Consider the following 69744-nt stretch of genomic DNA (forward strand, 5'->3'; position numbering starts at 1 on the left):
TTCCTTATTTGGAAAACTTTTACAATATTTAATTCATTTCTCTCAATTAATGAACCCAACATAAATCATATTTTATTAATGTCATATTCTCTCAACTACTTTTGCTTTTTATAATTTTTCATTCTTCCACCTACCCCATTACCTTCATATTTTATTACTAAATCCAATTTCTCCTAAAACTCCGCGCATGAAGAAATGGAGCAAGTATTTAAAAACGGAGAGAGTGTCATACTTTTGTACTCCATATTTTATATTTTATAATTAAAACCTTCTAGGATTATATTGTACAAATAAAATAATTAAAATATCCTTATTATTGAACCATTTTGGTTAAATACATTTGTCATTCACTATTTTGACCATTAGTAACTCAATTATACTTTATTAAATTAGAAAATTTAATTTATGGGAAATAATGATATCAATTTTTGTACATTATTAAATAAATAAATATGGTCAAAGTTGATATATACTCCAACTAAGATAGTACCGTATTTTGTTATTGTTCGTGTAAAAAGAGTTTTCGAACTTGATAAACATGATTATTAATTCCAGATAGATAATATCTTGAGTTTGTTTGGGCAGAAAGAAACCACCGGTATTATTCACACTCCTTTATAAACCTTTAAATCAATTAAAACCTGACTTTGTCTTCAAAAAGAAAAAAAAAAAAAAATTAAAACCTGACTTTGTGTTTGTTTGTACCGACTTTGAGAGACGACATTTCTTCTTCATCTTTCTCTTTCTATTTCTCTGTGACTTTATGCGAAGGCTTGTTCAACACGCCTCTGTTTTACATTCCTCCAAACTTAAAGGTAACCTTTTTCACCTCTTTTACAAAAATTTCATTATTCAAGCTTCATTTCTCTGTTACTGTACTAGTAATTTTTACTTTCATGATAGTTTTGATTATGATTATCTCAATTAAATTGTGTGATAGTGACTGTTGTTTGAGGTGATTGTTTTTGGAAGGATTTTAGAGGTGATTGAAATTTGAATTTATTATTGGTTAATTATGATTTGAATGATCTTTTCGTTCATTGTGAAGTGGTTATTTTGCTTAATTTGAGCTTATTATGAGGATGAAAATTCACTTCTTATATAATTACAGTAGAATATTTTCTGGATTTTTTGAGCAATTTGATGGATAAATTATTAAATTTTTATACTCGAGTGTCCCCTTCCATCAGTTCCATGTGTACGGTATACCAATTACCCATGAAGTGCAGGTGTTATTGTGTTAATGTACCTTAGAATACTTTTTATGGGTCCAAATAAGAAATTATAATTCGATACTTTAGGACACCTAAATACTCGTATTTATTTATTTTACCTCTTTTGTTTTTGCTAAATCTTGTTAAGAGATGTTGTTTATTAAATTTGCTTTGAAAATTCATTTGCTTTATGGTACAGATATATTGATTATTTGATTATGATTTTTCTATGTATTTCTTGGTGAAATTATATGTTGTACAAGTTAGAGCATGTGACTCTTAGAATGTGAGGGAGTGTAATCTTAAACCTTTTTTTTTTTTTTTTAGGAAAGTGTAGTTTTGAGTACAGGAAGTAAGATAGCAGTTGTGTTTTCAAAAGAAAAAAAAAAATAATAAAATAAAATAAGGAGTAGGCCGGATAGCAGTTGCACATTTTTATTTTTATATATACAAGCTAAGAGAATGCGTGTGTGTGCAATATAAATAATTTGTCAAGCTCGATTTTTTTTTTTTTTTCACGATATTATCTCCTTAATTATTCTAATAAAAAAAATATACTAGATGAAGCCTGTGCGATGCACGGTTTTTTTGTATTTTATTTACAACTTATAATTTTTTTTCCTATTTGTGATAAAATTTGTTACTTTATTTATTCGTTGTATGTAGTATATTATATTATCATTTGATATTTTTATTTTATTTATTTTAAAATAAATATTGAATTTTCTCTCATTCGTTATATATTTAGATGAAGTTCCTAATATCAAAAGATAATATTTTACATTTATTAATTTAAACTTTAAAATTTCATTCGCCAATTTTATTTTGTTAACGTAGAACTTAATCTTTAAGACGAATAAATGATAAATGATGAACATTTTTTTTTTTGCTAGAAAAAGAGAAAGGATATATTTTTAATTTCAATGATTTTTTCTTATTTTTTGTATTTAATTTAAAACTCTTTTTTTTTTTGAGAGAAAACTGATTTTTTTATAATTAAACGTGATTTCATTTTTTTTATTAGTATATTTTTATAAAATATCTTATTGTAATTCCTTGTCATATTTTCATTATTTTTTTATATAATCCAATTTTATTTAAATATCAATTGAACGTGAATTTTTTTTTTTTTAAGTTTATTAGTATTTTTTTATATATACGAAATAAAATAAGTTGTTCTTTTCTCTTAGATAAAATTTCCAATTTAAAAAGATAGTATTTTATTTTTATGATAAATTTTAATTTTTAATTTTAATCTTACGTGGTGCTTTAAAATAACAATCCTACGTGGCATAATCCTATACCTAACGTTCTAAAAATACTAATCCTAGGCGGCTCTCTAAAATTTTGGGAAAAAACTCCCCTTTATATTTTGATTTTTTTTTGAAACAACTTCCCTTTATATAATTTAACGTGATTTCATTTTTTTTATTAGTATATTTTGTAAAATATTTTATTATAATCACTTGTCATATTTTCATTATTTTTTTTATCTAATCCAATTTTTTTTAAATATCAATTGAATGTGAATTTCATTTTTTTTTAATTTTAATAGTATTTTTTTTATATATACGAAATAAAATAAATTGTTTCTTTTCTCTTAGATAAAATTTCCAATTTAGAAAGATAATATTTTATTTTTATAATAAATTTAAATTTTTAATTTTAATCTTACGTGGCGCTTTAAAATAACAATCCCTAGCATAATCCTATAAGTAACGGTCTAAAAATACTAATCCTACGTGGTGCTCTAATAATTTTTTAAAAATAAAAATCCTAGGTGGCTCTCTAAAATTTTTGGAAAAAACTCCCCTTTATATATATATATATATATATATATATATATATATATATATATATATATATATATATATATATATTTTAGAGGTTTTAAAAATTGTTGATAAAAACAATAAAAAAAATAAGTTACTAAAAAAAAGGAAATTTGTTCCGTGTGCCCTTGAGGTTTTAAAAAATGCACCGTGTACCCCTGAAAACTTTCAAATGCATCGTGTACCCCTGAGGTTTGTAAAAGAAAATGCACAAATACTCTGATCATCTAATAATGCACATATCATCAACTTATCAAACTAAAATCATGCCCGCACACTAACTCCCTTTTAGTACTTTATATTTATGCAGTAAAACCACCTAAAAGTATAAATTACATCAAAATTTAAACTCCATCGATCATTCTAAATCCTAAACTTTTGGGTATTATAATTTGATTTATTAATTAAGTTTACTTGAGAATTAAATGGTTTAGCATTACAATAGCATTACACTGTAATAATTTGTTATGAGTCTAGAGGCATTTGGTGCAATTTTTTACAAAGCTTAGGAGTACACGGTGCATATTGTAAAACCTTAGGGGTACACGGAACAATTTCCCTAAAAAAAATATGTTGATGATGTCATGTAAGCTAAATAATAAATGAGAGGGGTAATTTTAAAAGTGAAATTTATCACCCAAAATCCCCTTTCACTTTATATATAGGATGTCACGACGTTACAAAGGCGCCACATTCAATTAATATATTTATATTAGTATAAATTTAATGCTTGTACCTTTTTATTAATTTTATTGCTTAGATTGTTCAACTACTGGTTTAATACGGATTGTATGTTATTTATAACTAACAAATTGGATGATGCGGCGTCATTACTGTGAAGGCTTTGTTCTCTTCACCTTATCTAAGGTTTTGATATGAATTTTAAGGTCTAATTTGGTTTGGTATGAATTTTATGGTTTGTATATATTGTATGGTCTAAATTTATTGTAATTGTTATCTTTATAATTTTGTCCAAGTAGGTTTAGTCTAGAATGAACTATTTTGATTTTAATGAGATTGTGAAAATCAATACTCCATAATACGAAATATAAGTGATAAGAACAAAGTGAAGATAACAAAACTCTACTACGAAGTGTTTTAAATGTTAAGGTGCAAAAATCTACACATAACACTATATAAAAGAGAACCCCATGTAGCATCTTAATTTTTTTATTGTATTTTATTTGGGTGGTGTTGGGTGTTGCTCTAGTAATCTTGTTTGCTTGATTTAGAATTTTTGGGGATAGTGTTGCTCAATTATTACGAATTATTTTTAATTCATTTATTTTTTGTTGCAAAGAATCATACGATTTAAAGACTATCAACAAGTGGGGACTGAGCATAGTCATTTTTGTAAAGCTGATTTTCATTCACTAGAATTTTATTAGCTTTGCATGCTTTTCCTGGGCCAGATTTCCACTGACAGTATTCACACTATAAACTCTGACAAAATCTGTGTCTTATACTGTGCTGTACACTTTAGTTGTGCTTTTATAAAAGTTTTAATTTTATGGCTGAAAACCATCTCTAAATTCTAACAGATTCTTGAAGAGAGGAACATACTGCAAATATGGAGATATGATTTTTGATCATTGTAACAGCATGCATTGCAGCTCTTCTTAAGGCTTTGGTTTCATTGGTGGTGTCTAAATCTAAACCAAATATTCCTCCGGGACCTCGTGGTTTTCCAATCATTAGCCGTATCCAATGGCTAGGGAGATCATCCACAGATATGGAGGCAGCCCTCAGGAGACTTTGCTCCAAATTTGGGCCAATCGTCTCCCTACCTATTGGTCGATATCCTGTTATCTTTATTTCCAGCCGTACAATGGCTCACCAGGCCTTGATTCATGATGGGGCTGTGTTTGCTGACCGTCCTAAGCCTCTCCCTACTAGTGAGATTATTACTAGTAACCAGCACAACGTCAGTTCAGCTAGTTATGGTCCAAATTGGAGACTATTCAGGCGAAACCTGACTGCTCAGATCCTTCATCCTTCCAAGGCTAAAGAATTTTTTCATGCCAGGAGTTGGACCCTTGAAATCCTGCTTAATAGTCTCAGGGCTTCCAGTGGCCAAGATCATGCTGATGTTGTCAATGTGATGGATCATTTTCGCTTTGCCATGTTCTGCCTGCTTGTGTTCATGTGTTTTGGGGATAAGTTGGATGAATTCCAGATCAAAGAGATTGAAGCAATTCAGCACCGCTTACTGACATCCTTCAGTCGCTTTGCAGTACTCAATTTGTGGCCTTCATTGACTCGGATTTTGCTCCGCAGTCGTTGGAATGAGCTGATCAACATGAGGAATAAACAGGAAGAGATATTATTTCCTAAAATTAGAGCAAGGAAACGTCTGTTAGAGGAGGCAAAAATCCCTGATGATCAGAGCAAAAGATTAGTCAATTGTTACGTGGATAGCTTGTTGACACTGGAAGTCCCAGAGGGTGACAGCAAGAGAAAGCTGACAGAGGACCAACTGGTGAGTTTTTGTTCTGAGTTCCTCAATGCCGGAACTGATACTACCTCAACAGCCTTGCAGTGGATTATGGCCAATCTTGTCAAGTACCCGAAAATTCAGGCTAAGCTTTTTGAGGAAATCAAAGGAGTTGTTGGAGAAGAAGCTGCAGAGATCGGAGAAGATGAACTGTCAAAGATGCCTTATCTGAAGGCTATAGTATTAGAGGGACTGAGAAGGCACCCCCCAGGTCACTTTGTTCTTCCACACACTGTCACCCAAGATGCAGAGTTGGGCGGATACACAATACCTAAAAACGCAGTCATAAATTTTATGGTTGCCGATATTAATTTGGATCCTGAGGTCTGGGACGATCCGATGCAATTTAAGCCTGAGAGATTCCTGACAGAAGTAGGGAGCTGCGAAGAATTTGATATCACAGGAAGTCGTGAAATAAAGATGATGCCTTTTGGTGCAGGCAGGCGGATTTGCCCAGGACTCAGCTTGGCTATGCTTCATCTGGAGTATTATGTGGCCAATTTAGTTTGGAACTTTGAATGGAACGCTGTGGACGGTGATGAGGTGGATTTATCTGAGAAGCAAGAGTTTACTACTGTGATGAAGCATCCACTCCAAGTCCATCTGTCTCCTAGAATAAAGTAAATAAGCAGCCCTTCCTTTTATTTTTGATCTTGCATGAACCCCATTTATATATTGCACTTGCAGTTTGCAGTTTGCAGTTTTGCAGCATTGTAATTTTTCTTTATCTCATCCGTCTTTGTATTTGAATATTGACATGTCTATGGAATATAAATAAGTCACATTAATCTCTCAGATCATAGAATTTGCTGCTGGATCACTATTCAGAAAAGATTGTCTGCAATTGTCAGTCATAGCAGCCTTATCCTTGAAATTGGTAAGCTTCTATTTGCAGTTGAACCCATGTTTGAAATAATTAATTGACCTTATCACCAGATGATTTGATTGCTGAAGGTCTTATGCTTATTACTAGTAATCCGTAGATATTTGTTAATATAGTGTAATACTACTTAATGAAAGATTATGCTAGTAAATCTACTCCGTTTATTGTTACAATCTTCCTTGAAAAGCTTGACTTGTGCCCTTGTGTATATTCTATTGTTTGACAAGTTGTTTACAACAAAAAAGCGACGAATTGTTATGTTATAATGCTGTTCCAAGCAAAATTAATACGTACTATGTATTAATTGTCAGACTGACGGATCTGTACCAACTGACCTGTTTATATAGTTATCTTCGGGGAAATGTGGGCATGGAGAGGATGTTTCATTACAATGCTAAATTCTTGTTTCTCGGACAAATCAATCTCATCTCCCTCTATAGCTTCCCATTTAAAGTTCCAAACCAGATTAACCACAAAGTATTGCAGGTGAAGAATAGCCAAGCCAATGGCTGGACACATCCTTCGTCCAGCACCAAATGGCATCATCTTTATTTCGCGCCTTCCTGTTACATCAAATTCTTCAGTCCCCTGAATTGACAGAAATCTCTCAGGCTTGAATTGCATTGGACTCTCCCATAATGCAGGATCCAGGCCCATCTCTGCAACCATGAAATTTATGATTGCATTCTTAGGCAGGGTATACCCACCCAACTCTACCTCTTCGGTCAGAGCATGAGGCAGAACAAAGTGACTTGGGGGGTGCCGTCTTAGTCCCTCTAATACTACGGCCTTAAGGTAAGGCATCTTTGATAGTTCATCTTTTTTAACTTCTGTACAATTTTCTCCAACGACTCCCTTGATTTCTTCAAAAAGCTTAGCTTGGATATGTGGGTATTTAATAAGGTTGGCCATAATCCACTGCATCGCTGTTGTTGTAGTGTCAGTTCCTGCATTAAGAAATTCAGAACAAAGATTCACCAGTTCCTCTTCTGTTAGCTTTCTCTTTGCTGCGGTTCCATTCCCTTCCTCAGGAACCTCTAGTGTAAACAAAGTGTCCACATAAGAAGTAGCCAACTGGCTGATTCCATCACTAAGAGTTTTGGCTTGCTCCTGCCATGTCGGATTAACAACAAATCGACAATTGCATTGGTATTGCTAGCTTATATCTAATGTTAGAAAACACTAGTACTTTGTACTAAAATGCAGATAAAGGCGATGCTTACCTTAGGGCTATGTCGGTCTGCCAATGGCTCCAGCATCTTCTTTCGTGCTCTGATGTGAGGAAGTAGCAACTCTTCCCGTTTTTTCTGTAAGTCAAAAAATTCATTCCATCGACGGCAGAACACAATTCTAGACAGTGGAAGCCTGCAGATATCGAGTATGAGGAAGCGATTGAATGATGTTAGTAATCGGCGTTGGACTGCCTCAGCCTCACTGATTTGGGACTCATTGAGTTTATCTCCAAAACACATAAACATAAGCAAGCTAAACATAGCAAACCGGAAGTGATCCAGCACCCTGACAACGCCCTTATTACTTGTTACAGCAGAATTTTTTAGTCGATTAAGTAGCATGTCTAGGACCCACTTCCGGGTGTGAGAGAACTCTTTGGTTCTTGAAGGGTGTAGGATTTGTGCAGTCAGATTTTTACGAAGGAGGCGCCAAGTAGAGCCATAGCAAGCTGAACTGATGTTATGCTGGTTACAGGTGAGAATCTTTGCTGTAAGAAACGGCTTAGGACGGTCTGCAAAGACAGTCCCATTCTGAACTAAGGCCTGGTGGGCTAGAGAACGACTGGTGATAAAGATGACAGGATGTGAAGCTATATGTAAAGTAATAATCTTTCCATACTTGGAACAAAGTAATCGAACGGATGTTTCGATTTCTAAGGTTGATTTTAGAAGCCATAAGATGTTACTAATAAAGGGCATGCTTTTCGGTCCAGGAGGACATTTGGACTTGGATTTGGAGTAATTTAGAGAAAGTATAACCATAAACAGAAGTGGGACACATGCTATTACCATAATTACAGAGAATGTTTCCATGTTTGTGTATAATAAGAGGATTCCATTCTACGATTTTATAGAGCTGACAATCGCTTTGACACCGGTGTTACAGCCTTAAGAATAGAAATGGTGATGCACATCAATGATGGACCTCATCAATTATTATAAGTGTAGCGTCTATTTGGATATGGGTTCAGAGGTTTTCAAGGAAATTTAAGTCTTGAATAGGATTGAAGTGCACGCTATCATTAGTCAATCTACTCTTTAAGTGCAATGCAGGTCTCTATTCTGATTAGGTTCATTTTTGGCCAGACATTATGATTTTCATACCTTATTTTATGTTTGATACTTTGATGGCAAGGATAATGACCCTCACCAAAAACATTAACCCTCACGGTTTTTTTGGTCTGGTAAACACTTTGAGAGTGACACCGTGACGGGAAAGGTAAGTACTCTGCATTAGAGTATTACTTTAGTGTGTAAATTACTAAATTGTGTTAACCAATTACAGAGGCATAGAAGTAACTGATACGGATTTTCCTAATGAAGTTCAATAATTATAGTTTACAATGGACAATATTAGGCCATGGTTCTAGGGATTTTATTCTCTGATTATAGCGCAAGTATCACTGTGAATCTGTGATATTATGAGACAGATATCTTGTACAACAGAAAGAGTTGTATTTAACGCTTGTAAAGCTGTAAACTCTAGTCTGTACTACTATGAATTGCTAGAATAAAATCCCTAGAATCATGGGCCATAGCATAATATTGTCAATTGTACACCTAAGTATTATTAAACTTGAGTAAGGCTATGTTTTGTTCACCTTATTTAAAAATCTTATTATTTGTATTTCATTTCAAATTAGATAAATAAGTTCTTATTAGAAATGATAAGTTCAAATCTATGTTTATTGCTTTATGTGCGATTTTTCATTGCTAAATATCTTTAATAATAAGACCCTATTTGATAATTTTTTTCCTTATGAATTCATGTTAGCCGACCCCAAATCATTTTGGGACTAAGGCTTTGTTGTTGTTGTTGTTGAATTAACGAATGTTTATGGTCAAAGCTAAGTATTAGTTTGTTAGATTAGATTAGATAAAAAAAAAGTTAAGATCCGATCAAATAAGGGAACATAAGGTGAACTAAACATAGCTTAATTCAATCTTAATGCTTACTGAATTTTGGGTTAGGCTATTCGATCTAGTCGTGCAAACTCGATGAAATTCACAACTTCCAATCTTATCTATACAATTTTGTATAACCTTTCAAATTAAATGACCCTTATCAAGGATGATACATTGATATTTCATGACTCGTATTATCAATTTTTTTACCATCCCTTTTAACTTTTGTTGCAAATACTCTAAGAAAATGGAGGCCAGGAGTATTATTCAGAACACAGAAGTACTTATTTTTTTTCCGAGATGCAAATAGAAAATTTGGGTCATTTTTAACAACCAAGTAGGTTGAGAGATTGAACTAGTATGAAGTATAATATAATGTAGCTCTGAATCAGAGGAATTTTGGACCAATATAAACAAAAGGGCTGCTTTACTTAATTTTCCTAGGAGAAATTTGTGCATGAAGTGGATTCTTCATTACAATGGTAAACTCTTGCTTCTCAGATAAATCCACTTCATTTCCATCTACAGCAGTCCATTCAAATTTCCATATCAGATTAGCTACAAAGTACTCCAAATGAAGCAGGGCTAATCCGCGGCCAGGACAAATCCTTCTTCCTGCACCGAAGGGCATCATCTTTAATTCGAGGCTTCCAAATCCTGTGATATCAAACTCTTCATGATCTATATCGCGGTCCATGACCATCCCCATGAATCTCTCAGGCTTGAACTGTAAGGGATCATCCCACACCTCAGAATCCTTACCTATCTCAGCAACAGCAAAATTTAAGGATGCATTTCTCGGTATAGTGTAACCACCTAATTCCACCTCTTGTGTCACCCCATGAGGCAAGACAAAGTGACTTGGGGGATGCCGTCTTAGTCCCTCTAATACTACAGCCTTGAGATAAGGCATTTTCGAAAGTGCAACTTCCGGAACTTCCTCTGCTTCTTCTCCTATGACTCCTCTGATTTCTTCAAAGAGCTTAGTTTGGATGTTTGGATGCCTTACAAGGTTTGCCATTATCCATTCCAAAGTCGTCGAGGTTGTATCAGTTCCTGCATTAAGGAATTCAAAACAAAGAGACACTAATTCTTCTTCTGTCAGCTTTCTTGTTCCTGCTGTAGAGTCCTCATTACTAGATGGGATTTCTAGTCTCAGCAAATTATCCACATAACAAGTACTTAGCGTTGTACTTTCGCTTTTATCATCTGCAGTTTCGGCATTCTGATGCTGCTGCTGCCGTGCTCTGATGTAAGGGATAAGCACCTCTTCCTGTTTATACTTCAAGTTAAAGAACTCATTCCAGCGTTTTCGAAACAAAATCCTTGTCAACCAAGCTTGCCTGAAATTAAGTACTCGAAAGCGAGAAAGCAAGGAAGTCAATAACTTCTGAAGTACAGCTTCAATCTCTTTGATCTGAGATTCTTCCATCTTATCCCCAAAACACATGACTACAAGTAAATGAAACATAGAAAACCGAAAGTGATCCATCACTTTCACCACACCCGAATCTGAGCCTGAGCTAGCACTAGCAACCCTGAGACGATCAAGGAGGATGTCAAGGACCCACTTACGAGCCAAGCAGAAGTCCTTGACTCGAGAAGGGTGGAGGATATGTGATGTTAGGTTGCGACGAAGGATGCGCCACAAAGGCCCATAACCTGCTAAGGTGATGGTATGCTGGTTACTGCTAAGTATCTTAGGAATAAGAAGTGGCTCAGGTCGATCAGCAAATAAGGCCCCCTTCTGAACTAGAGCTTGGTAGGCTAAAGCGCGATTGAATATGAATATCACAGGGCGTGAAGGATTTGATGAGAGCGTGACAATTGGACCGAACTTTGAGGTAAGTGCTCTAAGGGCTGTTTGTGATTCTGCAAATGATCTTCTTAACCATATAATCATGGTAATAATTGGCACATATTGGGGTCCTGGGGGCCATTTTTTCGATTTCAGTTTCAGGTTTAAGGATAGGTAAGTGAGTATTAAGGCTGCAATGCATGTTGTTACAGCAATCACAAACCATAGCTCCATGTTTGTTCTCTAATTGTTTAGAATTCTTGCATATTTTGGTAGCAAGCATCTTGTTCAAGGGTATATTTCTGATTTATCAATTTTCAAAAGACAAAAAAAAAAAAAAAAAAAAAAAAAAAAAAAAAAAAAAAAAAAATCTATGTTTGTGTGCTGATATTTGAGTAAAGTCATTGCTGAAAAGTAAACCTTTCAGATATTTGATTGTGTGGCTCTCCTTTCATTATATTCCAATCACCTTATTAATTATTGCACCCCTAGCTTTTTTGCTATGCTTACTTTTTGTTAATTAATCTGGGCAAATACTGCATGAGGTTTTTTTTTTCCTTTTCTTGTGTGGAAATTACGCCTTCAATTTCATTAAATAACAATCCTGATCACAATAGTAGAGAAGTTGTTTCATATTATTGACCTTTGGTCCGGTGTAAAATAACTATTTGCATATTCACAGTGAATAATTATTGCAATGTTATACAAAGTATAACCTTTTTAATTTAGTCTATTTTAAGGGTGTAGCTTTGACTCCATTGAAAATGCAACATTACATATTACAAAACCTATCTAGGATAATCTTATGTAGTTCCATAGTTTAAGAAAAAAAAAACAATTATGCGTTAGTTAGTATACATACAAATATAATCATAAATCATCAGTTTGTCAGCATGTTGCTATCTCTCAAGCAGCAACTAGTTACTTTGTTGGTTTTTACACATCTATTGAACATTTTCATCATCTTTTGTTATTACAATCAAACAAAAAATCTACAATTACTTTACATATGTATATCATTATTTCAAATGCTTGTGATTTCGGAGGTTATACTTTCGTTCATCACAACTCACAACAGAGTTTTCTGACTTTCTTTCCTCTTCAACTGGTGGCATGTAGTTTGGATCTTCATGAATGCTTAAATCTTCCGGCAATTCGGTCTCCACCCATGAAATCCAATCAACTTCACTATCCACTTCTTCATCATCTGAAGGATAATCTCTTACTTTTTGAATGTTGTTTACCTTTTCAATCAAAGTTGCTAACATATTGTGATTTAATGCTTCATAATCCCTGCACAAACCCAAATTAGTTTGTACATACATAGCCATCTGACTTAAGTATTTGTAGTGATTCAAAAAGAAAATACTCTAAGCTTGTTGTTTGAAAATCTGTCTTCTGTATACCTGTATGTAACGAAAGCATACAAAAGCTGTATAACAGCATAAGCGCCAAGAAGTGATTTCACTATTGTTCTGAGTCGAGTTTTCTGTTCAATTTCGATAGATGTAAACTGCAATATACTACACTCTATTGTAAATGCAGTGCATAGACCTGTAAAATTTGTGAAATAATGTTTCATGTAAGAATCTCCATGTACTCTTAAAAAATCTTTTTATTTTCTGCAGGTAAGAAATGCATACCTAGGTAGAGACTGCATCTGACAGAGTAAGTTTGCTTTGTGCTGGTAAACATGTAGAAAACAACAATTAGGAGGGAGTAGATGAAGAAAGCTTTAATAAGCCTTGACTCGAGCAACATGGCATTGTGTAGAGCAAAGATCTTATCAATGGCAGTAAACATATTTGCTTGTTTCGACTCAAAAGTTTCCTACAAAATTTAGAACATACAGATAAATAATTTCAGTCCATAGATTTATATTGTAAGGAGAATCTTTCTTTTCTTCAAATTTCACTTAAGGTACATAATAACCTGAGCTTCCAACATTGATTTTGAATTACTAGCCAAAAGATTGTGAGCCTGCAGTAGCTGTTCCTGCTGCTCCTTAAGTTCTTGGTGTTGCCCCTGCGCAAATCCTAATATCTGCTGTAAAGTAGCCCTGTAAAATATCAGAAGTCTTAAAAGTTTAAGCAAAGAAATATAAATCAGAAGTTCCATTTTTGGAGGGGGCATTTTACCAAGGAAGCACAAACCCTACAAGGGTGTATGTATTGTTGAATTTGTGCTCATACACGGTAAAACAGTATGTGATTTGTGTATGTTAGACCACATACACAAAATATAGATTACAACTTTGTAACATGGTTTTCTATACACGATGCTATCAGTAAACAAAATTAACTTGTGTATGTGTGGGGATGAAGTAGTCTACACACGATGTGCAAATGGATTAGTCCATAAATTTTGTGCAGATGAATTCCACACAATTTGTGCAGTGTACCACTTCTTACCTGCTCTGTTGAAGAGCATTAGACTGAAAATCAGTAAGAGACTGAAGACCCTGAAGAGCCTCTGATTGACTTGCAAGAAGTTGCTGCTGCTTCTCTATCGAAAGTCCAGCCATATCAGCAATATCATCAGTTTTTCCCTGAAGGTTATGCAGCTTTAAAGACAACGCTGCTCCAAGACTAGTAACCTCCTTTTCAACTTCAGATGCCTTCTTCTGCAAACCTTCAATGTCCTTTCTAAGATGACTATAAGATTCTTCTACTCTTGCAATACTTTCTTCCATTTTCTCCTTCATTAGCCCTTGTCCTTTTAGTAACTCTACTTGAGACGAGGCAATACCCCTCGCTTGCTCGTTAAGCTCCTTAGTGTGCTTCATGACAATGCCTAAGTCACCTAGCATGTTCTTAAGGTTGTCTCCCACCTTTTGTGTTTGTTCATCAATCGATGCTATTGATTCTTGGATTTGATTAGAGTTATGAAGCAGAGTATCTGATTTTTCTTCAATGGTTTCTAGTTTTTCTTCTGTAGATAATGCTGAATTTTTCAAGTCATTCACTAAATTTTCAACTTGAAGCTTAAAAGCCTTAGACCTGCATAAAAAATTGTAATTAGGGAAAATAAACACATTAATAATATGTAATAATTCGAGTATAACTTAACTGTAACTGATGGCAAATGGAGTTGGTCTCAAGGTAAAATTCCAAATAAGTCTTATGATCATCATTGTTCAACTTTCGAAGACAATCAACCATGAAACCTTCTGCGTTACACGAAGGAAAAGGATCCCTCCCCGAATCTCTTTGGAAACAATCACTAAGAAGCCAAGCAAGCCTACTTCTCTTTTCCTCTGCAGCAAAAATCTCTGAACACGAAGAAAACAAATTCTTGTACGCATAAAACCAACAAGGATTCGATCCTCCTAACTTCATCCTCGCATTTTCAATTAGTTCAACCGCTTTAGGATCATCCAAGGCTTCCAAAGAAAACTCAGCAACCATACCATTTATATTATTCGCATTCATTGAATATTGGTGATTATTACTGGAAGAAGATGATGAGGATTTAGAGGAAGAAAACCAGCCCCATGAAAAAGAATGGCCTTTTTCCGAAAGTGTAACAAACATTAGCAAAATTAGTCCTACACAAATACAACAATTTCCCATCTCTGACTTCATGGATCAAGGTCACTAACAGCAATCCTTATGAAGAAGATAAATCCTGCATTTGCAAACTAATTATCATAATTAATTTTGATTTTATATGCTGCATTTATGTTTTATAAGAAAGTAAATAATGTATTAGTGTACTTACCAAACGTTACAAGATATTCATTTCATTTTGCTTCATTTTGCTAGAGGATGCATTTTTTGAGCATGCACCTTTTTGATATCAAACATTAATAAGAACTTCCTTTACACAAGTATCCAAAGAGACCATGACAAAAGATAATATGTCGTCTATATCACTATATTGCACTTTGTGGTTCTCTATTATATCAAAACGTATACAAGTATTATGTAGGGTAATAAATGAAAGTAGTTGTACGTATATGATGATATATCCCCGTAAAATTTCAAATTCAATTAATGATTAAAAACTGCATATTTCATATATGTTGGGAAAACCTGGTTACCACATATTCTGATTTATGAATCTGCTTAGATGAAATATACAATGGCCAACATGTTTTTAAAGACACAAAGTTTGCTTAACTTGATTTAAAAAAAAAAAAAAGAAAAAGAAAAAAAAAAATTCAAAACTAAGCAAAATTTAAAAATTGCTTTTACATAATGATCTTTTATCTTACTCTTACACTCTCTGAAATGCAATAATTATTTATGTGAGATATATGATATTAAAAAGAAATGGAGAAAGTATGAATTGAAAATATTGTTGAAGTCCATCATCTGATCTAATGTATATATATGATATGTATTCGTAAATGTCAATACTATGTATATATATAATTACAACGGTATTACATTCTCAAAGTTGAAAAAGCATACAGTAAGGCATGCATAAGCATTCAACAAATAACAAACAAAATTTCATACACAAAATTAACCAAGGAAATGAAAGAATTAAACAAAGAGTGGATACCAGATTAAAATGCAGAGTAATTTGAAAGACAGTTGAAAGTATACGTTATGTTGTGTGAAAATGACTTTAGAACTGGAGATTTGTGAAGAGGTGCGATTATGTTTTGCGCGCGGGAGGGAAAGGCACACAAGAGGCGTCAGTTATTTTCTAGTGCATTCTTTTCACATATTGTATTCTCAATAAATTTTCTAGCATATTAAGGTCTAAAACGGTCATTTTTTTAAATATCAAGATCATTCCGTTCTTTATAATATTAATTTTTAAAGACCGTACCTATCAAATTAGAACAGATAAAGTATGTTTTACTTACTTTTTGATTGTGTTCACACACATAAAATACCCTAACTACCCTTATATCCATGTGATAACAACCATTAATATCCCACCTTTTCTCTCTTTAATTTGTTCGTATCTTTGTAGTACATGGACACATTTGACATTCGGTATATATTACTCTTTTTAACAAATCTTGTGCTCATATTAAATAGTGTGATTTTAAAAAATGAGGAAGTACTCCGTATAAAATAACACAAGGAGTATTTGATTACTAACCCTAGCTATATTGGCTATAAATGTATATGAATATATAATGAACATGAGTGAAAAGAACATATTTGCACCAAAAAAAGTGAAAAGAACATATGTTTATGTTCTTTGATTGTCAGTGTAATGTACTTTTATTTGTGACATAATGTTAATTGTTTACTGTGAAATATTCATTGAATTTTGTCTCCAAATTATGGTGGGTATATATAGATAATGTTTATCACATAATATTATCATGTTCTTTATTAATATTACAGATGTTCTTTAGATATGAAAAAAAAAATATATATAACTAGATGTTCTTTACAAAACAACTATATATTCTTTACAAAATAACTGTATGTTCTTTACAACATAGCTACATGTTCTTTTCACGTTTTTTGGCTGTACCAAGCAAGGTACAACCGCCTGCACCTTAAAATTTTCATTATTAAATGGTTAAGTGAGATTTAGAAGGTATTTAGAAGTAAATTAAGTCAATTAGATGGACTAGATTGTCTTTAACAAAATATTTTTACAACCTGGTTTCCTTTTGCCAATAAACTAAGAATCGGATTTTCTTTTACCAAAAAGTATTTAAAAGGATTTTTTTTTTTCTTTGCAAAATGACATTTTTAAAAGATTTTTTTTGACAAACTTTCCTAATTTATATCAACTTTTTCTATAGTTGTAGCAAATTAGCATTAACATCTTTTGCCTAGACACAGAATTGTACAATTTACACTTTACAGTAAAGAAGAATGTGAAGAAAAAATACGAAGTACTTAATTACATGATCAGTAACATATTTATATACGTAGCTTTTTTTTTTTTTTTTATTTTTTTTTACAAAAGTAGCTATTGACATGGCCAATAATGAAGCCAGGTAAAAAGATTAATCTTGGTGAAGATGTTAAGCTGTCAATCAAAATTATAAAACTAGGGTGTGGCCCTACCTTAATGATTTTTGATATCAACTTTTTACTCTTTTATAGATTTATTTTGACCCTTTGGCTCTCCACGCCTTCAACCCATTATGTTTCACTAATCACCATCACTATTATGCTCGCTATTCTCTCTATCAATTTAAAGTGCCTTTAAACATTATTTACTAAGCTCATATGTACTTCTAGTTTCAATTCTTTTCATGAAATGTCCAAATATATACTTCATATTAGCGCGTTAAATTCTAGGAAGTTTCTAAGAGTAACGCTATTATAAGGGATGCGGATATTGTACCTTTTTTAATAAAGTGTGAAGTATTGTATAATCAGACGGTCTAACAATCTTTCCTATGTATGAAGTTACTCGAGCTCCCATGATGATGTTTTGAGCACCACTTCGGAAAGTCATCTAATTTGATTACCAAATAACAGCAATGTGCCTAGCAGGCTAGCAGCCTAACCCAAGGCAACTCATTATCTCGAATAAAACTACACCATGCCTCCTTTGCACGCCTATGTTTCCTGTACCAACGTTATTTTTTTTTAACCCCGTTTCATGGAGGGGAGCACTACACAGCAGCCGAACACCTTCGTAACTATTAGTGTTGTGTTGCATATACTTACTTCTATATTTGTGAATGTTAGTCTTGTTACATGTAACAATGGACCTCAAAGTAAAAATAACAATTTCTTCTATAATCACTTCTTAATGGAGCAAAAAGAGTTAAAATTAATTAAGTAATTGACATTCTTTATACAACATCATCTGTTGATCTTACATTATATGTACATACATTGTCAGATTTCTCACCTTGGAATCAAGTGCATGATTTACAGACTTATATCATCTAAGTCTAGCAATCCAAACACATTTTATACTTAAACTTCTGATCATCAGGCAGTAGGAAGATAAAATCTTAGAGAGAATTTTGCAAGCTTATACAAGTATATGAATACAAAAAACACTCTTCATAACAAACAGAAGAATTTTTATGCTGAAATCTGAAAAATTTTATCAGCTACTATTGCTGGAACTAGATGAACCAGGCACCAGTTCCCTCAATAAGGCGACGACCTGCAACATATTAGGCCTTCTGGAAGGGAAATCATCGACACATCTCATCGTGATGTCGAGGTATCTCACCATCTCCTTCATTTCCTCTGCATCTGCCTCAATTGATTTTTTAGTAACTGACAGCAACTCTGAATCAATTACTTCAGGTCCTTTGCCTTCTCTGACTTTCATTTTCACCCATCCTACCAAATTGGTGTCTCCGAAATCCTCCTTATCGGTTGGCCTCTTCCCTGTTAGGAGCTCTAGCAAGACAACCCCAAATGAGTAGACATCACCTTTTGCAGTGCACCGGAAGCTCTGATAGTACTCGGGTGGAACATACCCTGGAGTCCCGGCCAATGAACTAACACTCAAGTGAGTATCCAGGGCACTTATGAGTCTTGCCATCCCAAAATCAGACACTCTAGACTCCATTTCATGGTCTAGCAGGACATTGCTAGACTTCATATCGCGATGTATAATATGTGGAATGCAGTTATGGTGAAGGAAGCAAAGTCCCTTGGCTGCTCCTCGCGCTATCTTCTTCCTCTCTTCCCATGTAAGGATCCTCCTGTCTTTCCCTCTTTCTCTCCCATGAAGCATGTCTTCCAAACTACCATACTCCATGAATTCATACACAAGAAGTCTCTCTTCTCCGACCTTACAGTATCCTAAGAGTGGGACTAGATTCTTATGCTTGATCTTCCCTAAAGTTTCCATCTCGGCCATAAACTCCCTGTCACCTTGATGACTAAGCCTTATTAACTTCTTGATTGCAACACTTGATCCATCCTTCAACGTCGCCTTAAAGACCTCCCCAAACCCTCCATGACCTATCATACTCGCGGCTGAAAAACCATTAGTAGCCTCAATAAGCTGAGAGAACTTGAGCTTCCTTAGCTGCCTCTGAAAAGTAGCCACATTGATGCTCAATGGCTCCCTCTCTTTTTCTATCTTCCATGTTGTCGCGGCATGTGCTGCCTGTAAACTATGCAGCATCTTCGCATCCTCTTTTTCTTTCTTCTTCACACGTATTGCAATAGCTGACACAATCAAAATGCACACAGTTGCAATCGAAATCAACAATCCTATCACGATGCTGTTAGTCAACGACGATTTAGATGACCGCCCTTTATCTCTTCCTGTATCATCCTCCACCGGCGTACTCCCTGCATTTACATCCTTGCATTCAGGCAAAGGCACCCCACAAAGGCCAGGATTGTTTGCATACTGAGTAGCTGGAAGTGTACTCAGCTGCCCTCTCTGCGGAATTTGTCCTGTTAACTGATTATTCGACAAATCGATTTGCACCAAAAATGAAAGATTGGAAAATGAATCAGGAATTTCACCCTGCAGCCTGTTATAAGATGCATCAAAAACACCCATATTCTTCAGATTTCCAAGACTTGCAGGAATTTCCCCTGACAACTGATTGTGGGAAATCTCAAGCACTTGTAACGCCACCATATCACCCAACTCATCAGGAATTTTCCCATGAAGTTGATTATAAGAAAGATCAAGATACTCCAAAGTTTGATACTGAGTAAACAAACTCAGGATCGCCCCCGAGTACAATCTAGTAAAATCACAGTTCTTCAGGGAAGGTACTTGAAGCAGCCTCTCAGGTCGAATCCCCGCAAACTCCAGCAGCCCACCAACACCTTTACAAGTATTGCCAACATTCCTCACAAACACCAAAGTGTTTCCTGATAAAATCCCATACAATTTCGGATTTCCTGGCTGTCTTCCTAGCCTAGGTGGGATTTCACCAGTGAGATTATTGCTATTCAAATCAAGCCAAACTAAAGTCCTACAGTTTGCCAATTCTGTAGGAATTTCTCCTGTAAAGAAATTATTTCCAAGCTGCAAAACAGCAAGCCTCTGCAACAGCCCAAATTCTTTTGGGATATGCCCTGTAAGCTGATTTGATGTCAGAGAAATCCACTCCAAGTTAGTAATATTGAATAACTCCTTCGGAATCTCTCCGCTTAGACGATTATTATTCAGTATAAGATCCTTCAGCTTACTACATTGCCCAATTTCTGGTGGGATTTCGCCTTCCAACCCATTATACCACGCAAAAAACTGTTCAAGATTTCCCATCTTACTAATCTCACCAGGGATAGTACCATTCAAATAATTCAAGCTAAAATCCACCGTCTTCAGACTCGAGCATTTAGCCAACTCTGGCGGTATTCTGCCTGCTATAAGATTATCAGGCAGCCTAAGCTCCTCCAGAGAAGAATTTCCTGCACACAAATCAGGCGCGATCGCTCCAGACAGCCTGTTAGAGCTAAAGTCCACCACCCTCAGTGTTGCACACAACGATATAGTCCCCGGAAAAGAACCTGAAATCACGTTGTTGCTCATCACCAGTGAGTCCAGAGACTGCAGTCCTGACAACGCCTGTCCCGGGAACGGCCCTGACAGGTTGTTGTTTGACAGGTCCAGAATCTGAAGCCACTTACAGGATGACAGAGAACCAGCAGGAACAGCACCTGATAGATTGTTGTAAGCAATATGAAGCTCTGTAAGGGACCCACAGGCCTGCCATACTTCTGCAGGAATTGAATCTGCAAGATAGTTATGAGACAGGTCGATTACCTTTATACTTGGCAGACTACCTAAATAGGGAGGAATTTTTCCACTGAACTGATTCATTGACAGATTCAGAGTCTGAAGATTAGTGCAGGAATTAGCAGAAATGGCCTCGAAAAACGGAAGCGGCCCTGAAATTCTGTTAGCAGACAGGTCAAGAACCTGCAGTTTACTAATACTACTACTGCTAGAGGTTGAACTCAGAAAATCTTTTGACAGTAAACCAGTCAGATTATTACCCGAAAGATCAACTGTATTTAGATTTGGGTACAGCGTGAGTAAATTGACAGGAAGAGCTCCCTGCAGGCCAGACGACGACAGCAGGAGCTGCTCGATCGAAGGCGGAAGATGAAGGAGGGAAGAGGAGTTAATAACAAAAGAATTCCCAGACAAGTCTAAAGACACCAACATGTCTAAAGATGTTAAAGCATCAAATGTGATATTCCCTTCAAGGAAACGCCAACTGAGGTCGAGTTGCGAAACTCGACCGTCAGATGAGCAGTTAACACCTTGCCAAGTACAAAGAGGAGTTTTCTTGCTCATTTGCCAAGTTTCAAAGACTTTACTAGGATCATTGTCTATGGATTTCTTAAAGGCTAACAATGATTCGGCGTCGGTTAATGGAGTACTAGCAAGAGATGATCGACAACTTAATTTAAATGATAATGTAATACATAGAATAGAGATATTGAAAAAGTATAAGGAGGGTATTTTCATGTTTGAAAGAAGAAGAAGAATATTTAGTTTAGGAATTTTGGTAGAGTGAAGAAGAAGATTAATATGAGTAGAAAAATGGGAAGTGAGAATAATATTTAGTTGTGGGCGTGATTGAAAGAGGGGCCTTGAGCGTGGGAGGAGAGAGAAAGAGAGAGAGAGAGTGGTTAATATGATGACAATTCCATATGTTATTATGCCAAAGCAAAAGGAGCATTTTGGTGGTGAAATTGAAAGGCTTTTTGAAAAAAGCTGCTTCTTTTTCTCTGCAACAACATTCTTTTTACAATTGTATCTGATTTTTAGTGAATAAATTTGATAATTATTATAAATTCACTAAAACAAGAAAATTACAGTTTTGAATGCATCAAAATATATATCAGAACTTAACCCAAGGTGAGGAGTATAACAATTTCAACATATTTCGTATTTAATAAGCGTTTTATTAGAGTAAAAATGTCACCCCACAAATGTATCTTGGACTATAGAGAGATCAATTATATTATTTAAACATTCTAAAATTAAGGATGCACAAACATGTACGGAGTTCTAAGAATATTTGTCCATAATCTAGCTAGGTGTTACAATGTATGAACTTAGCATAATTTCTAAAAAATTTATCCATGATCCGGTATTATTAGTCCTCAAAACATTAAATACTTCTCATAGTTGACTACTAAAAAAATACTCGCTTGTAAAGGATTAGGTTAGCAAATTCACTCTCTAATTGGAATGAATATTATCATAAAATTAAGGTTTTTTTTAATTATTTAAATCATCCAAAAAGTAACTTCATGCCTTCATCTGAATTATCATATTAACCAAATGAAAATTAAAATAAAAACATAAAGTAAACCAAAAAGGGAGTAACGTGAAGAGGAATAAGAAAAAGCAGAGTCTAAACAAAAGCTAATTGAAGCATAGTGACATGCTATAATATGATTAGTAAATTTAATAGTAAGCCGACTATATAGTAGACTTACTTTACACCATAATTTCAAGTTTAAGTATTATTAGATTTATTATACAAAATTACAAAGTGCCAAATTTTGAGGGAAATTAAGAAACTAAGCACTATTTCAAAGTTGTCAAGGATCAATTTCTGGGGAGATCTTTGGTGGGTCAAAAGCTTCACCGAGGACCCTCCGACAAAGTCTATCCAAAAACGGCGCCTTTTTGTATTTCTAATTTCATGAAAATATGTCATTTTTATAAGTAAGACATTCTTCCTTTTTTGCTAACCGGATCTCACACACAACATACATATGGATGGTTTATTCATGTTAAATCATGATAAAGTCACCCCTTTATAAGTTAGACTCTTACATACGAGTAATATAAAGTATGTCATATACAATACATCCATTTATAACAAATCTCACATACAACAAATTGTATAAATAGTCTATTCATGTATTTAAGTCACACACCTCTTTACAAAGTCGACTTTTATTATAAACTGTATTATATAATTTGGCTACATATGTTGTATACAATACACCCATTTCACGTATCTACTTTCGATCCGGTTATAGGTATAAACATGAAGGGGTGTAAAGGGATCTAAAAGATGGGACTTGTCTGTCACTGTCAGAAAACAGGGGGAGGAATGTTTTTGTGTTTGCTTTCTTGGGTATTATACTTTTAGATAGTGTGAGCAAATTCAAGGTACTCGTACAATATAAGTAATGATAGTATGAAATGTGATAAATTAATGATGTTATACTTCTACTATGTATGGAATAAGTAAAAACAGTAGTGCTCATAATTTGGAGGGCCACATTTTCTTAGGCGTGATCATTTGAATGCTTGACCATAGGTTAAAATCTTATCATCCAAGATTTAAAGTTTAATGTTAACTTGGTCAATTTTATGGTGGATAATATCAAATTTGTTGAGGAATATGATCCACAGACAAAATCTATATCATGGCAAATTTTTCAAAAGATGAAATGTAGTCATTCAGATAGGTAGCATCTTATACATTTAAAAGTATAATAGCACTTAATTTGGTACTATTGCAACTTTGCAAGTCACATTCTCAAGAAAGAAAAAATTAACGGTGCCTCTATTGACTAGGTGATTATTCACTAAATAAAATCAGGTGCATACAAATTGGCAAGGATTCTCTATATCTAAGAAGATCCACTAATAAGTAAAAAAAAATTAATCCTTCTTTAGTCATCATGATAAATTTAAACACGCATATTAAAGAATTGAGTTGGATGTGGTGAAAATGTGAGAAAAGGAGTGGGAAATGATTTTGACACACCATAAGTTGATTTTAGCACACCTTATGTGAGAACAAAGTTTTTTATGCTCTTCTCACATGAGGGTGTGCCAATCAATCAATCATCAATAACATAATACTAAAACAGACACCAAGAATGACACGTGTCACTTCTTGGTGCTGTTTTTTCCCTCTAAAACTCCCCCCTCCTTTTTTTTAGTAAAAATCTTTATTTTTTGAATATTTGTATAATACAATTATAATAATATATTATATTATTATTTAATTTTATATATTATCTTTATAATAATTGTATTCCTTTTTATTTCGCGTCCTATTTACTTAAAATAGTTATACAAGATTTTGAGATTTTTTAATTAAGGGAGAATAAACTATAATTTAGAAGGTTGATATATGCTGGAGTGTATAAAATAATGGAGCCAAAAATACAATATTAAAATTTATATTACCATTATATAGTTCTACAATAGTGGATGGAAAAAAAAAAAAAAAAAACATTTTTATTCATGGCTTTGATTTGAAATCTTATGAAACAATAATAACTAAGTTATTTTTCTGTTAAATATTTCTGTAATAATTTTACCAACTTATAACTTTTTTTCCTTCAAACATCTATTAACTATTACTAAAATAGGTTATGCTTACATCGATAATTTTGGACATATGTCGCTATCATTAAAAAAAATTCCGCCAATACAATATATGATGTCAGCTTTAAGATTTTTTTTTTTTTAATTATTCTACTTAGCTTATTTTTGTGAATCGCTAAACATCGCCCGCAAATTACCATATAAAGCCCACAAATATGACTTGGTGTGACCATTATGCCCATTTTCTAAAATTGAACAAATCTCGGTTTAAAAAATGTGGAGCCGTACTAGCTCGCCGGGGGAGACCGGAGGGCAGGCCGGAGATGCGGGGGACGCCGGAGGTACGTCGTCGTCGACGGAAAACGAGGTAAGTCACCGTTAAAATTCACGGTTTACTGTAGGATTGGCTCCGGCGCCTAGGATGGACGCCCTAACCGTAGCCTGAACGTCCAAGCCAGACGCCAGAACCACCACAGTGGCGTCCAGCCCAGACGCCCAGACCACCAGACTGACGTCCTGGCCAGGCGCCACTCTACTGGCTGAGGCGGCCCTGCCAGGCGCCAGTCCAGTGGCTGTGGCAGCCCTGGCAGACGCCACCTTTATATATATATATATATATTTTTTTTTCCTTTTTTGATTTTGTTGTTGTTTTTTATTTTTTATTTTTTTTTAAAAAAAAAATCGAAAATGATTTTTTTTAAAAATTCGAAATGGATTTTTTTAAAATTAATTTTGAAAATTCGAAATAGGTTTTTTTAAAATTAAGTTTGAAAATTCGAAATGGTATTTTTTTAAATTTAGTTTGAAAATTCGAAATGGGTTTTTTTAAAAATTAAGTTTGATTGTTGAGAAAGGTTTTTTTTCTAAAATTAAGTTTGACAATTCGAAATTGTATTAAAAAAATTGGAAATTGTTTATGTGACTTTTATAAATGATTGTGTTTAAAATTTGTATGTGTATGTGTATGAATAATATCATACATTTTTTTTTTGTTAATTCTGTGTAAATATAGAAAAATGTATTTATTATAATATATAATTGATGCAGGATTATGGTGGAGACGGAAATGATTACAGTGGGATATTTGGACATGATGGTCCATTCGAAGAAGCTCAACAAGCGATTGATTGGGCAAAACAGGTTGCAATTGCAGCTGGATTTTGCTTGGTAGTAGTAACTCATAAATCTCAACGGGATGGTAGAATGGATCGCATTTTGAGATGTGACCGTTATCGCAAAAGAGAAGAAAGAGATTTTCGTACAACCACTCGGTTTGATACAAAGCGGAAAGGTTGTGGGTGTGAGTTCAGAGTAAAGGTCCGACAACTACGGGGTCGTGACGGTTGGGAAGTGATTGGTTACTCTAAATGGGGGTATCACAACCATGAGATGATAGTATATGAAGAGGGTCATCGACAGCTGAGCGGCTTAAGTCCTGCTGCGAAACTAGTTGTGAAAGAAATGAGTGATGCTCAAGTCAAGCCTGCTAAAATATTAGCATCTGTGTTAGAGAAATTTCCAAAAGACCATCCAAACCGAAGACACATCTACAACGTCAGACAGCAACTCAGGTTTGAACGGTCAGAGGGAAGGAACCCTATACAGCAGCTGCTACACCAGGCACAATCACGTGGTTACCTGTTCTGGTTTGATTCTGATGAAGATACAGCGGAGTTGACTCATCTTTTCCTTGTGCATCCTGATTGTGCTGATATGATCAAGTCTTGGCCATTTGTGATTTTGATCGACTCAACGTACAAGACAAACAAGTACAAGTTCCCACTGGTTGAGATCATGGGGATGACTCCAACGAACCAGAACTTTCTGATTGGTCATGCAATCATCAAGGATGAGACGGCTCCAAGTTATTATTGGGTCTTGGAGAAGCTGAGAAACTACATCGGGCCTAATGTTCATCCAGCAGCCATCGTCAGCGACTGTGAGGGAGGTCTCTTTGCCCCGATAGCAGAGCTGTTTCCAGAATCGAAGCACTTATTGTGCACATGGCACATCAACAACTGCGTGAAAGTGAAAGCCTACAACCTTTTCAACAAGAATTTGGAAATGGCAGAGAGATTGGTGAATGGTAAGTGGCGGAAGATCCTACAGGCTACCACAGAGGAAGCGTATGAGCGAGCATTGGCTAACTTCAGGGATTTGTACCAGTGGTGTCCGGCACTGGTGGACTATGTGATGCAACAATGGGTCCCTCACAGGGAAAAGTTTGTCAAATATTGGGCAAACCAGGTACTTCATTTCGGGAACACTACAACATGTAGAGTTGAGAGCGCTCATAGAGCTACCAAGGACTGGATTGATTCATCGACCGCTGCTTTGGATACACTGTTCGATAGACTTAACAAGTCAATTGAAACTCAGAAGAACGGCATCAGGAACTCTCTAGAGAACTCCAGACGACGACATGGTGCGATGTATAGCCATTTCATATTTAAGATTCTCCATGGTCGTGTGTCGCACTACTGCTTGGGGTTGATTCTCACTGAGCTGAACAGGATGAGGGACTTGGCTGACGAAGTGTATGCTCGGTGTGGGTGTGCTATTTCAGTAACTCATGGATTACCTTGCGCATGCACCATTCACCGCGTTATTACAGAAGAAAGGGCGTCGTTACATGTTGATCAGGTCCATTCATTCTGGTGGACGCTCGTTATTAGTGAGCATGCAGATACTCAAACGGCCGACCGTGAACAGGAGGAGTTGGAGCAGTTTCGTTCGATGTACGACCGAGTGTCCTCCAGCCATCCTTCTATTATTCGTGACGCTACTCATGTACTTCATGACATGTTCCACACGTCTACCTTAGATTATGAGGAACCCGAAGGAGTTGACCGTCCTCGAGGTCGGCAACGGCGGAACAGGAGTGTGTTTGAGTATATCCGTGGTCTTGGTCGTGGTCGTGCTCGTGGTCGGACATCGTCATCTAGTCGTAGTCAATCTTCATCGTCTGTGAATATGCCCCTGAGAACTGGTACGTTTTGGTTGTTTACATTGCACATAGTTTTAAAATGTTACTCCTGCCTTCTTAACTGTGTTTAATTATATGGTGAATAGGAAGAAACGATGTTGATCAGTTTCCGTACAAGGACAGGATACCTGCGATCATCATGCCGTACTTGGAAGGGTGGAATGATGTAGTCGGAGATGGTAACTGCGGATTCCGGGTCGTGGCTGATGTTTTTCAAATGGGCGAAGACAACTACGGTTTGGTGCGTCAGTTGATGTACAGCGAAATTGCCCCTAACCGAAATGTTTATCGTCATGTGTACCAGGATGACTTGGATGGCGCTCTGCGGCGTATCCGGTGGGGAGGTGGACCTTGCGGCCTAAATCATTATTTTGACGCGCCCCTAGATCTGTTTTCCGTTGCAAACATTTACAAATGCGCAGTCATGCATTTCGGCCTGGGATTGCATAGTCAAGCTTATTATCCTTGTACCACGGTTCTCCCTTGGCGTTCGCGTGAGACTGTCACCACACCGGTCAGAGAGGTAGCTATTGCGTTTCTTGGGTTGTCATACAGACATTTCATCCGACTAGACATGTCATCCGATTTTCCAGTGCCACCGATTATACCTCGGTGGTACACCATTCGCACAGCGAGCGTAGAGGGTTGGGATGCGCTATATCATGACCGGATCCACGAATGGAACACCCTAGCTGCATTTTAGTTTTTCATGTTTACATTCTTCCTATGTAATCTTATTTGTACGTTTCTCTTTTAATGAGAACATTAATCTTTTACATTGTATTGCTTACTGCATTCTATATGTTGCATGGGTAAGTTGCGCAGATCCACGAACGGTTATGTCAAAATTTAAAAACAGCAATGATAATATGTCTAAGTTGGAAGCTAAAAGAACAATCTAAAATGTTACAAACTTACAACATAATGTCCAATTTAATAAATTAAAACGATAATATTTAAAGTGCTCTATAAATAAAATGACAAAACCATCAGTAATCCCTCCTCGACGCCGACTCCCAATGCGCAAGGGTCTGTTCCAGACTATCAACAGCAGCTCTCACTGTTGCACTCATGCTATCCTTCTCCAGAGAGAGTTTCTGTACGTCCTGCATTATCTTTCCCATCCACTGCATACAACAAAAAATAAAAGATGAAATACAATAACAACATATAAAACTTAATTAAAAGACAATGATAAATATAATATGAGACATACCGCTTCCATGGCAGTAAGCGGTGGCACATAATCATCATCGCTGTGGTCGAGATCTGCGATCAACCTCGGGTGCGAATACCGGTTGAACCATTCCATGTATAAGTGGTCACACATGGGAGGAACCCCAGAGGGCGGCCGCTGCAACTCCGCAGTCCATAAGCGGGCCACCATCGGAAACTGGTCCCACGTCCCAGTCATGATATCCGGCCATTGCACGACGTAGTCCCTCGACGATGCAGGTCGGACCGCCTTCATCGGGCATGCCGGGAGAGGAGGGACAACTTGGAAAAATCCAAGCTGGCGAAGACAACGCTGGGGCATGTACTCCTCGACGATCTCACGATACTGAATGAGTCCCGTGTACAGGGTCCTGGGTACCCTAACACTAAGGTTCGGGCCGAAAGGCATCCAGTTCACCTGCACATAGTTTTAAAATTTAATAACATGAATATAATATGTGCAAATAATAAAATGTAGAAACAATTTATAAACGTTACCTCTAAGGGGGACAGCCTGTCAAGCAATAACCGTATCGATCGGAGGCGGTCAACGGACTTCTTCTCCGAGCGCGGACTCCACGCACAAGCACGCGGCATCCCCTCATCAATAGGAACCGGGTCACGATGTGGTCGCAATGCAGGAAAGTACTCGTATATCCAGGTCTGCAATAGAGTCAGACACCCAGTGATACCTGCCGCGTCAGCCCGACTCGCAAATCCTAGTTGGCGATACAAATACGCCAACGTAGCCGATCCCCAGGAAAACTAGCCTACACTGTCGGGGTCACACGCCTCTGCTATGTCGCGTGGCCTGAGCTTGTTTCCGCCGCTCTTATCCGGAAACAAGGTACATCCGAGGAGTAGAAAAACATAAGCACTCAGTTGTGCGTCGTGCGTCCTACATGCACTAGGGTACAAACACCGCTGCAACACGGATGCGATCTTCACACTGCCGTGCTCCCAAACACCAAGCGCCTCGGTGTACAGTGCAGCCCTGTCCACCGCCAACAACTCCGCCAGCAAATCTGCCTGATCTGCATCAGTCACAGCACAAAGCCGTTTACCCTCAACACGAATCCCCAGAATGGCCTCGACGTCATGTAACATGATCGTCATCTCACCGAACGGAAGGTGGAAAGAGTTTGTATCCGGCTGCCATCGCTCAACGAAAGTCGTGATCAGCGTACTGTCAATCTTATCGTGCATGGTGGCAGGAACGTGATTCACCCCAGTGCCCTCCAGTCGCTCGAACATCTCGCTCTCCGTCGGCCAAGCCTCAGTCGGCCAAGTCACATGCCCAGTGCGCCTTGAATAAACGCCACAACCGTGGCTATGGCGTCCAGCCCAGGCGCCAGCCTACTGGTTGCGGCGTCTGCAGCTGGCGCCACCACCGCTGGCTGGGCGTCCAGCCAAGGCGCCCCTCCTCCGTCACGGCCGTTTTTCCTTTTTTTTTTTTTTTAACAAATTGTACCTTGCCTCCTTGAGACCTCCTTCCCTCCGCCGCCGCCGCCAATTCCTTGCCTTGCCGCCTCGACATTGCCATAGTTTGAATATTTTTTTTTTAGAGATGTTGAAAGAAGATGAGCGATGAGAGTGTGAGTGATGAGAGTGTGAGTGTTTTTTTTTTAAGGTCAAGGGCAATATTGTCAAATCAAGTGAATTTTGTGGGCTTTATGTGGAGATTTGCGGACGATGTTTAACAAATCCCTTATTTTTTGGAGGTACATTGTATAGTTTTTTTTTTTTAATCAAATTAATTCATTAATAAAAAGTCATACGACATATAGTTTTATTGGGAATAACATGCACCATTAGTGTAATATAATATATACTATTTTTAAATATTTTCAATTAACTAATCAAAACTAAATTTTTTTTTTCTCAATTGTAGTTTTAATAATTTCTGCCTTATCATTTCATCTTTCTTATATGCATTGCATTTGTTTATTCTACACGAATTGCTTCATTTTTATATTATATCATAAATTAATAATGGGAAAAAAAATATTACTACCGTGCATCGCACGGGCACTAATCTAGTACCAACTAAGGATGTGCAAATATCAACTAAGGGTGTGCCAAAATCAATTTCCAAAGTTAGTTGAATGGTCCACATTCATTTTTAGTAATGGAATTTTTTTTTTTTTTGACAATTTTTTTTTAATAGGAATATAGAAAAATTATTTGTGAATGAGGGAAATACTTCATAAATTGTGTAGAGATTAAACCTCTCAATAACCAAGAGTTCGAACATAATTTAGTAGTCTAATTAAATTCTTTCTTCGTTTATGTTCTTTCTCTCCCTTCATCTCTCCTTAGCTTGCATAATTTCCCAAAGGGAATGAAAATACGGTGACCAAGGGACCTAACTTGGTCATTGTTATTGAGGTCCTCTTCATGTAGAAGAAGTTTCGGCTTTCGTGTTTGATATAACCTTATGTATCCTTAATTTTACCAGCTAAACTAACTAGTATTTTCAGTAAATCCTTACGGTTTCAGTATATTTAGTTATTTACCCATAAAAATGACTGAGAGTACTAGTGTAGAATATATGAGGATCTAAGAATAATAGTTTAGGGGCCGAATACTTGAATAATTCAAACACAAGTGTGTAATTATATCACTTTTGCATGTGAATGTAAATAGATATGGCAAGATTAGCCCTTTTCAAAGGAAATCTTAACAGTTCCCATGATATGAAAATAGTATAAAAACAAACAAATAAAACAAAGACTTATAACAAAATTAAAATTGTCCACGAGCTAATCCAATAGACTTTCATCACTTTGGAGAGAGAAAAACTATAATTAAAAGTTGAACATAAGTGTGATTTGGGACCCAATAATGAATTTTAGGGGTGGAGAGAATCAAAATTAATCCTAAACATATACATAATATTTCAATAACAATTTAAAGTAGAATTAGTAGATTAATAGCCAATTAACAAAGTGAAATACATTACTTTCAAAAAAAATCAAAAAGGAAGGTGGGTCCATGATTCATGAGGAAAAATATCAATGAGTAACTGTGGCTTGTGGAATTGGAAATTAGAGGGGGTGATGATGCCACCTATTGGTCCAACCTTTCTTTTAGCTTTACTAACCAAGTTTAATGGACTGTCAATGCTGTAAAGTTTTTTTTTATTTTTTTTGAATTTATCATTATAAATTTAATAAAATAAATAAAACTTAGAATAATATTAAGATAAAGAAATTAAAAAAAAAAAAACTCGAGTGAAGTCGTGAACTTATAGTATAATTATACTCTACTATGTAAATCATAATTTGCTACTTGCTAGAATTGACCTCATGGAGTCATGGGTCTATTATGAAATATATTAATTACAACCCTTTTTTCCACAATTAAATGTCCAATTTTCCCACTCCAAAAAAGAAAGTACTGTTTTTTAAGATTAAAGGAGACCTAATTCCCTTAACAAATGATACCACAATTCCACAAAATTCAACAAAAATATAGCCTTACCCCTTACTAAAATATTATAATTAATATAAAATAATATAGGTTCAAAACAAAAATATATTCAACAAAAATAGGTATCATTACAAAAATTGTTCAACCAGTATTCCAACAAAATAAATCAAGTTCAACAAATTGAAGCTTATCAAAAATACAATAAATAATGGAACACATCCGTAAAGTGCATTGGTCATAAATTTGATACTATATAACCTTGAGATCATGAACACAATATTACTAGATAACGATAAAACCCAATTCATGTTAAACTTTTACACATTTCAAGAAAACAGTAAAACTGATAATTAGTAATAATCATCCTAAGATAAACTTTAAGTAGTCAATTTTCAAACACAGCTTTATTCCCTCCACTCTTTCTACTATTTGGTCAGAATTTGACAAAACATACCAGTATCTTTCTCATTGATTCATCAACGTTAAGTCCATTATTCACCTTCACATCTCTAAAATGATACTGTGAATAACCATGTCATTGCTTGAGTAATCACAGTCATGAACCCTACAATTTGATTTTTAGGGAAAAAAAGAGAGTGATGCAGAGCCCAACATTTCGGTTTTCGGGTTGAAAGTGATGTGCACAGCCCTGCGCTTAATTTTTGGGGATAAAGTGAGGTAGAAAAACAGTCTTCAAGTTATAACATGCTCATATGTTGATTTTTGAAATTACAAACTCTGATATAATCCTTACCATTATAACTCCTCAAAACTTGACCGATCTATGGTGCTCCCAAACCCATGAGTGTCACCATGTACGCACGCACAAGGACTTTTGCATGACTCAATGTTAACCCATGAGCCATGAAAGACACATAATACATGACTTAAACGTGCTAGCGTGAGAGCCATCCTTGGTACTCCCAAGTGAATGAAATTATTTGGAGGCTTACTATTGAGATGGTACTCCCACTCTGGCAGTCAATATATCAGACTTCCAAAGTCTAATACTTTACATGTCGAAAGATGCATTATCTCCGTCCCAATATAATTTCAATTCTACACTATCAGTCTATTACTAATTGAAGTTATAAATGTCACCAATAAAGCTTTAAACTATATAACAGCAACTGTTAATTTCAACTTAGTACTCGTAGTTAAACTGCAATCATGCTACTAAACAGACTGGTAATGATACAGCACTTCAAATAAAATTGGCTGCAATTTTCTATTATATATACATTTAAAAAGTCTGATGTGTGTACAATTGTTATAATAATTCTCTTCAACTAAGCAAGTGAGAACATAAGAAACCGAGGATCATGCTCCTACAATTTATATACATGTTGCAGCATGTTAAAAAATTGTGAGGTGTCAAAAAACACAACTACGTTCAGGGTTTCTCTTCCTGAAGTATCATATTCACTGGGTTCTCCTCTGCCCAAACAGCAGCATCTGAGTATCCAAACTCAAAGAGCTTGTCAAGCACATAATCATCTGCTGGCTCAAGCGCCCAATTAAAAAGCTACAAACAATTACCATTAACTGAATCAGTTCTCCTACTAACTACTGTAATTAGACCTTACACCTTATCAAAATAAAGATGCAGTTGCATCTTTCTTTCTATCAATAAAGTACCTTGCTCAACATTTCTCTAACAATAGCATAAAAGTATACGACTTTAAAAGCTTACCTGTCGAATAGTAAGCCTACTCTCGGGGTTTAAGTCCGGACTAATCCCAATGCCTTCCATTCGTATACTACTAGCAGGGAAGGCACAAACACGAACCTGCCAGTCACCCAATAAATAAAAAAGGGGAACCTGATTAATTATATTTAAGCAAATCAATATATATATTTTTAAAAAGGTCAGAATTGCTCTATTGAAACGGGTAAGGCATCCCCACCCTCAGAGTGCCCCTAGTGGGGATTGACCCCCCAGCCTTAAAATTAGAAGATACAACTCCTATAGACTAAGCGATATGCTTGTATGATTCAGAACAACGCGCCCAATTCCTAGATGGGCAGAATACAGACCCAACAATGCTAGTTCAACTAGGGGCACAGTGACAATGTAGCATTGGAGCCTACGTGGATTAGCCAAGGCTCAGTGACAACGTAGCATCTACTCTAAAGCCCTAAGGATAAAACTTTGTTCTCTCAGTTCTGAAACCTTACAGAGAGATCCTTCAATTTGGAGAGCCAAGAGAACAGTTGCTACACTACTCCTTAGCTAAAGTGCAATTCCAATGAACCTATTCCAATCAACAATATCCTTGACTGCAGTTAAGGGTCAAAAGTTTGTTATCAATATATTAGCATATTTCCTAGTCACCCATATCATATTATCATCAGCTACATCCTCAGATTCCCACATAACAGCTTTCCTAGATCCCATCCTTCTATTCCTTAGCATTCCAAAGATAATAATTGATACCCCCATTCATAATCACATAATAATTGTTACTCCTTCAAAGCAGCCCCTACTGATTCTAATATTCCCTAATCCATGATTCTGCTACTCCATTTCCAAGGAAATTTACCCAACAATATGACAAAAAACAGCCATGCCATAATAGTATCACCACATGGACAACAAAACACCAAGCAGAAAAAAGAGCACATAAAAGCATACCGTCTGAGCACAAAACACCAAGCATGAATAGTGTCAAACCTCCATCTATGCAAAGCCGGTTCCTAAACATAGTTGCTGGTCTTGGAGCAAGATAGCGAGACCATATCAAATCAGTTTAGCATTCCAACCAACAGAGAATCGGGATTATGAGGAAATGTCATATGAAACTTACCCAGGAATAAAAGAAGAGGTGAACAACGCATTGATGAGATCTTCATTGGAGTCAAATTGATCTATCAGCAGCCCCCTTGGTCTCCATACAATTTGTGTTATAGCCACTGTGGAGTACAAAGAAACATCATTGATTATAGAGGTAAACAACCACTTGTAAGTAGTCAAACAGACCTAACACACAGCAAGATTTTCACCGAGATGGGGAAACCATCAGCATCCTAAGGCTACACTACAAGATGTTTTCTGCTTAATAGATAAGAGAAATCTAGAACAGTGTACATATCTACTCCACTACATGGGCCAAGTTCCCTAATTCAACTATTCAAGGCTTGAGTGAAAATTGAATTTTATCATAATTCTTACACCCTTACTGACACAAGTCTAGCTACATGCCTAAATATTGATTTTATGTTTTCCGATAAGCCAACTATTTTCAATAGGTTATCAGAATCCCAGAAGCCCCAGGGGCTTGATCGAGAAACGTAGTGGTGATAAAAGAAAATCAAGGCCAAGGTGCAATCCCTACTTGACAAGAGTGAGTAAAGTAAAGGAGGCAACACTGCCTCGCCAAATCACAGCCTAAACAAACAAAACCAAGTAAAAATTTACAACTATAGTCAGGAGGTACATTCTTACCTCGCACTCGCCCATTGCATCTGGTAAAAGCATCTTCTGGAAGAACCTTTTGTAATACATCTCTAAGAACAGCCTGAACAGAAAAATTTAATAAAAAAATTAAGATCTGCAACTGCAATTAATGATAATCTATCAATGACTCTGAATCAGCAGAAAATACATAGTAACTCGTCTTCAAGCCAAAATTTCTCTAACGCATGTTAACTATACACAGGAACAGATCAAAACCACAAACAATTTGAGATCAATTTAACAATATAGGGCTCCCTTTTTTATCGAGAACCTAGTTATCAAAATTTATTTGTTTGAATACAAATCATCTTCAAAAGGAATAAAACAGCAATAGAACTGGATACTTAACCTGTAGTGAACTAAAAGTATACTCCTAATACATTAATTTAGGAAGTGCATATACCCCAAGTCGAAATGCTGTTCCATTTGTCCGGCAATCTTCAGCCAAAATTTTGGTAGCCTGTAAAGCATCCTGCATGCTGCTTCCAGAGGCAATCACTGCACAAACAATCGCACCAGCTGAGGAACCAGCTAAAGGTGTTGTTTCCTGTTCTAAGCAAATATAAGGAAAAAGCACCTAGTTATTGAATGAAATATAGAAGCCAAAGCAGCAATTTCCAAAAATCTAAATTTTTAAAAGATGATTTGATCTCATTGATGTACAAAGTTACGCATAATGAGTAATGACAGAAAGCACGTTAATACACACAAATATTCCCATCCTACAATGCAACTGCCCAAAAATGAGTATATACTAGGGCCTGCCTAGAACCACAGAAGTAAATCACAATTTCACAAGACTTAAAATTAAAAGCATATAGTGGAAGGACAGTAGTTGACAGACACCATGCTTTGATACATTATAAACCTCAATCTTTATGGAGACTATGTTAGAGTGAGGACAAATTGTACTCCAATTTTAAAATCAAAATTCAGCTTTGACCATTGTTTTCATAAATATATAATGTTAAATATTGTAACAAAATGAAAATGCTTTTCAGATATATCTACAAATGTTAATTTGACATTATAATTCAAAAAATAATTTGACTTAGTTCTGGTCTAAATTAGCCAGCTATTATGAACAAAATCATATGTGGCAAACTAATTTAAAAAGGGGGCAGAATTTCTAAATCAAGATATAAATACTGCTTCAGTAAACATGCACAAAAGGTAACCAGACTTCTATGATTTTTAAGTGATGCACCATTGAATATGATAGATGAATGATTTTGAATAATATTATCGAATTCAGCAATCCAAAATTCTGCACATTTCTTTCACCAGTTATTACTAGCACAATTTCTCAATCAACATAGATAAAGGTGTAAATGGTGTTTTAGTGTTAAAAGAGGAAAGTTTATGCTGTTAAATGATAAGCTGATTCTTCAAATAGAGATATGGGGAAGACATCCACATTCCATGATCCTCTATTCCAAAAAGTAGTTAGGAGAGTCAATCTTATAGAGTGAAATCTCAGTATCTTTCACCAAACAGTTACTGATCTTTAACTAGTAATCCTACCCTTTCACAAAAGTTATACAAAAACCAGAATAACTTCAAAACATAGTTCTTAGACAATAGTGTTTTTTTTTTTCTAATCCAAGTCGAGGAGGGTGTTCATTGCTCCACTCTCATAAGTAGATCATAAGTAGAAAGAGAAAATATCAATATATATGACATCACAGAAACTTCCCCTAGAACACATAAGCTAAAGCACCTAGTGGCAAGCGCTCACAAAGAAACACAATAAGCTCATAAATCTACATGCTTTTCATGAAAAAACATACCCCTTTTATATCTTTTAGAAAATAAATCCCATGCTTCAATTGCAGAAACCTTCAATGCATGCATAAACTTGGTACTTTTTTGATCTTTAAAACACAATCATGTACCCAACCTAAGCTTAAAAGCAGTTAAGCAATAGCAACTCATTTGAATGATTAAGCACATATAATTCCATTTTATCACAACAAAGATAATGTCTAATATGTTGAGACATATACTGTGCACTTGCACACCAAAACCTCTATGATGTACAGTCCCCTGAATTCGTAAGTGTTCAACAGCCCACCAATCGTTTATCATGTATCTGCCTAACATATTCAAAACCAAAAACAATGCTTGACATCTTCATGAATTTGTTCACATCATTACTCCCTCCCCTCCCTCCCTCCCTATACCAAACCACCACAGAAGCCCATACAAGTTAAGGCATATAAAACCCTTCAATTCCATCATATCTATTTTCCTGAGCAATCTCCTCGAGAGCTCGAGTCACTGTCAGATACTTATTTTATCAACAATCACATTCCAACAACACATTAATGACATCAGCGTGAAGGTACCTTTGCAAATGACCTAGCTATATAATTCACATTATTCAACTTCCTTCATATCCGATTATTCCAATCAAACATTAAACAGAGACACTGCCCAACAATTGTTGGTTTGTAAATAAGAAACCAAACAAAAACAAAGAAAAAAACAAATCAAACAAAAACAAAAATTAAATAAACACGATAAATAGAAAGAGAAAGAATTCAACAAAATACCTGGATATAACCCTTTTCAATAAGAAATTGAGCAACTCCAAGATGATAGGGAAACAAAAGCCCAGCAGCAGAGAAGCTAAACCCAGGACTAGTCACCAATTTCCTTCGCTTCTCTTCCTCAACATCCTTCTCTCTCTGTTCCCAAACAACCTCAGGCTCCAATGAATCCTCAATGACCTTCGCAATTCTCTCTCCACTTTCCGACTTCTCACCGGAAACTTCCCTCAAAATCTTCGATTCTTCATCCATCAAAACCGTCGTATTCTCCCCCAAATTCTTAATTTTCCCACTAAAATTAATCAAACGAGAAGCAATCCCTAGAAAAATCTCTCCAGTAGCAACCCCAAATGACCGTTTCGATGGGTAAGACAGAAGATCGTTTTCTCCTCCTCCACCTTCGTCTGGTTGCTGTAATGGTGGTTCCGGTGGTGGGGCTTCGTCAGTTTCGATCTGAGAACGGTTGGAATTGGAGTAAATTGGGGAAGATTTGAAAGTGCGAAGAAGATTGAGGGATTTGGAAATGTTGATATTTTGGGGTTTGTGAAATTTAGGGTTAGGGTTGAAATTGGAATGTGGGGAGGAGAGAAAAGGGGGAGAGTGAGAGGTGTAGAGAGAGGAGAGAGAAAAAGAGGAAGGTGCAACCATGGCGGAAGAAGAGGGATGACGAAGGAAGTTGGTGGTTTGGCGGTATAAACGTAGGCTTTGCATTTGCATTGCTTGCCTCTTCTTCAACCGTTAATTCTTCGTTTAATTTTATTTGATTCCCCAACGTAACGGGGCGTTTTGGCGGATGGATTCGTGTAAGAGACTGAGAGTATGAGAGTGATATCCACCATTCCACCCCGGTTACCGACATATCTAAAGTGTCTTTGATAATGCACGAGATATTACGGAGTAATTTGTTTTTTAAATTGTTTTTTGCAATGAAATATTGAAATTTAACAAGAAATATAATAACAAACTCATATTATTATCGGTTGGTTATATATCTTAATATTGTAATTATGTCAGGTTTATCTTGTTAGGAGTTTTAGGCAAGTTAGGGGTTTCTTTTATATTGTGTTTATATATTGTCGATATATGAAATGTAAGGCCTAAGCCGTTTTCTCCAATTGTTCTTGACTTTAACATGGTATCAGAGTCTCTCTAATTTCTAGAGAAATTTTTTAATTGATCCTGGTTTTGTTCTCCAATTATTTCGCATAATTTGTGAGTTTAAGACTTCAACTATTTTATTATTTTTTTTCCTCCTTAGGACTTGTCAATACCTAATTTTGGTTGTCTGGTTGAGTGAGCGGTGATGTGTGTGTGCTTCTTACGTTTTTTGGTGGTGCGGTGCTGCGTGTGTGGTGCTGCGAGATCTAGTGCGTGAGTTGTGAGTTGTGCGTTGTGTGTGCAGCTTGTGTGAGTTTGGTGCATCTGTTTCGTGTGGAGTGCGGTGCTGCTTCTTTGTTTGTTGTTGTTGTGTGTGCTGCTCGTGTGTGGCAATGTGATGTGGTATGTGTGCTGCTCATGTGTGGCAGTGTAGTGTGGTGTGTGCGCAAGGTGTGTGCTGCGTGTTGCAGTGCTAGTGTTCTGTGCAAAGGTGCTGCTATTTGTTCACGCTTGCTTGGTTGAGGTTGCGTGTGTGTGATGCTCTCTGTTGCGTGTTTGTAGCTTGCCTCGTGTGTGGGTAAGTTGTTGTTGAAGTTGGTGTTTGATATTTGTTTATTCAAAGGCAGAAAAAGATAGTTGTCTTGCCTCTATATTTATTTTGTTTGCCATTTGCGTGTTTACTCACTATTTTTGGTTGCAAGTTGGGTAATTATTTAATTTTGGCTTGCGGCATTGTGGTGATGCAATAGTTTGGCATTTGTGCCTCAAAATTCTGCCATATTATATAGTGGCTCAATAATTTCAAAGTGTTATTGAGCTAGTTTGGTGTCTCTTTTCTTTGGCGTGTGTGTGGTTGGTGGTTGATATTTATTTCTTTGGCTTAGTGTTTCTCTTTCAATGGGGGTCCGATTCAACCGTGCTTTTGGGAGTATTAGTGAAGCTGATCATATGAGTGTTCCTACGATCATCGATGATCAATGGAGAGATCTCCTAGTTGCCGTGAAGAGTTCAAAGTCTGGATCTTCGTCCAATGGTACACTTGGTCCCTATAATTCCGTTGAGTGGCTCATTGAGACGGGAGCTTCAAATCATATGTCTGGTAACATTGACTTATTTACAGATTTATGATATTTCGTCACCTGTTGGATTGCCTAATGGAAAGAGTACGACGGCTACGAAAGAAAGGGCGAGTACAATTACTAGAATTTGTTATCCGTTTCTCGATAATGTTCTCTATGTACTTGCTCTTCAATGCAACTTGTTATCCGTTTCTCAATTACTAGAAAAACAATGCTATTCTATTATGTTCACTGACAAGCTTTGCATTATTCAGGACCACAATTTGAAGAACCTGATTGGAGCGGAGGAACAGTATGATGGGGTCTATATCTTTCGTCCAGTTCATGCTTGTAATCCACAGGCAAACAAAGTGGTGGTTTTAGATGAATGTTTGTTATGCATGGAACAGGCGTCTCGGACATCCGTCAATGCAAGTGGTTAGTTCTCTTACGGGCGTTTCTCACAGTAGTCATGGTCATAGTATTCATTCTGGTTGTTTGTTTGATTGTGATATTTGTTTTATTGGGAAAAAACCCCATAACTCTTTTCCGTTGAGCTTTGTTTTGATTTGGTTTTATTGTGATATTTGGGGTCCGAATAAGCTTGCTTCTAGTTGTGATGCTCGGTATTTTCTTACCATTATTGATGATTTTTCACGTGCTACTTGGGTGTTTCTCATGGTTGGTAAATCTGAGGCTTCTCAATTACTTCGTGAGTTTTGTGCTATGGCTAAGACTCAATTTGGTCGGAAAGTGAAGGTGGTTCGTAGTGATAATGGCCAAAAGTTTCTCAGTTTGGGGTCTTTCTTTGCTAAGAAAGGCATTTTACATCAGACTCGTGTGTTGACACGACTAAGCAGAATGGTCAGGTTGAACGCAAGCACCGTCACATTTTGAATGTGGCTTGTGCTATTCGTTTTCAGGCTAAATTACCTAAGTATTTTTGGGAGGAGTGTGTTATGTCGGCGGTGCATCTCATTAATCGCACCCCTACTCCGGTTCTTAAATGGAAAACACCTCATGAGTGTTTGTGTGGACAAACACCTTCATATGATAGTTTGCGGGTCTTTGGTTGTCTTTCTTATGATGCGAATCGTCCTCGGATTAAAGACAAGTTTGATTCTCGTTTCCGAAAGTGCATTTTTGTTGGCTATCCCCATGAAAAGAAAGGGTGGCGTCTTTATGATTTGGCTACTTATGAATTTTTTATAAGTCGAGACGTTCAATTCTTTGAGGACACATTTTTGTATCTTGAGTCTCTTCCGAATGAGCGAAGAAAGCTATAGGATAAGTATTTTGCTAACCCACCCGTGTGGGATGATGACGAGGGAGGCCATGTTTTTTTTATCAAGGTGTGAGTACGGACATGGCAGTCCACGCCGCAACCCAATTGCGGGAGCAAGGGCCCGGCCGCAACCAGGTTGCGGACCTCAATGCCCAGCCCTCCTTTGCACCTACTCCAGCCCCTGCAAAGCAGGCCAGTGCCCAGCCAGCACTTGCGACACAGGGTAGCATCCAGCCACGTCCTGCTGCGCAATCAGCCCACAAGCAAGGTGCTGGGCAGTCAACAGGTAGCAGCCCGCAGCACAGCAGTCAGCAGCCCAGCAGTTCGCAGCACAACAGTCATCCATTGTCACGCCCTGCTGCTGGGCAGTCCGCGTTTAATTCAGCGGCTGTCCAATCCGATGGCATGCACCAGTCGTCTCGTGTCCTTGATCCGGTTAGTGGTGCAACGTCTAGTGTTCTTGATCCGGTTAGTGGTGCGCAACATAACTCGGATAGTGTACTTGAGCACGAAATTGTCAATGAAGACATTGTTATTTCGCCGTTACATTTGAGGGGGAGTTCTCCGGATAATTTGGGTAGGGGTCATCGTGAGAAACGTCCTCCTTCGTGGCATCGTCACTATGCTTTGAATACTGTTATTACGGAAAATATAGACCCCGCTACATCAATTGTTGTCCCTCCTCAATCTTGTTCTTCAGGTAAACCTTTCCCTATAGCTTGTCATGTTGAATATAATCGTTTTTCTATGAGACACAGGTGTTTTTTGGCGACAATTACTAAGGGAAAGGAACCGTCTTCATTCAAAGAGGCAGCTAAAGACGTCGGTTGGCGTAAGGCGATGCAAGATGAGATTGACGCTTTAGAGCGTAATGGCACATGGTCTGTTGAGGATCTTCCCCCTGGTAAGAAGGCAATTGGTAGTGGTTGGGTGTATAAAATCAAGTGCACTGACAAGTCAAAGGTGGAACGTCTCAAGGCTCGGTTGGTTGTTCATGGCAATCGACAGGTTGCCGGTGTTGATAAGAATGAGGCGTTTGCTCCAGTTGCAAAGATGGGTACGGTACGTCTTCTTCTAGTTGTTATTTCTTTGAATTGGGAGTTACATTAGATGGATGTTCATAATGCATTTCTTCATGGTGATTTGGATGAAGAAGTGTATATGTAGTTTCCCCCAAGGTATGGTACTCCGACACCAGGCAAAGTTTGTAGGTTGCGAAAGTCTTTATACGGCTTGAAGCAAACCCCGAGACAGTGGTTTTAGAAGTTGTCTAGTGCTCTACGAGGTTTTGGGTTTAAGAACTCATATGTTGATTACTCTCTATTTAGCTATGTACAGGGCAGTGTCTCTTTGCATGTTCTTGTCTATGTCGATGATTTGATTATTGCAGGCTCCTCTCATGATGTTATTGTTCGGTTTAAGGCCTATTTGTGCGAATGCTTCTATGTGAAGGATTTGGGTGTGCTTAAGTATTTCTTAGGCATTGAGGTTGCTCGGAGTCCGGAGGGTATCTTTCTTTCTCAACGAAAGTACGCTTTGGATATTTTGACTGAGGCAGGTATGTTGGGTTGCAAACCCATTGACACTCCGATGGAGTAGAACCATCGTCTTGCACATGCTTCCGGTGAGCCGTTTGCTCAACCGGAACAATATCGTCAGTTGGTTGGACGATTGGTCTATTTATCGGTCACACGACCAGAGTTGAGTTATTCAGTGCATGTTTTGGCATAGTTTTAGAGTGAACTGCAGGTTTCTCATTGGGATGCGGTCATTCGTGTCTTGTGCTACCTTAAGGGTAGTCCGGGACAGTGAAGGATTTACGCTTGACGGAGTTTTATGACAGTGATTGGGCGGCGTGTCCTTTGACTCGGTGTTCCTTGTCAGGTTATTTTGTATTCTCAGGTCGTTCCCCTGTTTAATGGAAGACTAAGAAACAACCTACTGTATCAAAATCCTCGGCTGAAGCCGAATACCGGTCTATGGCATTCACTACTTGTGAGTTGAAATGGTTGAAGCAGTTGTTGTTTGTTCTTGGTGTTAATCATTCAAAACCTATGTAGTTGTTTTGTGATAGTCAGTTGGCCCTGCATATAGCTAAGAATACGTGTTTCATGAATGTACGAAGCATATTGAGGTATATTGTCATTTTGTTCGTGATGAGTTGTTAAGTGGTAATATTTCTACTTCATATGTTTCGACTAATTATCAGTTGACATATATTCTTACCAAGGCTCTTGGACGACAACAGTTTGGGTTTCTGTTATGCAAGTTGGGCATTCGCGATTTGCATGCTCCAACTTGAGGGAGAGTATTATCGGTTGGTTATATATGTTAATATTGTATTTATGTCAGGTTTATCTTATTAGGAGTTTTAGGCGAGTTAGAGGTTCCTTTTGTATTGTGTATATATACGATATATGAAATGCAAGGCCTAAGCCATTTTCTCCAATTGTTCTTAACTTTTAACACATATGATGTTTAGTTTATGTAATTGATACCTTGTATATTATGAAAAATGTTGAAATACTAAAATAACATAAAACAAATATTCGTTGTCATTTATCAAATACTATAAGAGTATAAGTATACAATGCTCTAAAAATAAAAAAGGAATTGCATCAAATATATAATTGTACACATTTTAGATGGTATTGATTCAAATTTATACATGATGTTGCTATTAGAAAACTTATTGGTCATATGACCTTATATTATTAAGATCTTTTTCCATCAAAGTTAACCAAAACATCCATTAAGATTACATCCAATTACAACATACTCCTACATCACAGTCAAAAGACGAAATCTTCCATTCTTTTTTTTTTTTTTTTTTTAGAAAAAAAGACGAAATCTTCCTAGACATTAGAAATACAAACTTTTTTCCCCTTATTTTAGCACTAGAAGTCTAGAATGTTATATTGGCTCTTCTAATCTTGTTATCCCTTGGAATTTATTTATTATAGTGTCAATTCATTACTAGAGAGTTGAAGTTAATTCTAGAAATTAAACAAAAGATACAATCTCACATTGATAATCTTTAACAAATTGTTTTATTGACACTTTTTTTTCTTCACTAAAAGCTCCATTCTCATGAAATGGTCAGATAGTATAATTTATGATATCGTGTGCTTATTTATACCTTGCATAAGGTTAAATCAATTATTTATGACAATTCTTCAACTCACTAGTGCACCTAACAAAATTTCACGCTTGCAATCACACCTTTTAAAAATAAATTCCCTTCTAGATCCATCAAACCACCACCAATTAACAAATTGACACTAGAGACTGACATATATGTTCCTGACTTCTTAGTTCTTACTCAACCTCACTTCTGAAAGTCATTCACTTCACTGAACTAGTTTTATTTTAAGTTTGGTGGGCAAATCAAACCATACCAAACCCACATCAAGCTTTCGCCATGGAAATCGGGATCCATGATCTTAAACAACCCCTTTCTTTCTCTCTCCTGAAACTCCCAAATTTCATACTACTACTAACAATAACTATACTATTTTCTTCGCATTTTCAATTCTCAAATGCTTCAATTCACACTTACGACCGACAAATTTTCAGTGAAGTCGGCAATTCTTACCTTCTTGCTGGTGGCAGTGAAGCTATTCGTGCTTCTCGTTCTTCCTTTTCTTCTCCCATTTCTACGCGTGTCGTTTCTCACTCTCTTAATGATGGTACCTCATTTATTCGGTATTTTTCTCTCTCCTTTCATCGATCTGTGGATACCCTTTTGTTTGTTTGTCCTAAATTTTTGATTTTGTGAACTGGGTTTGTTTGTGATTGGTTTTTAGGGTTAAAGTTTGGATCTTGGTTTATGTTTATGCTTTTTGAATCTAATTCTTATTGGTTGCATAATTGTGATGTTATTGCGATAATTTGAGAAATGTATAATGTGTAAATGTCAATGTGAAATTGTATTGTGTATTGAAAGAAGGGGGAGATGAATCTATTAAATCAAATCGTTCCGTCCAGATGAAGCTATTTTATTTTCTATGGGAGGAACATAGAATATGAAGTTCAATATAGGGTAGAGTTTGATATGCTAGCCAAAGAGTGGAATGGGAGATTGTTAGACCTTGTTTGGTTAACTATGTTGATTGGAATGGGGAGAAAATCATAGGCAGGAAATGAGTAACTTTACTGTTGTATGATTTAATAGTGATTTGAGTGGAATCCTTCTTCGGTTAGCTAATACGGAGTATAAAAGAATTGGAAATTATCATGTGTTCAGGAAACCTGGATGAAGGGGAGGGGAGGAGTAGACTGGCATTGTTTGGAAAAGTTTCTCAAGCATTTGAAGGATTTGGTTTATTAATAGAGGAAGGAAATGTTACGTTAATTTTATATTGAAGCCTTTCCTGTCAATGCAATTCTATACATAAACTTAAACCAAATCAAGGGAAAGAGATTTTTTTTTATTCCCTTTTGTTTAATCAATCCCTTCCTGCCAAGCGAAAAGGAGAAGACTTATTTTCCCCCTTCCATGAAAGAAATGTGGTGGAATTACAAGCTAGAGGAAGGAAGATTAGAATAGTATTGATTTTTATCCATGCTACCGAAAGAAGAATGACAATTAGAAACTTTTTTGTTGTCAGTGAGGCTACCAAGTTTAGGAGGTAGAGTTCCCAAAGGGCCACAGCCCCTTAAAAGTTTGTAATTCTATTATCTTTAGGAGTTCGGAGAGTGATGCTTGATAAATATTTCAAATCAGGTTGTAATTTTAAGTTACCATGCTTGAGAATGAGAACTTTGAGTATGTGTCAATGTATGTTGCACTAATATGAAGAGCTTCAGAGCTTATATTGTTTGCCCTTTATTTTGTCTTTTGCATGATTTGATCTTTGTTGCCACCTCCAAAAAAAAGTTATTATGCTTATTTCTTGTCTCTTTGTAAAAGGATAAAGAAGCTTCTCCCTGGCTAGTAATAGTGTAATACAATCATCTGATATTAGTCAATTTGTCTAGATTTGAGAATATCACATTCTGGAGAAGCAAGGAAGCTGCTCAAAAACAATCAAATACAGAACATGGCTCTGGACTTGTGCAAATTGTGATTTTTGAAGCAGCTGATCGTGATGATATTGGTGGTTCTGCATACGGTGGGCAGAGGTCTATTTGCTGCACCCCTGATCTTGCTAAACTTGAAGGATGTAAGCAAGGGGAAGTCATAAAAATACGATCATCTACAGATAAAAATTGGCCTGTGATTTTAAATGTGAAGTTTAAAGGACGTTCTTTAAAAACTAGGATGCGTCGGCAAGAGGTGTATGTCACAAAGACAGGAATGTACAACTTGTTCTTCATTTCTTGTGACTCAGAGTTGAAAGGACTAGTTATGAATGGGAAGACCGTGTGGAAAAATCCTGATGGCTACTTACCTGGAAGAATGGCCCCATCCATGAAATTCTATGTTTTCATGTCCCTTGCCTACCTGGTGCTCAGCTCAATATGGTTTTTTCAGTATTATAGATTCTGGAATGAAGTACTTCAACTTCAACACTGCATCACAGCAGTTGTTGTCCTTGGATTGTTGGAAATGTTCTTTTGGTATCTTGATTATGCTAATTTCAACAGCACAGGCGTTAGACCTGTTGTGCTTACAACTTGGGTTGTAACTCTTGGAGCTGCAAGAAGAACACTTTCACGTCTACTTATTCTTTCATTATCAATGGGTTATGGTGTGGTGCGGCCTACTCTTGGTGGTCTTACCTACAAAGTGCTGGTTATTGGGGCAACTTACTTCCTGGCAACTGAACTGCTAAACATTACGGAGTATGTGGGCACTGTTAATGACGTATCAGGAAGAGCAAGAATACTTCTTGTCCTTCCTGATTCATTCCTGGATGCTTTTCTAATCTTGTGGATTTTTACTTCTCTTTCAAAGACACTGGAACAGCTACAGGTTTGTTGCAGTTTTTTGTTTGATTTTTTTTTTTTTTGGTTGCTCGGTTGTTGTTTATGAATCCATGTAGCCAGCTTCATCTAGTGGGATAAAGCTTGTATGGTTTGTTACGTTAGTAATAGGGAAGTTTAAGATGGTGATCGAGCTCATAAATGTCGCATAGACTTATTTTCACTTTTAAATAGAGATTAGGGACCAATATTGCAAACCTATGGCCCACAATTTCACACCTCCTCCTCTCCCCTCCTAAATTGATGCTTTCTCAGGGCTCATGCTACCCTTGTCATACAATCTGCATAGAAGCTCTAAATGCTGCTAAAAAATCTGCCACCTTTTATGTGTCTGCTTCCAGTAAATTGTGGTTTTTTTGCCTCACTTTTTCTAGGTTAGTCAGAATAAGCCTTGCTGGAAGTGATGGTTTCTTATTAGACTAGAAATTTGTTTTCAGGTGAAGCGAAGTTCTGTGAAGTTGGATATCTACAGGAAGTTCTCAAATGCATTGGCCGTTTCAGTGATTGCTTCTGTTGCATGGATAGTATATGAGGTATGCTTTAAGTTTATAAAATAGACATATAAGGTCTATGGTCAATAAAGTTCAGTATTTTGATTAGTGTATAAAATGGGCAGAAGATTTTCTGATGTCTGCATGATATAATGGCTGCTGAAATCTATTTATATGTGGCATCTAGACCTCTGGGAAGATAAAGGTGCACGTATCTAGTTTAGGGAGATAGTAGAAGTCTGTGAAAGATCATTCCAAGTAACTTTTTCAAATTTAGGGAATATAAGCACTTGCTTATAAAGTAATAGTAGAACTACTAATTTTATTACTAGTTTAATTTTATTTTTCATTTTTTTGGACTTAGTACAAGATTACAAGTAGTGAAGCAATAATATTGAAAGAACATGATGCAGTAGTCTTATCTAATCATGTAATCATGTTGTGTTGGTAGCTCTGTCATGGCCTTTGTACGGGAAATAATATATTGGATGGCCCAAGTACTTAAAAAAAATACTTGTATCTGAGGACTGGAAAAGGAAAACATTAAATATGAGTCATATGACTCATATGAGTTAGAACTCTTAGAAGTAGATTTCTCTAAAGAAAAGTGAAAGGGGGCTTTCAGGATGTCTTTTGCATTTATCACCCGAAAAGAAAATAAAGAGGTTAGTATTGATCATATTGTAGTTTGGCTGTTTGGGCCATAGAAGGGATGATCTTACTATGAACAGATTAGTGCTTTTATAACATCATTTCTCTGTTTGGCTGTTTTTTGGGAAGTGGCTACTGCCCTGTTGCAAATGTACTTATTCTGGTAATTTGCCTCTTACAGGTGTATTTCAAGGCTACAGATCCTTTTAATGAGCGGTGGCAGAGTGCTTGGATTATCACTGCTTTCTGGGACATTCTGGGATTTGCAGTGTTATGCATAATATGCTATTTATGGGCTCCATCTCAGAGTTCTCAAAGGTAAGATGATACTCGATATTCATTAAGTTGTAACCTTGTGAAGCACCTCTCCTCATCTGGGAAACTGCCGGCTGAGCTGAATTTGTAAATGTTTGCCTTTGAATCAAGAATAACTTGTGCCCTTGGTCATAAGCATTATTGTTGCTAGCCTACAGCACTAAATCGTGCTTTTCTCTTTACAGGTATGCTTATTCAGATGGAGTTGGAGAAGAATTTAATGACGAGGAAGTACAATCTCTAACTAAAGGGAAATCTGGGGGTGATGTCAGTTTGGTTAAGCAAGGGCAGGATGCGACAATTGGTGGAAATGATGACGTTTATGATTCAGAAGAAGATAATCAGCCTAGTAAGGGTGAGTAGTGAGCAGTCTGAGCACTAAAAGGAAAGAATACATTACAGTAAATTGGGAATTTTGCTTTGACTCCAACCTGTAGGGATATGTTGAAGAAGCTTTTAGAATTTGGTTGATAGATGCGATCCAAAGATATTCAATGCTCGTCTTGGGTTATATAGCTGGAGGTACATATCAAGGAGTGTGCAAGGCATTATCCCAGTGCCAATACAAAAAAAAGGTTGCTCCAACAATTGCTACTCTGTAATCTTGTATCAGAGGTTTAACCATTCAAACCACATAGGAGGTGCCCTAGGCAATTTTGATTGCCTCTCATGTATGTATGTTTGTTATATATTTTTTTTTCTTAGCTATTTTTACCCTCTTCATCCCACAACATATTTGTTTGATTACATGTATAACATTCAATTATATTGATTGGCATTGCTTTACCTAATCTGTAATACTAAACTCAGTTATTCCTGACCCTGTCTATTATGTGCTATTGAATAGTTAACGTATATGTCAAGCAACCAAATTGAGATGTTTCAAAAAAAAAAAAAAAAAAAAAAAAAGAGAAGCAACCAAATTGAGAGGGTGATTGAATACAGCTCTAAGGGGAGGGGGCGTGCGAAAAATCAAAACCCTCCCTAACCTTGTATTGATTCAGGTGAAAGTCCCTCTGCTGTTAAGAGGAGAAAAGCTGGGGTTTTTGGGTCTAATATGGTCATTTGTTGTAGCTCATTTATGCATTTCAGTAAACAAAATTCTACCAAGGGCGGTATGGATCTGGATAATACTGCATGCTCCGAGCCTTAATTAGTAAATAGTTATAGTCAAATAATTCAGTATAGAGTACAAAACATTTGCTAAATTAAGCTCTAAAGAAAAACATGGTGGATTGTAAACCCTTCATTCTACCTTCTCCAAATCCGTCTGCAACCTGCTTTGCACTTACAAAACAACAGGTCAACTAATAAGTAATCGTTAAAATTACAGGCTTCTGTAGCCAAAACTGCTCTGAGGTCTCATCAAATTCTCTGATACAATTGTAAATGAAGTATATGCCACCAAAACACAAGGATCTACAGAATAGTACAACAATTTAATCAATAAATCCCTTATAAACACATAGAAAATACGGCTACTGAAAGCACAAATGCCTAACTTACACAGAACCTAAACCTCTCTGCCACAAGAGAAGTCAGTGAAAGAGAGCAAAATGCAAGATGCTCTTAGAAAGGAGCATCTCCTTCGGGCATGTCCCAGTTATCTTCATCATCCTCTTTTTTCTCAACCTTCCCAACCTCTTCCTTGCCTTGGAATGGAGCTCGGAATGGACCACGCCTGTAACCAAAAGATATTGAGTGAATGAGTGAACCACATATATACACACAGGAAGCAGAGACAAGAAAAAAACACTCCAGGAAACTTCAAACCTTTACAACAATTCAAGCAGTAAGCTTGATGAAGTTCAAGTTAATAATCATAATATGCAAAAGCTGAAATCAAACAGAATTGTCCCTCATTAGTCCTCCAGAGCCCCAAAATGCCTCTCATAAGTTCCTAAATTTCTCATGATATGCATTTTAAAATATTCGCCAGCCCTCGATGTAATCAGAACCATCATACAAACAACGATACAGTCATCTAAATTCTCAGGAGATGTTCAACAAGAGTATTAGCGATATCTGCAACTCTGGCAAAATATGTACTCTGTAGATACAAGTTTACAACCAGCATGGTAAATATGGGAATACGATTTTCCTACACTTGCATTCACTGTAAAGAAAATACACACTAATTAACAACAAGCTATCATAAGCACACTACAAGCCTAAGCCCAACGATACGTAGCTAAATATAGATGCTAAACACACCATGTATAGGCAAGTTAAACAAAACTTTGCTTGAAATCTTCTAAGAATTTCCCCTGTTTATCCAATATATAATTAAATTAGAGCATTAGACAATACCAAAATCTTGAATTAGCTATTGACCAAATATCCTGTTACTCAAATTCACCTTACAATCGTTCACTAGCTTAGTCAATTAAAAGTCTTTTGGTACATGGAAAGTGTACACAAATACCTGAGATCAAATTCCGTCTACATTACATCTCTTTGCGACTCCCTATACACCATAAGCTTATCTTAGCCAATCAATATCAACCAACATAACATTCACAAACCAAAGAAAGCACAACAAAATCACCAACCAAATTATGAAAAGATCATACTATATAAACATAAATGAAGTAAATAGAAGAAAAAGGAAGGGACCTTCGACGACTGTTACGCTTAGCAGCTTCACGATGCTTACGCTTCTTCTCATCCTGCTTATTCTCAAAGAAACGACGTCGTTTACACTCCTGAATAACCCCAGCTCGCATAACTTCTCTCCTAAATCGATTAAGAAGCCTTTCTTCAGGTTCATTATCATCCACCAAAACCTGAACATTATAAGCTGATCTGAAGTAAAGGGTGTTTGAATACGCAAGAGATGGGCATACAACCGCCATTACATCACCTGGGTTTTCTTCATTCTTTGAAATTGCAGCATTTTCATGTTTTTTAGGGGAGGAGAGAGAGAGAGAATTCGATTGGGAGGAGAGAGGATTTAGGTTGGGGAATTTGGGGTTGGAAGGAGGAGGATGTGAGGTGATTGATTGAAAAAGAGGAGAGAGAAAATTGAGAAGAGATGAGGATGAAGCCATGGATAACTAACAGGCTATACTGATTAGTGAGTCACAGAAAGAGGAAATAAGAGCAAGGTTGATGGGTTTTTATATTGGATAGAATCATAGAATTCTTGGGGGATAAATGGATAATATTGTATTTTAAGTCATTTGGGTCGGGTTTGGTTGGGTCGGGTATATTATGAAGATAATATATATGGTTTACTTTAAATAGTTCAAACTTCAAACCCAGTGAGGAGTCTGAGGACTAAGGTAGAAGGTGACCACTTACGGTCCAACCTGAGAATGCAAAATAAGGCTGGTTTTTCCAATAAATTGTGGCTCACTCAACTCGAATGGTTGGGTTGGGTTATTTAATTGTAATTAAGCTTGTTCATTTCGCCTTAATTTTTGCTAAATTTAGTTTTTACTTAATACTGAATAACGTGGCCTCAGTCACTACTTGACTTTTTTTTTTATTATTATTTTTTTTTTAATCACAAAAGATAGTTCAATTAGATCATTTAAATAATGTCAACAAAAAAAAAAAAAAAAAAAAAAAAAAATTGCAACTTAAAAAACAAAGGTACGGAATAATAAGCCAGAATCAATATAGTAGAAGTTATTTACAGTAGTTATTTATTATCATCGAAAAATAATATTTTGAACTGATTTTATAGTAGTGTAAATAAGCTTAGAATATGAAGCTCCAAAACAAATACAGCACAAGTCTCAGTTCAGGTCAGCTGCGCTGCAGAGGAAGACCAACCAGTAAGCTAATCAAATTATACAAAATGCTACATTACGCCTCTCTGCTATTGAGTTTCGATATTGATCTTGTAACAGAATACGTGGTACATGCTCAAAGATTAACTCTCAGGCTTTTTTTTACAAATACAGAGTCACTAATTCAAGCTATCAGCATGTCGAAGCAGTTTGTACCTTATTGCTACAGTCCTTATACGTAGTATTAAAAAAAACAAAAAAAAAAACAAACCATCTCACATTTTGGATGCTGTTAAATTCCTTCCGAAACCAGCTGCGGTTCTGGCTAACTCCAGCGAAACCAGCTGCGGTTCTGGCTAACTCCAGCAGAAAGGCATCACATGTTCCCAAATTAAAGAACAGATGTCCATATTGTTCACCCAGTTGAACCCAATCCAAAGGATTTGACAATGTTGCTGACTCTATCAGCAAATGTGCGAGAGGTTATCTTTTTACCGGGTACATGGAAAGGATTTGAAACTGCATCCACATAAGCTTCATGAAATTTCCTGAAGAACTGTTTTCAACCAAAATACACACGATCAGCTAAAAAACCCACCTTCACTCAGTTAACAGGAAACACAGATATAATATGTGCAAGTGGCCAAGTGAGAAATATAATATATACAAGTGGCCGAGTGTGCAACTCTCTGAATGAACCCACCAGGATCCTATGTAATGAGAAAGCACCAAAATCCATTATAAAGCTTCCGAACAATGTCATGCTGAGTTTAATTGGACAGATACTCTCATTTAATACGCAATGAAATCATCATAATAGCTTGTCATCCAAAGAGATAATTTCAACGTAATAGAGAACAGACAAGCTGAAAACTCAGGCACCACCCTACTAAACCAGTCATTGATATTGCTTCAATATAAAACCACACCCCTTGAGCTTGACAATCAATAACAGATCACAGAGCACAGCTTCCTTAGGTAGATAAATGAAACAATGACTCCTAGATGCACAGGCATCTAATTGATCAACCTTATCTCAGCAGCACACACCAGAAAGACCAGAATTTTATCCTAAGTATCATCTAATATTATTAACATTATTAAGAAAGTCTACAAAGCTAGCGATAGTACAATACCACTATTCTACAGTGCTACCAACATTTATTCCTATACCAAGTGCAACAAAGAGTGAACTCCAGGTAAAAAAAGGAGAGATGGACAAAAGGCACAATATAAAGCAAGCACTTCTTTTTTTTTCTTTTTTTTTTTTCTTTTTTTATTGGCAAAGTTTCCAAGCTTATTGTAAATACTTACAATTCTCACATCAGCATCCCTAACATCTAAATCAGTGGTCACCAAAATGAATTTCACCTTAGTGTTAGCCAAATAGCCATACCTACAAGCAATAAAAAGTTGACTTCATCAGTATCATTATTTATTCGGCTGCCTAAACCACACTACAAACAAATTGACACAGTCCATATTGGCATAATTAAGAAGGAAAGATGCATACACTTTGTAATTCTCAGTTGGGTAAAGCAGACCTAAAAATGTTTCATTCAGCACTGGCCCAGATTTCTTGGGATTGTTCACTGAGATGTAATAGTAAGTCAGATAACATAAATTAAATTCAACAGATTTGTCAAGCATTCATTCCACAATTAATGGCAGATACATGATCAAATTATCTCCATACAATAAACGGTATGGTAATGTTAATAACAGTAAATAAAAAAATTATATCCATCCTACTATTCATACACTAAGACATCAGAACACCTGGTTAATTGGTTAAATACTTAAATGTGTTCCCAATATCAAGCTATCTGCATAGTATCATCATAATTAAAACTTCAACAGGCTTTACCAAGGAATCTAGGTCTAAACACTGATTGATTAGAAAAGCATTAGGGTTGTTCTTGCAAAAGACGATACTATGAGAGCAATGACTTGTAACCTATCTAATTTAAATGCATAACACACTCCATAAAAGCATAAACTTTAATATAGCTTCATTGTTAGTGCCTCTACTTTATTCATGTATTTAAATCCCAATTAAGCCATCTCTCTCTCTCTCTCTCTCTCTCTCTCTCTCTCTCTCTCACACACACACACATACACACACATAAAATCCAACTAATCCTTCGATTCAAAGGACAACTTTACAAATTAGAAAAGGAGGCTTTCTAGGTTATCATCAGTGACTTCCCAATATATGGTTGCAATAACACTAAAAGGACAACAATCCAATTTAGTTTCTGACTTATGTAGTTAATGATTTAGGCTAATAGGGGTTACTCTTTAAACTTGAGTGGGGGTGGTACTGTGGAATGATAATCCATACTTATAGGGGTGACTTTTGAAACTCAAAATTGTGAATTCTAGCCAGTAAAATTAAATATGTTAACCTACAATGGCTTCTAATACTTTGGGACAAGGGAGACTATTCAAGCTTAAACGTCACATAAACAACATAGGTCCAGGCTGTGATTGTTAATTAAAACCCAAATTCTGTATTTTGTTGTTGCTTGGCAGACTATGAACGTAGAACTAAGGCTTCTTTCTTTTGTTGTATCATTCTATGATATGTGATTGCAGACTTTTTTGTAGCACTCACTCATAACCAAATAAAAACAAATATAACATATAGTAGTTGGAGTTTGGAAGCAATATGTTGTGTATATTCAGATGTTCAGTGACGAAATCTTAAAAATAATAAGAGGAGAACAAGAAGCAGAGCTTCAACAGTCACCAACACGTGATAGATGCAAAGCTTCATTGTTGAAAACAAAACGTAAGTTGGAGGAGATGAAACTCATAGAAGGGAGGAGAAAGAAAGAAATGGGAGATTGAGGAGAGTGGAAAATAGAGATGTACTACTCCGTACCTCAGAATACTGTAAATTCATATGGGTCTCATGTTGGAATTTTCCAAAGAAATATTGATCATCTTGTAACCTCTCATTCGTACAGTCAATTAGCAATTTCGCACACTCAGAGGCGCAGAAAAGGGTAAATTCAACAACAAAATCTGTTATTGAAATCCAAATTTCTACAACCATACATAAACTTGGCTAGTTGGTTCCAATAAGTCCCTACATTCAGAAATGCCCTCCATCAAATCTAGGGAAATGGTTTTACCAACTACTTGTACAATAAAGAACTAACCACCAAATCAAATCTCAACTCTAAAATCCAATCTTTTATGTTCAATTCTCTCATAAGTGAAACCCAAAACCTCAAAAATTTCCTACTTCCAACCTATGCTACTCAGACTCGCGTCCAGCTCAGCTACTCTATATGAAGTTCCATGATTGTTGCCCTAAATGAAGTGTCCAACTGTCCGTATTCAAAACCCTTGTCGGATTAGATCAATCCAACAAGGGTACTACATCTAAATGAAGAGTCCGAGTAACATAACATTCAACACAACCCAGATAAATAAATAACCAAATTATGAGCTAAAAATCATCCAAATTAAGAAAACAAATAAAGAAAATCGTAAAGACAAAAGGGACCTCGTTCGTCAATAGAATCAAGTGAGCAGTGAACAATGTGATGAAGCTTGAGTGCATCATTATCATCACCCTCAGTAAAACTTTGAAGGTAGAGTGGATTATTCTGCCAAAATTACCCTAATATTCAATTTAATTTGCCCAGAAATCAATAAAAAAGACAGAAATATAGTTAATTAAATTCATCAAATTTGATAGATAATTATGAAAGAGAGAGAATGAGACCTGGTGACCGACGACTGCGACACAGACGATCATATCCAAAACACAGCCGGATTCCTCCGTTTACGGCGGTGTGACTTGGTCGGCGATCGGCGGTCGGAGGGTTGGAACTTGGAAGACGAAAGATGATGTTTGGAAGTTGGATGTCAAAATGAGAAAATGGAAGTAAATCAATAATACTCGTAACTAAAGGGAAATTAGTCAAATTACTGAAGGGAAGGGCGTCGAACCAGTGATCTATCAGTAACCATTAAAATTAATTAGTACTCGTAATTACTCCCTCTATGTGTTTTTTCAACTGTCGTAGTTTAACTAGAAGGGATCAAAAATTCGGGCCAGGCTTTAATATCGAATTTCATGTCTACGTTTGGAAAAAATGATCTGTTTTTCTGGTTCTTTCCGGATCGGTTTGAATTTTTAACTACAAAAGTGATTTTGGCCTGCCTAAACCTATCCTTTTTCAGCAAGATAAGGTCAGGTCGTAGCTGATCACCTCTATAACTCAATGTTGGTGAAACATAAGAAGAAAAAAACAAAAAAAAAAAAAAAAAAAAAAACTCTTATAAATCATGTGTGGGATCGTCTTCAGCTTTCCTTTCTTTTCCTTCGCATTGTTTTGTTATTTATCGTTTTTTTTTTTTAAAAAAATTGTTTAGTCAATATAGAGGATGCTTCCCATATGGAGAGACATTAGAGAGATTTCAATCCAATACTCTGTAAAATCAATTGTGAAAAACGTAAATTATGTTGAACCAGGTCATTAATTACCCTTTAATTTCCAAATAAACTGAGAAAAAAATATTAATTAAATAAGACAATTCGTGGAAATTGAAATCAATATAATTGTTTCTCCTAGATTATACTCCGTATTAGCTCATTCAGAAGATTGTTATTAGTTTAATTATTGTCTAAAAAGAATTATTGTCTAAGCAAATTCAAGTAGTTCTTTGGCTTACCTTACAAGTGTTACAACCCTTGCGAATTTGCCCTTTGGCATATTCTTCTTCTACGACAAATGTTCTTAGCTCATGTTTTGTGGTTTAATTTCATATTAACTTTCTTAAAGAGATTTGTATAAATTAATACTTGCACAATAATGAAAGTGGAGTGCAATATAAGAGAATATTCCAATAGCATACTATGTACATAGCAAAATCCTTCTTTCCATTGTAGTTATAAAATGTTTACAGAAAAGTACGGAGTTAATTAGTTAAGGTAGCTAGGTGAGTATTGTATGGTCTTGTTTGCCAATCAAATGTTAGCTCGTTTACTTGATTTGGCTGAATAGCTAGTTGATAATTCGTAATAGTTGTTTGCTTATGTATGTTTTTAGTTTGCCTATTGTTAGTATTATTCGTTTTTAGATATGTATGATAAATGAGATATTAATTAATTGACTGTTAGCTACTAACTAATACTGATGCTCGATCTGTGTATATTATTATTAAAAAGGACCAATTTTATCATTTTTAATTGGAACAATTAACCAATTAGTTGCTCCCATCAGTCTTTTCTATTTGGTTGAAAGCCCTTTATCAAGATTTGATTTTTTGTCAATGGCAAAATATTATAAGCAAAAAACCATTAAAAAACCAATCAAGAGTTTATAAAATGCAACTACTTACCAAACAAAGCGCTTTTATTAATATGATCAAATCATCTTCTCAATTGAATCTGTACAAATTTTTCAAATTGTGGGCATCAACAAAATTAGGTTTCTTACAACTTTATCCTATCATGCTTAATTCTTAATTAGTAGAAATTAACTTAAGGTGCAGTGGCAACAATCTACCTATAAAATGTTGACATAACTACGACAACGACCGTATTATTATTGTTTTAATTAGTATAAAGCCGAAAATTATGTGCTTAGATTATCTGCGTATACATGATAAAACGCCAAATAATCCACGACTTACACTAATCCGCCGCATATTAACCATGGAAGCCTCTTAATTAAAATAATTAGAGATAAAGGCGTTAAAAAAAGAAGCCTTATCCAATCAACTCCCATTTTTGAGTTTGGGACGTGTCGATATCGTTGCTAATGATCTTGATTAATTAAGTTAATTAGCCAGCCATACTTTAATTATATCGTACATGCATGCCTTTCTACTTATACTTGGATTTGATATGATATTAAATGTTATTATGGGCTTACGTTACAATGATTGGATTAGAAGCTACCACTACACTAGGGAATTGTAGAGGTTGCGTATCTGATTTTTTCATATTTATCTATAGTTTTTAATTTATATACCATAAGAAATTTATGCTAAACCAGAAGCTTCCTCAATCAAATATGTATATGTATAAAAAGTTTCATGTTCGAACCTTGTTATAAGAACTTTTTGTTGTCAAATGTACGTAATACATAATTTTATATGACATGGCATACTTCTAGCTTAGTTAGTGACTAGGGGAGTTCCATGTAACAGGTATACGTTCTTAAAAATGCATTGGAGTTTCATGTAACAGGTATACGTTCTTAAAAATGCATTTTAATATCAGCATAGATTTTTCGAGTAGTGTAAGGATCAATTTGTGCAGTTATAAGCTCGGTGTAAGTTGTTCTCCAAGATAGTGAACAATGATATATCAACTAGAACGGAAAAATAAATATATAGAAGAAGTTACGAGAACATAAAATCAGCTAACTTAGTGAAGGTTTGTCAAAAGTATCTTCACCGAAAGTTCATAAAGAATTAAAGAGGGAATGGAGGTTTTAGGTAGTTAGCTAGTAATCTTTACGGTTTCTATCTATGTAAGAACTTAAATCATCAAATTAAAAGAACTGTGATAGTTGCTTGTAAATTTTAAAGTTTTGCAATACAGAGTACCTATACTATTGAATAAATTTTCACAATAATCATGTATGTACTAATTTGTGAATATTACCTGAAAAACCTATATACGGAGTATTGGTTGATTGATTATATGCATCCTAATAGTACACAAATTAAGTATGATGCATTGGTCGATTTGATCAATTACGTACACCATGATGCCATTTACCAACTTATATCGTCACTTGTTAGTACAACCCTCCTTTATTTTCTCTCTCACGAATCAGAAAGATATCACAACTACTATGAAGAACCATATTTTTTAATAATATAGCATAAAGATCTTATTATTAATTATTATACATAGATAATTTATTTTGATGTGAACTAATTAAAGAGTATTATATAGATAATGGATTATGGAAAAATAACTCAAAGATGGTATATTCATGTAGTTCTTACAAAAGTGCCCAAGGATATTCGACTCTTTCTTGCCTTGAAATTTATTTATTGGTTGATTATAAATTGTGGAAGTGGCGGTTTAATTCTTGCTAATATAATTTAAAACAAAGTTGTTGTTGGGTGCGTTAACTTTTTTTGTTTTTTGATAAGTTGTGTCATCATGTGTTGTGTTTGTATAGTTTCCTACTTGAGTTCTACTTCTTCGTGTTACTCTTTTAAATGGGCATGGAAAATTTAAATTGTTGATACTTGATATTATATGGATCGGAAGAAGATAAACGAAGATAATAAAATATTCAGTTACGCGATATATTAAGGAAAATAATGTTACCAAGTCATATATTTACTTATTTAGAAAAATTGGCTCACTTGCAATCAATAATGAAATCAGCTTAGCTATCATGCTTGATCTAGAACTTATGTACTTCGTGTATATTATAGAACGACAATACCTATATCAACTTTCTCCTACTAACACATCAAGTTTGGGGTGGCTTCATTCATATGCGTGTTAAATGGGTGTCAATGAATTTAGTTGAACCGAAGTTAATGTTTTAATTTTGTTGAACAAAGGTGGCAATTTAATTGATGGAACAAAATTGATCTTTCATGGACTTATACTTCCTTCTCCTACAATAAGTTTTTAAGATGAATGGGTGCATGCGATAAGCTTATCTATCCATGCAAATTCAGTACCTATTATCATGTTGTTTAGATAAGTTCATATAAATTTCAATAATTCATTCAAACGATAAATGAAAAAAAAAAAAAAAAAAACTATTTATATGCAAAGCAAATCTAAAAGAGCAAAGAAATCACTAAAATTACCTAGTATAGTTGTTATATTCCTTGCCACACATAAAGTGTTTATCACAAAGGCTTTGATGATTATGGTCGTTTACGGAGTATAATTATAAATTCTAAAATTTGTTCTATGCATTGGTGACAAATAATTAAGTGTCAAAATTAAGTAAAGTTTGTAATTAATTAATTAAGTGGTCCAAAGGCTCATAGTAAAGCTGACTAAGCATGGGGACCTTTTCTCCATTGAATCTCTTTCATCCTCCAATACTTGAAAACCCCTCCAAATTTGACTAAATTCCTATTCATATTCACCATCTCATCATCATAATCATCTCATGCTTGAAAAAAAAGTTTAGGAGTTTCCCTCCTAAGATTGAATGTAGTTAAATTGCGGCCACCAACTTTTATGGAAATTTTTCAGAAAATGTATGCAATTTAAATCCACACTCAAAGAGGAAAAATATTTACTAAACAACCCAAATAGTAAAAAAAAAAATAAGGTCTTGGAAAGTGACTATCGTATTTTTCAATTCAGTTAAGTTAATTTTGTTCACAATATCACTTCAATTTAGACTAATTCAAACCCATCACAATTCACAATTCACAGTTAAAGGCTCCTATTTATAGTGTCTATCGTATTTTTGTTTTGTGAGCATTCCTTACTATACAAACTTTCAATGGTCTTGTCTATCTTATCCGTAATTTGTAGTTTATCAAGATCAATAAAAAAAAGTTAGCTCTTGTATGTCATACATGAATGTGTTAAATACAGGTTTGGGCTGCACACTCCCCCTCACATAGACCTACTCAATTTGGCCCAGTGAACTTTAAGCTATTTAGGGTCCTATATGTGGGTCTGACTTTGATACCATGTTAAATACGGATTTGGATCATACTCGCAACCAAGAGAGATAGTCCACTTTACAAGCTCAAAGGAGATTCCATTATTCCAAAATCATATGGCAATAGAAGGAGTAGCTCCTTAACCTTATAAAGTAATTACCTCTCTCTTCTTCAACCAATGTGAGACACTTATATGTGGTTATAATTGGGAGGTCTATTCTTCAACATAATGCAAATAACACATTGTCAATTCTATTGTTTCTTAAATACGTTACAATTATAATTGTTTCTGGAAATAGAATACTCCTCGGATTGTTTGGGTATGGTATCAAGATATATCCTAGAGACTAAGTCCAAGTATTGTCCAAATGTTCTTCGGCTTCGCCTAGCAATGGTATGTCCAAGAGCTCCGCCTTGCACAGGTATGTCAGAGAGCTAGGCCTGCAAAACAGAGAAGGTTAGTTGCCCCGGGGGTATGACCCGGGAAAGCCCCTCCGATGCTTAAGTCAGCAAGTGTACTTTCTAGAGAGAGACAGTAGAGAGAGAGAGAGAGTACTTAGAGAGAGAAAGTAGAGAGAGAATTAGGAAAAAGTTTCCATCATTAATTAATGATGAGCTATTTATAGTTGTACTTTTCAGCTGGTAGATTTGTACTTGAGTGGACAGATTAAGGGAAAATCCGTACTTTGCAATGACTAATGATGGGCTAGATCATGGAGGGGTATTTTCGTCATTTCAGGTCATTGGGCTTAGGACAATGGACTATGCCCTAATATTTAGCCTCGAGCGTGAGATGTGAACGAGATCGTATGAAGTTCGGATGTCATGCGGAATGAGTGAAATTGAAGTTGAGAAGTTGTCATATGTACCGGAATAACTTTTTAGGCATACCCGATGGCTAAAACGAGCCCCAAGCGACTTGCACGGGTGAATACCAGCCCCAAGCAATGCATTAGAGGTATTTTAGTTACAATAGCTGAGCTGTTTTGAGAAATCGTCTGAGAGCTAAGCCTGATAATTGATTGACGGCTTACAATCAACTGTGAGCTTTTCTCTTTTTCAATAATCTTCTAAGGGTTGAGCCCCATATATATTGCTGTAAATAACACTTGTCCTGATTTTCGGCTAAGCTTTGTATTAAGAATAATTTGATACAGTTGAACACTAATTAGCTTGTAATTAAGCTTAATTTTCCATTAGTGACATTCTGGGCTCAAGTATCATTGAAGCCCACCTGAGCCAGGGTTTTGAGGAGATCATTTCTCTTCAATATATGAGTACCCTCACTTCTTTCATTTGTTCATTCTTCCCTTAGAGAAATTCACAAAATCCTCTCCAATTATTCTCCCAAATTCTTGAGAGTTTGAGTGTTCAAGTCACATCGCTCGGGTTCATCCAAGTTCTTCAAGATCTTCGAAGGTATGTGAAATTTTTCTAATTTTTCATTCGTTTTTGTAGATCCGAAAGCATTAGTTTGTTTGTGAATTTTGTCCTCGGGATTTTTTCGAATTTCTGATTTGTCTAGCCAAGGGATTTTTTTTTTATTTCGGCTATACTAAGTCTCCTCCTCTAAGCTCGAGTCTGAGCGTCCAGCTTGGTTTCTAAGGTGAGGTCTGAGAGAGCGAGGCTGGGCGCTCGACTGGATGGGGGTAGATGTGAGGCCAAGGGCCTATAGCATCAGGCCGAGGGGGTAATTGCGGCCGAGCGGAGGGAAGGATGGAGGAGAGAATGTAGCCTTGAGTAATAGCTGAGTGCTGGAGTGCCGAGGGGTTTGAGAAAATTGAGAGGTATACGCCGAGCGCTCAGCTTAGGGCTGTGCGGAGGTAGATAATGTAGGCCAAAGGCCTGGGACTTGCGAGAGTGCCGAGGGGGTATGCTTGCGAGTCCGAGCGCCAGGCTTGTTGAGGGATATGCGGAGAAGACGAAGGCTAGGATACACTGAGTGGTTACTAGTATTGCCGAGAGGGTGAGTGAGATGAGGGTGGATTTAGGCTGGGCGAAGGGAGGAGTGAAGAGAGTGGTGTGCCAAGGGCTTGGTTGGGGAGTAATTTGTGAAGCTTATGCCAAATCGAGGGAAAAGATAAGAGCGCTGACTTGCCGAGGGCCTGTGCGTAGGATGAGGGGGTTGAGGGGCGAGGGAGTGCGAGTCCACCGAGAGATAGAGAGGGAGTGTTGAGGGTAAGACTTAGATGCCGCGATTGAGAGAGATGTGTTGATGGCCGAATGCTTTCCTTGGGATAGCCAGGCCGAGCGCTCGGCTTTCTTGTTTCTCTGGGCTGAATTTGTTGATTAGCTGAAGGGGTATGCGAGCATAGCCGAGGGGGTTGCAGGCCTTGCTGCGCGTCCGAGGGGCGCATGGTGCGAGCAGGCCGAGGGCTTGAGGGCGTTGTCGAGGGGTTGCCTGGGTAGTGCGTCCCTTACGCTCAGCCGAGAGCTAGGCCCTTTTTTTCTTTTTTTTTTTTTTTTTTAATGTCGAGGGCCAAGGGGGTGGCTATCTTGCTAAGCTGCCAAGCGGTTTTCTTTGGTAGGTATACCGAGCCCAGCCGAGGGATTTGAGAGTGTGAGAGATATGCTTGGCCGAGAGCTAGGCTTTGCTCATCCTAATGGGTAATGCTGAAGGAGTGTCGGCAAGCCGAGGGCTTTATGAGGTAGGGCGCTCGACCTGTTTGTTGACTGGAGGGCTGATAGTGAACTGAGTGCTTGGGGCATGATAGAATGCTGAGTGATGCAGAGGCTGAGCCCCCGGATACCTTGGTGAGGGGCTGGCTTCAATAGAAAGGAAAAATACTCGGCTTGCTGGGCCGAAAGCTCGCTGGGCCGCCAGCTTGCCTGCTGGGTGTTCAATTTGTAGCAATTGCCGAGGGCCTTGTGGGCTAGACTTTCTAGCTCCACCCCACCCTTCGGTTTAATTGTTCTGTTTGGGCCGCATGCTCAAGGTCTTTTAAATATCGAAACACTGAGCGATGGGCTTCAACTCTTGGGCCTGACTTCTTTTTATCTTTCTTGACTTGATTTTTTCTCTTGAGAGAACATTGAGAGCCTTGTAACCCAAGCTAAGGGCTTGGGGTTGATTGAATCTATTTTTCTAACACTTGAATTTTTGACATTTGTAGGAGTACCTTGCCCCGGGGTGCACTTGACTTGCTGCAAGGAAATCTTTCGCCTCTCTGACCACTTGGTGAGCATCCAATACTTAGCTTTTTCTTTTGAAATCCCAAGTATTATGCTTCATATTTAGTAATTGTTTGCTATTTTTCTTGTATGCTTGAATGTTCCTCGGCTGCGCTATTGATTACGTTAGGCTTAGAGGTACACTTGTTGTGCTTTTGTATGTACATTAGAACATCCTCCGGATAGTCTTGAGTTGAGCTATGTATGTGTTATTAATGACCAAGAGACTCAAGATTATCCGAATTCTCTCCCCGACCATATGTCTTATGACTTATCCAAGGAGATCTGGTCGGGTGGGAGGCTTGTAACAAATGTGATTGGTAGTAGTGTTGATTCATCTATTCCTTCGGGTGTGCCACCTTTTTACATGTCATCCCCTCCCCCTGAGCATGATTTAGGCTTTGATTATTATTTGCCTCCTTCCCCTTAGGAAGTTTCTTTTGCACGTGAACCGACTGCTAGGGGTTGTTTGAACAGATTTCTTGTTGACGGAGTGGTGACTATGTCAAGTGAGGATGATACATCTACTTTCCTCTCCGCCGCTTGACTTAGATCTTTGTCGGGAGGGACTAGGCATTTGCAAACCCAATATAATATTAAGGAACCTTTTTTCATTTCTCCCCCTGGGGGTGATAACACTATAGATAACCCTCCGTCCGGGTGTATAGCTGTATACAAGGATTGTTTGGATAATGGAGTGAGGTTTCTTTTGCATCCCTTTGTTGAGAAATTGTTGATAGAATATAACTTGTGCATTACTCAGCTTGTTCCCAACTCTTGGTTGACAATAAACGCCTTTATAACAACTTGTAGTATACTTGGCGTACCTTGTACCATAATTGCCTTTAGGAACACTCATAGACTTCAGGAGATCCCAGGCAATGCTGATAGCCATGGGTGGTATGCTTTTCATGATAGGGAGTTCTACCTTACCATACACACCAAACCTTCGAATCAAAAAGGTTTTCGCCATGCCTTTCTTTTTATTTTCCATGCAGGGGATTGGAGAATACCTCGAGACCATAGAGGCTTGCCTAGGGTTGGTTTGAACTATAATGTCCCTGCCATGAGTGCTGATGAAGCCGTGGGTGCTATTTAGCTGTAATCCTTTAAGGAAAAAGGATCGAAAGAGAAGTGTCCGACCATGTGTAATAGATTCCCAAGTAGCGATCTTCTCTTTGTCTATAGAGGCTGACATACTGTTTCAAGAGAAAGCGGGAAGAGTGAAGGGAAAACTCTCCTATCAATTCCCTTGATGTCCATGGTTGTTTCAAAAGCTCTTAAGTGAAAGTAAGGATTGTCAGTTGGCTTGAACTCAGGGATATCATTGGCAGAGAACTTTTACGAAAGAAGTTCCTTATCCACTATGACCCCTTTGGAGCTAATCCCATGGTATAAGGCATGCTTCAAGGTTGTATCAAGATTTCATGACAAAGGGTTCCTAAGGGAAGGATTCTTTGGCTATGTATTTGTGATGTGTGTGAAAGTGACACTAAGGTTAAGCTGCAAAGGCTAAGGAGGTGTGGAAAAATATTGAGAAGAGCTAAATGATGGTGACTCTTAGGCTGGGTAGGCTAATGAAGTAGGGATCAAGCCCCCAAGTCTAGCTCTAAATGGATAGGGATGAACATTGGAGATCCCTTGATATAATCATGCATGAATATGAATGTGAATGAATGAATGCATTTTTATTACGGCCGCACCCCAATGTAAAGTTGTCTACGTATCCGTTAGGAATCAGACCAAACGTAGCTCTAGCCAAACCTCGCACAAGTGTGTGTATACATCAAGGAGGTCTTTCAAGGGTTGTAAAGGGGTTAGGCTAAAGGTTGAAGAAAAGAGGATAAATGGCTCAAGACCCAAAATAAGCCCCCAAGGTGTGCAACCTTGCATTTGAATCTTGGTATTTGTATGCTTGAGGTTTCTCACTAATGAACTCATTTCTCTTTATTTTTTTGCATTTGAAATTTATTTTCGAATTTTCTTTTTGTATAAGTGTGGGCAATCCCGATCATGCGGTCTATTACTCACTTGGCATTCATGTTTCTCAGGCACGGTGCCGAGCACTCGATAAGAGATGCAATCTGAGACGTGTTCATATCAAAGACATTGGAACACTTTCCCTTTTACACACTTTTATTGTTATTTGCTTTTTGAAACTTTTGGAATATCTCAGGCTTTTTGTATTTGTTTTGAATCACTTAAGCTTTTGTATTTGGTTTTGTATATTGCATAAGTTACACACCATCCTATCCCAAGGTTAGATAAATGTGGATTGAAAAAATAAAAGGTATATCGTTAGACGAGGCTCAAAGTGGTTTATCAGAGAGGATAGTATATTTGAAAGGGGTAAAGGTGATATGATATGGCTACAAGGGGTGCCTCAAATCATTGGTATACCTTATGCTTAGCTCGGCGTGGATTTTTTTTTTTTTTTTTGGAATGCAATGATCATATGCAAGGAAAGAAATGCTCATTTTATTAAAAATGGAAAGGGTGAAAAAAACTCATTAAATAAATCTATGGAAGATGAAGGGTGCCTACGCTAGACTTATTAAGGGGAAGGGGAAAACAAAAATAAGAAAAGAATCATGAAATCTTTATCATTGAAGCCCGCCTCGTGCTTTGTGCTTATCATCACTCAGTCTTTTTGCCAGCTGGAGGAACGAGAAGCTTGTTATTATCAATCAAATATTGGATGACCTCTTTTAGCTTGATGGTACTTGCAATGAGCGTTAGGATTCCAGTTGGGCGATCTATTTTCGGGAGCCGGATCTTGAAGAGGTCAATGGGAGTGATGAGTTCCTTGGCATGGAGTCGATCGAAGGCGGTATCATAGCTCATCCCAATGGAGGTGTGCTCTTTCCTTAGCTGCCTTCTTGGTCCTTGATTATCCATGGCTAAGACATCATTAAGATTAAAGGTGTTAACATTGTTACTAGAGTGGGTGTTTTCGGAAGAAGAAGGATTGTCGTTCTTTTTTCCTTTCCAACCACTGTTGTTACTATTGTTAACAGCTTTCTGTTTTGCAAGATCATCTTCAATTTCAATGCTTATGTTATAGACAGCTTTGAAAGTGTTTAAATTGCATTGATATTTCAAATGCTTTTGATACTTGTCTTGGAGGTTCTTGATGAACATCCTTACAGATTCTTTCTCGCTTGGAACTTCGATCATTTTAGCGGAAGTTTCCCTCCACTTATTATAAAAAGCAGTAAATCCTTCATTTTCTTTCTATTTTAAGTATTTCAAGTTTCCTATGATCAGTTTCTACTTGGATATTACATTTGTATCTGTCAATAAAAGCATGTGTAATAGATTCTCAAGTAGCGATCTTCTCTTTGTCTATAGAGAAGATCCATTGCTGACATACTATTTCAAGAGAAAGCAGGAAGAGTGAAGGGAAAAACTCTCTTATCAATTCCCTTGATGTCCATAATTGTTTCAAAAGCTCTTAAGTGAAAGTAAGGATTGTCGGTTGGCTTGAACTTAGGGATGTCATTGGCAGAGAACTTTTGCGAAAGAAGTTCCTTATCCACTGAGGCCCCTTTGGAGCTAATCCCATGGTACTTGTAGTGATTAGACATTTGACTCAAGCTTTCTTCTACGCGTTGATGGTCTCGACTTGTACTTGCTTGCTAGGGTCGTTAACTTGAGTGGTGAGCCCCTTAAGCATTTCGGCGATTCCATTGACAGTCAGCTTAAGTTGGTCAACTTCTTCTTGACTCGCCATTATTCTGAACTTTCTTCTTTGTCGAATCGGTCTATCAAAGAAAAGTACTTGAATGAAGGTGTTTTCCTTGATCAAACGCCCTTCTCTCCACGACCAAACACTGTGGAAAGGGAAACCATGGTCACTCATTGTCAATTACTTAACTTGGACTCGATTCAACATGCATAGATGGGGAAAGATCATAGTGTATGGGGTGAATGGTATGTATGGGGAGATCATGTAGGAAGATATGTAAGAAGGTATGTGTGTACATGGAAAGTATGTGAATCTGGAAAGATATGGAAAAAATTGGAGAATAGGATGGACCCTCAACTCAAATGACAGAAAAGACGACTCATGCATGGACCAAGACATGGTCATGGTGTGAAAGAAGTATGTACAAAGTGTGTGCAAGGACTTATGAGTGAAAGTAATATGTTCAAGACTCGTGTCATGACCATGTGACTAGACATGTAGTTAGACTCAAACAAAGACTAAGTTATGACTTCGATTATTAATTAATAAAAAAGTTTTAGACTCGACGCGAAGACTCAGGAAGAAAAACCGAACCATCGCGAGACGATGGAAATATCGCGTCGCATTGGCTCCATCGCAGCGCGATATAACTATCGCGTCGCGATGAAAGCTGACGTTTCGCGTCACAAATCAAACCTCTGCGACAGAACTGGAACGCTAATTTAATTTGTTTTCGGTAATTCTTTCAAAAGGGAAGCCTATAGTTTTGATAGGTCGAGTATATTTAGACCATATTAATCCAATTTAATTAATTAATTAATTGAGCAAAGTCCGTCTTTAGTTATTAGTTAGTTGATTAAGACTTTAATTACAAACACAAGTCAATCACAAAAGGTTAGTTTAATCACAAGTAAGCTATGCACAAGTAAGAGATGCACAAGTGTCAAGTATTCACAACATGATGCAATGAGTTTGCAACCTAACCACGGCTCTAGTTCTTTAAAGTTCAAGAATTATGGTAATCAAAGAGGGTCCATGGTTATGAGTCCGGATGCATCGCGTGGAAGTCTTACCTTTGGAAGGGTTGGTGCGTATGGATGGGACCCCGCAAGTTAGACTTGCTTCCATGGTTTGGTGAATTCACAAACTCGGATGTACACGTCGTTGTACGGAGCGTTCGATTGGGTAGATGTAGTGTGAATTCCTAGGGGCTAAAACCATATGTAGAACACATATGGGTTCAAAAAAGAAAGAAAAACTCAATCAGGAAGTAGAATCGGCGAAACAATACTAGAATCGGTCAAAACAAGAAGGCAGACTCTTGGCGCAATGTCGGAAGAACTCAGCGCGAAAAAACAGGAGCCATCGCGCAGCGATAGCAATATCGCATCGCGATATAACCATCGCATGGCGATGGATCCTGTCGTCTTGCGACAATTCCTACGCTTCGAGGCAGTGTTCCGTGTTTTTCGGATTTCCGATTTCGTAGTATTTTTTCGATTCTAG

At 36.7% G+C, this 69744-nt stretch overlaps 9 protein-coding genes across 15 annotated transcripts; 2 read left to right on the plus strand and 7 right to left on the minus strand.

Annotated features, from left to right (window-relative positions):
• The first annotated feature begins 248 nt into the window (after positions 1-248).
• Positions 249-6451, plus strand: LOC110695070 (cytochrome P450 89A2-like). Of its 2 annotated transcripts, none has more exons than XM_021872263.1 (3): positions 249-815; positions 4648-6160; positions 6337-6451. In XM_021872263.1, exons 1-3 carry the CDS (start codon positions 764-766, stop codon positions 6341-6343), a joined length of 1572 nt encoding a protein of 523 aa, XP_021727955.1. In that variant the 5' UTR covers positions 249-763; the 3' UTR covers positions 6344-6451. The 2 variants fall into 2 exon arrangements, with proteins under 2 accessions (XP_021727955.1, XP_021727956.1); XM_021872264.1 differs by having other exon boundaries at positions 266-815; positions 4588-6160; positions 6337-6437.
• A 144-nt stretch (positions 6452-6595) lies between these two features.
• Positions 6596-9235, minus strand: LOC110695071 (cytochrome P450 89A2-like). Its single transcript, XM_021872265.1, has 2 exons — positions 7638-9235; positions 6596-7530 (listed from the first exon to the last, which is right to left on the minus strand). The coding sequence occupies exons 1-2, from the start codon at positions 8466-8468 to the stop codon at positions 6763-6765; spliced, it is 1599 nt and encodes a 532-aa protein (XP_021727957.1). The 5' UTR covers positions 8469-9235; the 3' UTR covers positions 6596-6762.
• A 565-nt stretch (positions 9236-9800) lies between these two features.
• LOC110695072 (cytochrome P450 89A2-like) lies at positions 9801-11699 on the minus strand. The gene has a single exon (XM_021872266.1). The coding sequence runs from the start codon at positions 11590-11592 to the stop codon at positions 9988-9990; it is 1605 nt and encodes a 534-aa protein (XP_021727958.1). The 5' UTR covers positions 11593-11699; the 3' UTR covers positions 9801-9987.
• A 675-nt stretch (positions 11700-12374) lies between these two features.
• On the minus strand, positions 12375-15005 carry LOC110695073 (protein GAMETE EXPRESSED 1-like). Its single transcript, XM_021872267.1, has 6 exons — positions 14428-15005; positions 13770-14357; positions 13291-13417; positions 13002-13188; positions 12765-12912; positions 12375-12651 (listed from the first exon to the last, which is right to left on the minus strand). Exons 1-6 carry the CDS (start codon positions 14940-14942, stop codon positions 12378-12380), a joined length of 1839 nt encoding a protein of 612 aa, XP_021727959.1. The 5' UTR covers positions 14943-15005; the 3' UTR covers positions 12375-12377.
• Positions 15006-18048: 3043 nt separating this feature from the next.
• Positions 18049-21938, minus strand: LOC110695074 (serine/threonine-protein kinase BRI1-like 2). The gene has a single exon (XM_021872268.1). The coding sequence runs from the start codon at positions 21703-21705 to the stop codon at positions 18352-18354; it is 3354 nt and encodes a 1117-aa protein (XP_021727960.1). The 5' UTR covers positions 21706-21938; the 3' UTR covers positions 18049-18351.
• An 11330-nt stretch (positions 21939-33268) lies between these two features.
• On the minus strand, positions 33269-39678 carry LOC110695075. Of its 5 annotated transcripts, XM_021872270.1 has the most exons (7): positions 38189-39675; positions 36037-36180; positions 35622-35694; positions 34984-35089; positions 34812-34891; positions 33870-33965; positions 33269-33701 (listed from the first exon to the last, which is right to left on the minus strand). In XM_021872270.1, exons 1-6 carry the CDS (start codon positions 38900-38902, stop codon positions 33940-33942), a joined length of 1143 nt encoding a protein of 380 aa, XP_021727962.1. In that variant the 5' UTR covers positions 38903-39675; the 3' UTR covers positions 33269-33701; positions 33870-33939. The 5 variants fall into 5 exon arrangements, with proteins under 5 accessions (XP_021727962.1, XP_021727963.1, XP_021727964.1 ...); XM_021872271.1 differs by lacking the exon at positions 34812-34891; XM_021872272.1 differs by lacking the exon at positions 33269-33701 and having other exon boundaries at positions 34812-34886; positions 38189-39674.
• Positions 39679-44837: 5159 nt separating this feature from the next.
• Positions 44838-49920, plus strand: LOC110695076 (transmembrane protein 87B-like). The gene is made up of 5 exons (XM_021872274.1): positions 44838-45331; positions 46607-47543; positions 47992-48087; positions 48878-49014; positions 49197-49920. Exons 1-5 carry the CDS (start codon positions 45048-45050, stop codon positions 49372-49374), a joined length of 1632 nt encoding a protein of 543 aa, XP_021727966.1. The 5' UTR covers positions 44838-45047; the 3' UTR covers positions 49375-49920.
• Positions 49921-50243: 323 nt separating this feature from the next.
• LOC110695077 (30S ribosomal protein S21, chloroplastic-like) lies at positions 50244-52110 on the minus strand. The gene is made up of 2 exons (XM_021872275.1): positions 51628-52110; positions 50244-50692 (listed from the first exon to the last, which is right to left on the minus strand). The coding sequence occupies exons 1-2, from the start codon at positions 52059-52061 to the stop codon at positions 50581-50583; spliced, it is 546 nt and encodes a 181-aa protein (XP_021727967.1). The 5' UTR covers positions 52062-52110; the 3' UTR covers positions 50244-50580.
• Positions 52111-52758: 648 nt separating this feature from the next.
• Positions 52759-56970, minus strand: LOC110695078 (trafficking protein particle complex subunit 2-like protein). 2 transcript variants are annotated; one of them, XR_002506025.1, is made up of 6 exons: positions 56488-56969; positions 56266-56368; positions 54262-54340; positions 54063-54144; positions 53090-53304; positions 52759-53058 (listed from the first exon to the last, which is right to left on the minus strand). XR_002506025.1 is itself a non-coding variant. In XM_021872276.1 (5 exons), exons 1-5 carry the CDS (start codon positions 56518-56520, stop codon positions 53164-53166), a joined length of 438 nt encoding a protein of 145 aa, XP_021727968.1. In that variant the 5' UTR covers positions 56521-56970; the 3' UTR covers positions 52759-53163. The 2 variants fall into 2 exon arrangements, 1 of the variants encoding a protein (XP_021727968.1); XM_021872276.1 differs by having other exon boundaries at positions 52759-53304; positions 56488-56970.
• Between the last annotated feature and the right edge of the window lie 12774 nt (positions 56971-69744).

The sequence above is a fragment of the Chenopodium quinoa genome, unplaced genomic scaffold (genome assembly GCF_001683475.1).
Source record: "Chenopodium quinoa cultivar QQ74 unplaced genomic scaffold, ASM168347v1, whole genome shotgun sequence".
Classification (NCBI taxonomy): Eukaryota; Viridiplantae; Streptophyta; class Magnoliopsida; order Caryophyllales; family Amaranthaceae; genus Chenopodium; species Chenopodium quinoa.

Excerpts from the sequence above, each read along its gene's own strand:
- LOC110695070 (XM_021872263.1), top strand. The coding sequence starts at position 764 with ATGCGAAGGCTTGTTCAACACGCCTCTGTTTTACATTCCTCCAAACTT. Across the intron at positions 816-4,647 it reads ACATTCCTCCAAACTTAAAG|CATGCATTGCAGCTCTTCTT; the intron begins GTAACCTTTTTC and ends TCATTGTAACAG.
- LOC110695071 (XM_021872265.1), bottom strand. The coding sequence starts at position 8,468 with ATGGAAACATTCTCTGTAATTATGGTAATAGCATGTGTCCCACTTCTG. Across the intron at positions 7,531-7,637 it reads ATAGCCCTAAGGTAAGCATC|CAAGCCAAAACTCTTAGTGA; the intron begins GCCTTTATCTGC and ends ACATGGCAGGAG.
- LOC110695072 (XM_021872266.1), bottom strand. The coding sequence starts at position 11,592 with ATGGAGCTATGGTTTGTGATTGCTGTAACAACATGCATTGCAGCCTTA.
- LOC110695073 (XM_021872267.1), bottom strand. The coding sequence starts at position 14,942 with ATGAAGTCAGAGATGGGAAATTGTTGTATTTGTGTAGGACTAATTTTG. Across the intron at positions 13,418-13,769 it reads AATGCTCTTCAACAGAGCAG|GGCTACTTTACAGCAGATAT; the intron begins GTAAGAAGTGGT and ends GATATTTTACAG. Across the intron at positions 12,652-12,764 it reads TATGCTTTCGTTACATACAG|GGATTATGAAGCATTAAATC; the intron begins GTATACAGAAGA and ends GGGTTTGTGCAG.
- LOC110695074 (XM_021872268.1), bottom strand. The coding sequence starts at position 21,705 with ATGAAAATACCCTCCTTATACTTTTTCAATATCTCTATTCTATGTATT.
- LOC110695075 (XM_021872269.1), bottom strand. The coding sequence starts at position 38,902 with ATGCAAATGCAAAGCCTACGTTTATACCGCCAAACCACCAACTTCCTT. Across the intron at positions 36,181-38,188 it reads TTGAAAAGGGTTATATCCAG|GAAACAACACCTTTAGCTGG; the intron begins GTATTTTGTTGA and ends TGCTTAGAACAG. Across the intron at positions 35,695-36,036 it reads GAACAGCATTTCGACTTGGG|GCTGTTCTTAGAGATGTATT; the intron begins GTATATGCACTT and ends TTTTCTGTTCAG.
- LOC110695076 (XM_021872274.1), top strand. The coding sequence starts at position 45,048 with ATGGAAATCGGGATCCATGATCTTAAACAACCCCTTTCTTTCTCTCTC. Across the intron at positions 45,332-46,606 it reads GATGGTACCTCATTTATTCG|ATTTGAGAATATCACATTCT; the intron begins GTATTTTTCTCT and ends CAATTTGTCTAG. Across the intron at positions 48,088-48,877 it reads TTGCATGGATAGTATATGAG|GTGTATTTCAAGGCTACAGA; the intron begins GTATGCTTTAAG and ends TGCCTCTTACAG.
- LOC110695077 (XM_021872275.1), bottom strand. The coding sequence starts at position 52,061 with ATGGCTTCATCCTCATCTCTTCTCAATTTTCTCTCTCCTCTTTTTCAA. Across the intron at positions 50,693-51,627 it reads AAGCGTAACAGTCGTCGAAG|GCGTGGTCCATTCCGAGCTC; the intron begins GTCCCTTCCTTT and ends TTTTGGTTACAG.
- LOC110695078 (XM_021872276.1), bottom strand. The coding sequence starts at position 56,520 with ATGATCGTCTGTGTCGCAGTCGTCGGTCACCAG. Across the intron at positions 54,341-56,265 it reads TGATTCTATTGACGAACGAG|TGAACAATCCCAAGAAATCT; the intron begins GTCCCTTTTGTC and ends ATTACATCTCAG. Across the intron at positions 54,145-54,261 it reads CCAACTGAGAATTACAAAGT|GTATGGCTATTTGGCTAACA; the intron begins GTATGCATCTTT and ends TATTGCTTGTAG.